General features: G+C 49.2%; 2 protein-coding genes across 2 annotated transcripts; one reads left to right on the top strand and one right to left on the bottom strand.

Annotated features, from left to right (window-relative positions):
• The first annotated feature begins 7,329 nt into the window (after positions 1 to 7,329).
• Positions 7,330 to 17,383, top strand: LOC119100805 (carnitine O-acetyltransferase). Its single transcript, XM_037223947.1, has 11 exons — positions 7,330 to 7,504; positions 8,336 to 8,535; positions 8,992 to 9,127; positions 9,552 to 9,724; positions 10,408 to 10,561; positions 10,830 to 11,001; positions 11,513 to 11,906; positions 12,804 to 12,926; positions 13,445 to 13,640; positions 14,617 to 14,754; positions 15,204 to 17,383. Exons 1-11 carry the CDS (start codon positions 7,454 to 7,456, stop codon positions 15,408 to 15,410), a joined length of 1,944 nt encoding a protein of 647 aa, XP_037079842.1. The 5' UTR covers positions 7,330 to 7,453; the 3' UTR covers positions 15,411 to 17,383.
• Positions 17,384 to 17,464: 81 nt separating this feature from the next.
• dbe (KRR1 small subunit processome component homolog dbe) lies at positions 17,465 to 19,874 on the bottom strand. Its single transcript, XM_037223948.1, has 2 exons — positions 19,750 to 19,874; positions 17,465 to 18,619 (listed from the first exon to the last, which is right to left on the bottom strand). The coding sequence occupies exon 2, from the start codon at positions 18,609 to 18,611 to the stop codon at positions 17,595 to 17,597; it is 1,017 nt and encodes a 338-aa protein (XP_037079843.1). The 5' UTR covers positions 18,612 to 18,619; positions 19,750 to 19,874; the 3' UTR covers positions 17,465 to 17,594.
• Between the last annotated feature and the right edge of the window lie 52,215 nt (positions 19,875 to 72,089).

Below are 72,089 nucleotides of genomic sequence, written 5' to 3' on the forward strand. Positions count from 1 at the left end.
ATCGATATCGATCCTTGTGGCGGGTCCCGATCACTGCCTGACGTCACTGGTCCGCACAGCCGGACCGCGCCATGTTGTGTGCCTGATCACCCTCGATCTGCCCGAGCTCCAGAGGGCATACTGATCTCAGCGCCACCGCCGCTGGGGGGCAGAAATGGGCATCAGGAGCGCGCAGGGGCGCGCCCAGGCACACTCGCCTCGGGGGCTGTCATGGGGGCACTGAGTAAATTACGCAACAGTGGACGGGGAGGAATCGCGTTTAGAGTTACGCTGGCAGCGAAGTGGCGGTGAATGGTGACCAAATGTAACGACATGCCAGGGGTGAGCAGTAAAAAATTGACAGGTAACACCTGGATGACTACTTTCGAAAATACCTGGCCGGATTAAAACCATAAATCAATCAGTATTTGTGTCGTGTCTGCTAAAACTGCAACGTCTGGTCACATCCACGGTCAGCCATTTCAAGGACGTGTTATCCATGAACAAGCAAAATGGGCCTCACTGCCAACATATTGTGTGCTAGGCGTTATACAGCACATTTGAAAGACTATTTTTGCTTTCGATATGTGTGAAATGTGTATAGCTGATAAAACGCATATCGGCAAAACGCAAAGCGCTGAACGTTTCACATGTGCATATTCGTGAATAGTTTGTCCGGGAAATATAACTACAGACCAGACCAGACGTTGTGGCATTTGTAGTCTCTTCGAGATACACATTTTTCTAGCACTCACATTGTTGTGAAACAGCTCTGCAAACGGTCGGTGAAAAGGTTAATTTGCAAAAAGCGTTTATGCAGACATTTTCTACCATATCCTTGTTTGCAAATCCCATTAGTGTTGGTCCACGAGATCGCGTTCGAATTTATTGACACGTGACGCGCGGCTGATTGGTGTAATCTGGCGGGGAAGCATTTCGCTGTTGCCGACGATTCCTGGTTAATTCCTAGGGTGAACAAAACTGTTCGTATTGCTCGTTTGGCTCTGGAACTACCCATAGTTTGTTTGAAGGACGGGTTGCCCTAGCTTACGACCAATGGTGTAGTTTCCTATTCAATTAGAGCGTCTTCAGCCCCTCCCCCTCCTAACTTTGATTTCAGCCCCCAGCTTTGAGAAAAATGTGCGCCAATCCAGCGAGAAACGCGTTTGGTGGTCTATTTTGGAATGAGGAGTCTTCAACTTTACTAAATCAGCTCCCTCTCAACAATCATTTTCCGAATCTACGCCCCTGATTTCGACACAGTGGGTCTTTGGTGCGCTGCTTCTTTCTAGAAACCCGCTCACTTCGTCTTAAAACACTTAAACTAGGGGTCGTCTATTTTAGCACGTGAAACCCGCTCATAGCTCTAGTCAGCTGGCGTGGGCCAATTGTGGGAATGCGGTATGCCAGTGACTCGGCGGGTGTTACCGCACGGTCATAACACTGCTCGGCGGCTGTTACCGCACGGTCATAGCAATCCGCGCATGTTACCGCACGGTCATAACACTGCTCCGCGCTACACCACGTGCTGTTGATTGGAATGCGTTTCCTCATGTCCCGATCTGTCGCGATAGCTCGGGAGCTGCACTCCTTCATAATGGGGTATGCACCTATGGTCACTCCAATCCCGTGAGCCAATAATGGGAACAAAATCCGCCCTTTCGCAGCTTACCGCTGCGACCGGTTCTTATACTGTTTCCCAATGCGTTGTGCGTCTGTGCACAGTAGTGGCGGTCCCATGAATTACGTCCTGGAAGAGGAACAAGGCATGCCTGTCGCCCGTTCACCGTGTACTGGAAACCATACTACTCCACAGTGAGCTGTGGGGCTTTGCTTTTGAGTTTGTGTCCAAATGAGCTGATCTGCGGCCGCCGTTGAGCCTCCATGCCAATTACTGCATCCATCCGCAGAATGTCGCCGATATTTTGCTGCAACCATCCAACGAGGGACCGTTTTACCGTTGCTCATCTGCCAAATCCGTCTAAGGGCTACCACTGCGGCTTCCCATGTGCCTTGGCCTCCTGAGAAGTGCAGTGCAGCAGCAAGTGCAGCTGCACTGCAAACTTTCCTTCGCAACCGCCGGACGTCTGCGACCCTCACCTTTCGCGAAGCTTACCACCAGCCCCCGAGTGGCCCCTAAGCCCCTTTTTTAGAAACGTTCTTTTTTCTACGGCCTGCAGTCCCTGTGCGGAAGAGAAATGCCAGACCAGCGTGACCCTCTGCCCTAGTGGGAGACTCGACGCCTGATGGTCCCCTGGCATCGGTCCAGCTGTGTGACCTCCATAGCTCGATGTATAATTTGCAAGAAAAGAAAAACGGAGCGCCGAAAAATGCATACATTCTTATTTTTCGACACGTGCACGCTAAAACGACCCGGACAAAAATGAGAACGAAATACGGTGGTTAAAAATTGCTGCTCACAATCACGGCTAATTGCACTTACATCAAACAAGGAAATTTCTCTCCTCTACGCGTCGGCTGGAAATACCGTGCTGGGCGTGAGGAGACCGGTCGCGTCCCCTCCTCACCCCCGTCGCCAGACACCAGCCTCACCAGTAGCCCCCACCTGCCCTCGGGGCGAGGCGGCCGACACCCCCACACAGACGCTCAACGCGAGCCGCCACCTTTCCCGGTGTTGTTCTGCGTGTCTGCGCCGGAGCAGCCGCATCGATCGCCTCTCGCGGCCGCGGCCGTTGTGACGTCAGCGGCTTGGCCTGGCTCCAGGTCGGCCACGGCCCGAGCGAGGCCGCCGGCGCCGCCAGCAGTGCCGCCGTCAGACGCCCCCATGCTCGTCTGCCTGCCGCGCTCCTGTGTGCCCGACGCCGAGTTTGAGCTGCGCCGCGAGCTGGTCGACGGACGGCAGGGGCGCAAGATGCGTCGCGGTAGCCTGCTGGCGTCGGTGGCGCGCGCCGTGGCCGCGGAGCTCGAGGCAGCGCCCGCCGCCGAGCCGGTCGCCACCGCCTACCACCTCTTCAACCACGAGGTCAGAGGACGGGCTGGCAGCAGCGGCGTGGCATCCTCTGGCAGTGCTGCAGCCATGTGTCTGTATGACAATGTGGCCTCCGCTGCAATGGACCCTTGCGAGGTTATCAAAAAGCACGCAGATCGAATGCTGCTAATTTCAATTATGCAGCCAACTATATGACAGTAAAAAATGATGTCTTGCGTCTCACGAAGAGAGCAGGTACGCTAATATCAAGATAAATATCATTCAACCAGTACGTATCTACTGCAGGGTCTGACCGTCCTGGCTGCTGGGCGCGCTCCGGGTCAAGGTCGTGTGGAATCGACACGCAGGAACGCGACTGTTTTCAGCCAACACATCTCATTCTGAATATCTAACGACGAAATAATTGTTGCAATATCTTTAAATGCAGAAAGTGGATCTACTTCTCACAATCTCATGTGGGTCTAGGCACCGAAATTGTTTTTGAGGGCGTTCAGAGAACCTATATTATTCACTTTTTCTACTGGCAGAGCCGCTTTGTTTGACTGTAATTCTAAGCGTCAGCTTGCGATTTTGGTCCCGAGGGAATGGGAGGGCAGACTGCCGTCAAATCCCTGGAAATGCCCAAGCCGGCGCCTGTAAAGCATTTAGATGGTATCCCAACCCTGAGCTTGCGCGGCTTCCGGTTACTTCACACGCGACTGAAATTGTCAACACTGGTGCAGAACAACAGACAGATATTAGCGGACGCCGACGAACTCAGCCGTGTAGACCTCAGCCTTTACATGAATCAGCTCAGTTCAGTGTTTGCTCCGCGTTATGATGATTTGGGGTGGGTGTATAAGTCACATCTATGACCAAGGTTTGTATTTTGAGATAACCAAGGGCCCATGAGCCTCTGGATAATCTATGCAATAATCGAGCCCAGCTTACCCCGTACAAAGTTGGCTGGTAACTTCAGGACAGTTCATGACGACAGGAGAAAGTTGTCGCAAGAAGTGGTGTCAATTAAGTTCATTTTAGGAACAGAGTAGTTTCGAGAAGAATAAAAACATTTTGAGCGCTCAAAACTCGACAATGGACAGTCTGAACACATGCACAAGCGTTTGATTTCTTAAAAGGCATGTGAGATGTCTCTTGGTGATGCTAATCATGGCTGCGCTTGTCTGCTATGCATACCAACGGACCCGAATTACATCACAATGCTTCTGAAGTGGATTTATTGTTACCAGTCACCATGCCGAAATAATGACTGCAAAACGAAGGCGTTTCATGATCGCATACGTTAGCTAACATCCATGGCATCACTAGAGCAAAACCAACGATGCAGTCCTACTTCAAAATCTTTGAAGATTTTGACTAATGAATGTACCTGACCTAACCTTTTCGAGCCTGCGGACTGAAAACTATTTGTTAAAAAACGGGCTCCGCTCACCTGACCTTTCTGGAATCGTCTTTGTCGGAGGAAGGTGTTTTGTACGATTGCGGGCAACATCATTTAGGTTACGTTTTGAGGCACGTTTTTAAATCTAGATCTGACCCTAAGCTGGAAGTCTTAATTGGCAAGACTTAATGGTGCTCTGTTTTCAAAAGTGTGATGAGTTGCATCACGTCCAAGCAGTATCAGGGCGCTTTATTCCAAATCTATGCGACGGATGACAGTCTGGAGCCACTCAGCTGCCGCACAGCAGTTCACTCTACCTATCAGTGTACTTTCGCCGCATAAGCGCATGTGTCTTGGGCTGAGCGCGGTAAATCTGTTTTGCTTTTTGCTTAAGACCGTAGCAATCGGTGTGAATGCGCGTTTAAGGGCATAACTGCACAACTCTGAATGCCCTTACTGAGTGGATCGAAGAGCTCATGTGTCTCATATAACGCAAACCATTGGCATATGTTAGCTAAATATTTCGGGGTGACGTGAATGTCCTTCCAAGATGTCCAGTGTTACACGTTGTGTCAGCTGTGTATGTGGACATGTTGTATCGATGATACAATATACCGACGATCTGTCATTAACTGACTCAAGTCCGGTTCACACCAACAAAATGTCCAATGCACGGATGGTTAAAGCTCATAGTGTCCACAAGGTCAAAATTACGTCCAAAGTTCACAATTTCCATAAGTTCCTAATAATGTCCAAAGCTCATTATGTTTATAGCGTCAAAGTAGTCACATTAAGTAATGTCCTAAAATCAAAAAATAACTTCCAAAAGGGCTCAGAGTGGAGGTCGGACATAACGTACATTGGACATTCTATACCTAGCACATTACGAACTTTGCAGTGTCAGCCAAATAGGCAAGTGTTTTTTGAGGAGATTGCTTTAAACTTTCTTATGCTGTCATGCGGTTCATCTTTAAATTCCTCATGCAATAAGTTATTTTTGTGACGTGATAGACTCTCTTTCCACCCCACGTCGTAACAATGGCTCTCGCAGCCAGTGATCTTCTCCCGCGGTTCTCGTCCCTCCGCTTCCATATACGCCAGGAGAAGCAAATGTCCTCGTTCATACTTCACGCAACAAAGCGCACGGTTTTTTTCCGTTACACGCTCAAAAGCCACGACAATCCTATCCATACGCAACCAATTGTTGGAATTTTCAACTCGTTCCGTACCTCGAGGAGTCGTTACGGAGGTGGTCCGATTATCCGGAGGCTGGCGGATTTGTTCTTCGCTTGAAAACTTCTGTATTTTCTTCTTGCAGCAATCCATTTCAAGGCAAGACCGCCAATTGGCAACAAAAAAAAACTGAAAAAAGCCTCATGAAAGCCGGTTCCAGATTTCGACGACACGCGTCGCAGCGGCACGGTTGACTAACCGGTATGCTTAAGGAGGAGAAAATAGACAATGGTTTACAAAAAAGTGTGAGTCGATTTACACACAAGGTCACGTGCTCTTGTGCGCAAACCATGTATTCAGCCGTTTTGGGGTATTTAAGGAATCATGTCTCTGATGCCACATCTCAACAGCTAGTACTGATTCATGTGTGTATCCAAATAATCGGTGCAGGTGAATAAACCGGCTGTAACTGGCTGACTTATCTACAAAAAGTCCACCCCATTGTTCGACAGGATTCGACCGGGAACAGCCAACGTCACCTTTGCCGAAACCGACCTCGGATAGAAGGGCTCTGTGGCCTAAGCCGAGGAAGGCTTAGCGTTGAAATCTTCACATCTGCGTAGCCGCACTGATTGCGACAGATATGCTAAAACTATTTGAATTTTGCAGTATTTCTGTCATGATTGAAAACCAATTAATCGTAGCGAGTTTATCGCTGTTCTCGATTCGGATTGTCTAGTCTGGCCGGACTAATAGCCAACAATTTGTTAAGCAAACTATGGATGAATTGGGGCGTGAATCCTGCTCCAGTAAACTTACGTCTGTCAGATTTCCGTAAATCTTTCCTTTCAAACGCATGAGAGCACGCTGTTGCTTTCAGTTTCCGGAGGCATGTCGCTTTACTACGGGTAATCCCTTGGTGTCATCTAGGCAACACCTGTTAATTTCCGCATTTGCCTGTTGTCGTCAAGCGCGTTCCACGCCGCACAAAGCCTTATTATTAGTATTGGTAACATTAGGTTTGCATAGACCGTTCGCCGTCGAAATTAATATCGTATGAGCTTGTATGGCTTCAATGCATCTCAAATCTTATTCAACTTTCGGAATGATGTGTCAAATGCTAAATCACTGAAAAGCACGTGTTTGTTACTGGCTACGGTAACGTTAGTCATTACGCTGCGAAGTCGGATAGTGACTTGGAAGGGATTAGAGGTAAGCCAGTTTATTTTTTTAACCAAGAGGACACTGCGTGCGTTGCGAGGCCAGCCGGATCATATCCGATGCGGCAGTTGTACATTTAGGAAATGTGGTCATGAAAGAGCATATGCATGTGTAAGTTAACCAAGGTAAATGTTGATCGAGTGGTATTGGAACATTGGACATATTGTCCGATGTACTAATGCCACTTGCACAGCTGTACAGCCAATTATTGCCAAGCTCAGCGCATTATCTGTTTCCATGCTTTTCTAACAGAAAGACCATGTTTGCCTCCCTATTTCAAGACACATTTCAAGGGGAGATATTCTTCAGCGTTTGTGCCTCGCACAAATCAATTCCTGAAGATTTGTGCTTCTTGCTGCTGAAAACTAGCTGAGGCCGTATTGGTGGTTGTTTAGGTGTGATTCTTTTAAAAATGTGGAAACAGTGCTGGGGGCAAACGTCTAGGTTGACAACTGTCTTCCTCAAACGGCTCGCACTCGGCGAGCGGCATAACAGGGGTCGCAATTGAAAAGTTGGCCTCCAGGGAAAAAATAATACAGATGAATATGGTAGCTTTTCATATGGTACCTTCAGCAGACTGACGCAGGAGAGACTATCCTGGTGTGCCGTGTTAGGATATTCTGCCTCTCGGCCTGGCGAAGCATCTACACAAGGGCCTCGGTCGGGGGAATCTGTTGTAGAGTGGAGTTGTGTGACAGTAGTTTTGTACCGAGCACCGTCGTATCGCAAGATCGTAAAGAAGATAAGGGATGTCGGGAACATTTTTGGCACAGAGGGTTGGAAAAACCACTGCATTTATTGTAAGTTGCGGTGTTAAGCATCAGATGTGCGCACACAGCTCACTGAGGCAGCTCGTTTTGCATTGCATTATAGTATTGAGGTCCAAGGTTTCAAATGCGCAGCAGGCACATTGTCTTTGACAATTTTGGTTGGTGGTAGTTTTTTATTCTTCAAGACATCATCATAGATCATCATCATTCTTAGACAGGAATTGTCCAGTATGTTTACACATTGATATGCTGGCACATAATTTGCAGTGAATACATCACTTGCCTGAAAGACCTGACTGCTAATGCTGAAAAAGAAGGGAAACTCTGTAACATCAAGCAGTATAGCATGCATGATGCTAATTACAGTAGAGCTGGTATTGATAGCTTTTGTCTGGTTAGAAATATGTTGCCCTGGCTACACTTTGCAAATATTGTGAGCTTGTAATTGAATAATGCATATTTTTAGAACTCCCCTAAGCAACACAATTTTGCATTGGTTTTGAACAGGAAATTTGGCTCAGTGAGCCGGTGGCTGTGTAACCAGCGTCAAGATGAATGACTATGCTATACAATGTATGGTGATATGAGGTTTGTGCAGTCCAAAGAGCCACATTCTGATCAACCTGTTGAGCTTGAGATGCTTTTATGGGAAGGGTATCCCCATAGCCACACTTTTCAGTGACTGCTCTATCATTTGCTGGGTCTAGAGGCCATTCTAGAGAGTCTTTAAATAAAAATTATTTTTCACACTTGTGCTGCATATGAAACATACATTTGCTGAGCTGATATGGTATAGCTATCTGTTTTAGGATTGCCCTAGTATTTGACCAGGTTGTAAATCAACCCAACCATGTGTTTCAGACACAGCAGAGCTGGCGGTTGCAGAACACATCAGTGGTATCTCAACTATGTCAGCGCAGCTTCCTACCATTCTCATATCCATGTCTGTCATTGCTGGTGCAGCAGTCTGCCCAGTACACCACCGCCCCACCCAAACCACAGCTGCAGCTGCCGAGGCTGCCCCTGCCTTCCCTTGAGTCAACCCTCACAAAATATATGAGGTAATTTGATAGAAAAGTGTAAAATGTGGTGTGGCTTTTTGTGATCAGAGGAGATCAAGGGAAAACAGGGATAGTAGCTTTTTACCTAGACCTAACACAATGGGAAGGTGCTTAGTTGCAAGCTGGAGACAACTCCACTGAGGTCACAAACTCAGGACCTCTGATACTGTCCTGAAACATGCTGCACTAGGTAAAAGGTGCAAAGGCATCCCATGCCATTCCAAGAATGCCTGATGAGCAGGTATGGCAAGAAGAAAGGCAGCTGCTTTGAAGTATGGTGTATTCAAAAACTGACTATTAACACTGTGGCAATGCTAAAAAAGGAGTGAGTGGAATCAGTAAACAGATAAAAACGTGTTAAAAGCTGACCCTCACTCTTGACTTGTATTGACTGTATGATATTGATCAATTATTATTGTCACACCACCAATTATCTTGAGTCTGTTGCTGCCTCAGATCTCTACGGCCGCTAATGAATCCGGATGAGCTTGTCTCCACTGAGCAGATGGTCAAAGAGTTCCTGAAGCCGGAGAGTACGGGGCAGAAGCTGCAGAAGTTTCTGGAGGAGAAATGCAACAGTTCAGATAACTGGGTAAGCTGCATGACCCTAAGTGGGTGTGCTACACAAGTGTATGGAGTACTTAGAGAGCGTAGTTTTTACGATCTCACTTTTGCTTTGCCTATACATTCTATTCATTATTGTTTTTGCTTTAGTACAGTGCAAGACAGTCGATGACTGCGAACTGTTCTGAGGTTTCCACCCTACCCATGTCTATTTTTAATGCATGTGACGTCATTACCGTGCTTTCCCGTGACATAGCACCGTGTCATAACACCGAGACATAACATCGTGATGTCTCCGTGGCCGGCTTGACCGAACTGGACCTAAGGCCGGGATGCCTCGACGCAGGCCTGAGCCTTAAACAGGCAGCCATCGTTTTTCGGCGGCGCGTCTTGCCTCGCTGTGGGCTGCGGCGTTCTGCCGTACGGTGACGTGTGACTGTCGGCGCCGCCAGCTGGCTGACTGGTGGCTGAACACCGCCTATCTGGAGTACCGCTCGCCCGTGGTGGTCTGGTCGTCGCCGGGCCTGGTCATGCCGCTCCAGCAGTGGGACACGCAGCAACAGCAGCTCAAGTACGCCGCTCGGCTCATCTCCGACGCCATGGGCTTCAAGAAGCTGCTCGACGAGTGAGTGCTAGGTGGGGCGGGGAGGGGCGGGGCGGGCGGACCCAGGCCGCAGCGTGCGCGGCGCGTGCGATGGAGCGACGGAGGCGTTCGGGACGGTCGGGACGGGATGGTGCGATAGATGGGGTATGTTTTTTGTTTGAAAAGGAATGCTACGCACGTCGTCACACCCGTTTTAATGAGCGTTAGCAACTGCATTGGCCATAGTAGCGCCCAAGGGCCATCGCGTTACTGAAATTCAAACCCGGGCTTCCCACGTGGAAGACCGACGTGGTGGCCCGAGACACTGTGCGAGGTGGAGGCGCAGTGGTGGACAGTGCAGTTGTGGGTAGATGGAAACCAGGATGGCGCGTTCCCCAGCTTTGACTGATGCGTTGGGGTTTCCACGGGGGCCGAGTGCTGGATGAATGTCCATCGTGCAGGGTTTATCGGGTGATATCGCTTGTGGCCCACATCGGACTTCTGTGATACGCATTTGTGACAAAGGCTGGGTTGTGGCCTGGATGTCCTGCCTCACCAGTATCCTATTGTTACCTGGTCTGCTCCCAGATTTCCTCCGCCACGGCGACGGGGGCTGTGACGCGACCGAGATAGGTCCTACTGTACCATGACCCAGCCCAACCTTGGTCCTTCGGCACGCCCGTGATCTGGCCGCCGTGACCCGTCGTGACCCGACCGCTGCGCAGGGGCCGGCTGCCACAGGAGTACGCCGGCCCGGACCCGCTCGACATGCGCCAGTACCAGGACGTGCTGGGCACGTGCCGCATCCCCGGCGTCAGCCACGACACGCTTCAGTTCCACCCGAGCTCCGAGCACGTGCTGGTGGCGCACCGCGGCCACGTGAGTGTCGTTCCGGCGAGCATCCGGCGCCCGGACCAGCAGACTCGCCGCTGCGTCACGTGACGCGACGCTCGGTTTTTGCGCCTGTCGCGTTGTCCTGAGCTGGGAATGGACCAATTTCCTGCTACAACTGTGTGAAAAAAGAGAGCAAAAAGTCTGCAAAAAGAGAATTCTTGGACAGCGTACGAGTTCAAGTTGGCCGATTGCCGTCCTTCACAGGCTTTAGGCGGGTCACTGCGTCGTGCCACTACTGCGCTGCCTGTTTCAGTTTTTCACCCTGAAGACGTACGGCCGCCACAAGAAGCTGCTGAGCGAGCCGCAGATCTATGAGCAGCTGTGCAAGATCGTGGAGGCGTCGCAGAAGGAGGCCGCGCCGGTCGGCATTCTCACCACCGAGAACAGGAACGTCTGGGGCAAGGCGTACAACAAGCTGCGCAAAGGTGGGCCGATTGCCGTCCTGAGCTCTGAGCTCTCGCGCGTAGGGCGCTGCCGCGGGTGCACCTCACCCTTGGCCCGCGGGACGGCGTTAGGGCCTTCTTCATCTGACGTCACATGCACAGCGTGCAGCTTTCGAAAGAGTGGTTAGCAACAGCGCGTCCGTCCCTGCCTCACACTTGCATGTTGCCCCCCAGACCGAGTGATGACGTGTGATGGCTGCCAATATCAACCATCGCTGTGGCTGCTGACACTTCCGCTCCACGGATTAAGCGCATTTCCGGGAAAAGGCGAAACTTATGTAAAAAAGCAGCAAAGGCGCAGTCTCTTTGATGATTGTGAAAGGAATGTCATTATGCGCCAGTGAGGAATAATGTGACGGGATCGCTGAGCCATTCTTCGTTTTCCCCACCTCAACATCTTTGCAAGCTTCAGCGGACTCCTCCTCGTCCCCCCCCCCCCCCCCACCCACCCCCCGTAACGGCCCACCCTGCTAACCGCGCGCCTCCTATCCAGACAAGCAGAACCGCCGCTCGCTGGACGCCATCCACTCGGCGCTGTTCGTGGTGTGCCTGGACGGCCCGGGCGCGCCGCTCGAGCTGAACCAGCAGACGGCCGCGGCGCTGCAGTGCGTGCACGGCGGCGGCGCCGCCTACAACTCGGCCAACCGCTGGTTCGACAAGTGCATCCAGTTCGTGGTCGGCTGCGAGGGCAACGTGGGCATCACGTACGAGCACTCGCCCGCCGAGGGTGTGCCGGTGGCGCGCATGATGGACTACCTGGTGCAGCACCGGACCGACGACGGCGGCCGGCTGCCGGCGCTGGACCCGGCCGAGCCCGAGCGGCTCGCCTTCCGGCTGGACGACGAGCTGCGCCACGAGCTGGCCCGCGCCCAGGAGGATCTTGACATGTGGGTGGTCCCATGTGGGTGTGCAGGAGCCGGGAGCGGGCGCCGCAGGAGCGCGGCAGGGGTGTGGGGGACGCTTGGACGGGGCAGGTGTTTACATACGGTTTTACGTTGGTTTGTATTTTCAGTTTAACGCTGGGTGCTTGATGCACGTTTTTCACTTTCCGGTGACTGGGGTATCGAAACTACCTGGAGCGGGATGTCATAGAGGGTCTGACCGTGCTATAAGCTGATATCGCTGGAGTTATGGCATTCCTCATTGGCCGTGTGCCAAGAAGCTCGCTAATCTGGGAACGTTCTTCGACTTAACATCCTGACAGAAATCGACGCGCTTCGATGAAAATAAGACATTCCGAAGTTACCCTGGTGACATCCTGTGCTTACAGATGTGCCTGCTACCCCTCCTGCCGATGACGGCGCGTGTCGTCCTGTCTCCGGGCTGTGTGTGGGCGGAGGCCACTCTCGCTCCCCGCCCCGTGTTTGTTTCCGTCCGGGCCGGGCCTGGCCGGTCCGCCTGGCTGTGCGCCCGGTGGCCGACACACGCCCTGTCGCAGTTGGCGGCCGGCGGCCGGACACGTGCGGCCGGCGGCCCGCGCCCCGTCAGGCCGCGCCCCCATCGTGTATAAATACCCAGCCTGCCCCTCCGGCGGCGCCGCCGCGGGTTACGGTCAAGGACCGCGCGGCGGGTGTGTCATCGGCGACCGCCCGGTCGCCGGGGACCTGTTTATGTGCGGCCCTCGCGCCAGGTGTTGACATGAAGAGCTGGGGAGCGGGGAGCCGGGAGCCGGGAGCCGGGAGCTGGGAGCCGTGACCCCAGGCGGACGGGACCGGTCAGAACGGTGAGATGGCCTCGAATGTGGCGACGGTGGCGGGCAGGGCTGAGCTGATGCTGTTTCTCAGGATGGTGCAGGACCTGGACATGGCCTGCTTCACGTACCCGGGCTACGGCAAGAAGTTCATCAAGTCGCAGCGGATGAGTCCTGACAGCTACATTCAGATGGCCATCCAGCTCGCCTATTACAGGTTCCGAGTATCCTTCTTTTGATTCGATGGGAGTTGGTGCGGAGTGTTGCGGCGTCCGACTGGGCCGTTATTTGAAGCTGTGCACAGGCCTCCCACCCAGGCCTGGTGTTATTTACACCTGAGTGGTGTCAGCTCAGTATTGCGTCGGCGGAATCGATGGTGCACTGAACCGACATCAGAAACATGGTTTTCTTTTTTCCGATGCTATCTTCTTTGAATCAAAGCCATTTGACTGGAGAACGATTGTCTGGCTAGGAAGAGTGGGGCGTTTTGGAGACTGATGTTGGCTTCCACGGGTCGGCCTCAGGTTAAGTTGAACGTTCCCCGTCTTCCCAAGATTGCATTTTTCCCCTTTTTCTGAGTCCGTGTGACCGTCCCTGGATATCGGTGAGGGCCGGCCGTCCTTCATCCCCCCATGCCGCTGACCCGACCGGAGCTGAACTCAGTCGGTCTCCAGGCCACCGCTCCTCTGCGTGTTAGACCTCCCACGCTGACCTGAGCTGACCTGACCTGACCAGGATCCACGGGGAGCCGGCCGCCACCTACGAGTCTGCCGCCACGCGCAAGTTCTCGCGGGGTCGCACCGAGACGATCCGCTCGTGTTCGGCCGAGTCGCTCGCCTTCTGCCGCGCCATGCTCGACTCCGTGCCCGACGCGCACAAGGTGGAGGCCCTCCGGAACGCCATCAACGCCCACAAGGAGTATGCCAAGGAGGTGAGTTGTCGCCCGGTCAGCGGCCGCCGTGCCAACGATGTGTGACGAGTGGGTGTGAGGCGGATTTCAAATAATTTGCGGGTTGGTGATGCTGAAGGTCGGCGAGGTACGCCAGGCCGGCGTCACGGGACTGGGTCGGCGAAGACGACGAGGTTGTTGGTTTCATTCGCGGAGGCTCATGCGAGTATTTTAGTGTACTGTCGTTGCAGGTGTGAACAACTTGTTATTTAGCAGATATGGGCTTGCTGGCTTCCTTCAACAGCGTACCTTGGTGTACGTGCGTAGCCGCAGGAAGTAATCGGTATATAGCTGGCTACTGTGCCAGCATGTCTGGCGTAGAGACTGATGCGAGGCTTACAAACATGAAGTGACCGGTGCATGTCTCATAAGAGGAGAGCCGCGTGACCTTTTAAATGCTGGACAACTTTCGAGACCTGTTTGTGATGTTCAGTGACAAAGCACCAGCTATTTTATTATTTGAACGGCGGCTTCCGCCTGACGAGACAAGAGCGTGCTGCATCTGTCATTAATTCACTAGTCCGTCGTTGTATTTGTTGCACAATAGATAGACTTCCTCCGCTGCTCAGCTGGGCAGGTGAGGGGGGGGGGCAGGTGACCGTCCCCGTCCCCATGCTGCTCTTCCCCGTGCTCTGGCCGTTCGCTAGCTCCCTCCGCTGCTCAGCCGGACAGGGGGGCAGGTGACCGTTCCCGTGCTGCTCTTCCCTGCGCTCCGGCCGTCGCCAGCTCCTGCCGGCATTTTTTGATCGAGCTGAACAAACCCCCTTCCGAGACGCGAACTTGATGCCGCTAGTTTTGTCGGTCTAGCCGCCTTTTTCACGCGGGGACCGTAGCCACAGCGGCCTTGGCGGCAGTCGCTGCAGGCGCACCGCCTGCGTGCGGGCTGCTGCCGTATGTTGCGCGTGCCACGCGGCGTCGGCGGCGGCCCTGTGCGTGACCGGTGGGCTCGGCGCGGCAGGCGGTGAACGGTCACGGCTGCGACCGGCACATGCTGGGGCTGAAGCTGGCGGCCATCGAGACCGGCGCCGACGTCCCCGACCTGTTCATGGACAACTCCTGGGCCAGGAGCACGCACATGAAGCTCTCCACCAGCCAGGTGGGCACCGGAGACAGCTGGTGTCGGCGACAGGAGATGCACGTGCTTGTGTCGCCGACAGCTGACTGTTGATGGCGGTAACACGAGACGCTTCAGTTTCCCGGCGACAGGTAGCCTAGCAGCGTTGTGATTACTTCTTTCCCAGACGGCTGTCAAGTGATGCATGGACGCATTGAACAGCGCCAACCATTGCTGTTGTTGTTATCTTTTCACAGGGGATACAGATTGCATGAAATTTAGTCTATGCACAAGCTTAGATATCGCGTTCCAAACCGCAACGTTTGTTTGCAACGCAACCGGTCCCCGTGATAATACAGGGTCATGACATTGCACCCACGTGCGCGTCGCAGTCAACGTTCCACTTTGCCTATGGTGTCTGTCTTACCCCATCGCCGCCGCCAGAGGCGGTGCGCGGCGTCCCCGGCCGACCCTCTCCGCCCGGCCCGCAGGTGCCGGTGGTGGCCGACGCGTTCATGTGTTACGGCCCGCTCGTTCCCGACGGCTACGGCTGCTGCTACAACCCGCGCGACACGCAGATCAACTTCGGCACGTCGGCCTGCAACTCGAGCCCGGCCACGGTGGCCGCCGACTTCAAGACGGCGCTGGAGAACACGCTCAACGACATGTTCAACCTGCTGCAGCGCAACAGCGGCTGAGAAGCGTCACTGGGCCGCGGCGGCGTGCGCGCTGCAGGGCAGAGAGCAGCGCTCGCCGCCCTGCGGCCGGGGAAGAGCCGTCACCCGGCGAGAGCGGCCAGAGGACTCAGTCGTAGGCGGACACGTACGATTGTTCGGCTGGCTTCCAGTGTGAGCTCAGCTCGAGGCGAAACTTTTGTGTCCGCGAGTTGTTTGTCGGTGCAAGCAGCCCCTGACTTGCATTTTCCCCTGTCGCGCCAAAGATAATGAAAGAAGAAGGTCCCCTCGCAAGAAAGCACTGGGCCTTTGTCAAAATTGCACCATATTTCGTGTCTTAACAGAGGTCCGTGTCCAGTATGTGTTGTTAGTGCCAGTTTAACATGCACGAACCACCTGCACTTAAGACACTTGAGAAGGCGTTCTGAAGAAACTTAGGAAACATGTTGATTCTGGACGATAAGCTCTGTATGAAACGGATGTGTATTGGTCACATTTGCATTTGACACATTTACCATTTCTACCAGGCGACGGAGATGGCGTGGGATAGTCACTGCGCTGTACTGAGCCTTCCGTACGTCGCACCGATCGCACTGATTTCTGTGTAGTGAAGCGTGTGACGCCGTGGCGCCCATGCGTAGCAGATCTGGCGGTGGTGGCGGACTTCGTGGACAGTTTGGAGCTCCCATTAATGGTGTCTTCCTTCACATAGTCTACAATCCCAATGTTAAGACAGCTGGTCGCGCTTTGTTGGACGCTTTGGGTTGCACTGGGCGCCCCGGTACCTTTGAATGATGAACATTGGGGCATAGTTGCGTCGCGCGATTTTACAAGAGCGCGTTTGCCCGATGTTACACTACAAATCGCGTTCTTGGAGTTTGGGCTGTGACAGTCGAGCTTTCACAGCTGGCACCCACCAGACCGGCATCGAATGTTCGGATAAGCTGGATCCTGTACAACTGTTGTGCGACTTTCTGCGCTAAAGGCTTACCGCCTGCAAGAAGCCTCACGAGCCGCGCGGCTGGAGGTCATTGCTAACGCGCGCGTGTGTATGATAGTGACTCGTGGAGTGACCTTTAACGACCCCGGGAGCGTGGCGCCGTGACCACACAGCGCGTCGCGGAGACCGCTGGACGGGCGCAGCGGGGGTCGCGCAAATGGAGGAGCGGCGCTCTTCGCCGCCGTGGCCCGTGCATTTAATGCAACGTTTCCCTGCCGGTCGGTGGCGGCCGTTTCCAGTAATCAATGCAATTTGGGGGGCGGTGTCGCGAAGGCGGGTCCGTCCTGCCGAGTGCAGTGTGCTGTACCCTGTAAAATCCCAGCCCACTGTCGTGTACGACCTGAGTGAAGCATAAATACATGATGGGACGGCATTGAATGCCATACACGCTGACACGGTGGTGACCCGTTACCATGTTAAGACGACCGGTAAGTGGACGCCCAGATAGCCAGTCTTGAAAGTGAACTGGCGAGAGCCCTTGATCAACAGGGCCTGGGCATTGGTCCATTGGTTACCGTGATAATCTTCTGAATTGAAATATTCGACATACGTGTGGTCCATGATACCGTGAAATGTCGACTGACAGTTGTAACAATATCTCTTTGGACGACCAGATTTGGTTGCAAGGCATTCACATTTTACTACAGTTTAGACCATACCACGATGTTTTTGCGGCATGCGAGACAGTGACACTTCTCAGGCAGGGGTAGGCAGACTAACGTGCCCTGCAACTGAATGCACTGAAACAGTAAAACTACTTGGCTGACGTCCCTATTTCTAGAAAATACGACAGCGACCTTCCTCCTACCACGCTCTTGCCTAACGTTAGCAAATGTAATGTTCTGCATTTCCCAAGTACGGACCGAAATCGCTGGCGGACCAAAAAGCAGCGGCAGCGGGGTCAAGCTCCCTCCTAAACCGGTGAAAATGTGGAGGATTCTGCTTTCAGGCTTTTTATCAGCTGACGCCATACCCCCCCCCCCTTCCCCCCAATGAGATACGCTGGATCCGACCTTGGCTATTAGCAGTGGTAACATTCCGACGAAATGCGCGGCTGATGACACACAAACAGGTAAAATGACATCACTTAAAATGTATCTCACAACGGTACAAGTACGTACAATGTTACGTGGTAACTCCAGGGAGTGTGGCAATTGCCCCCACCCTGAAAAGAAACGGGTCACGCGCGCGACCATCACATGAACACATTACGTAGCCACGCGCTTCTTTCTCTGTGCCTTTTTCACCTTGGCTTTGATCGCATCCACATCAATGTCATTGTCCCTCTTCTTCTCCACCTTCTTCTTGGGTTCCTTGGGCGGCACGTACACCTTGTTTCTCTCCTCCGTCCTTTTGGCCGACTCTTGCGCCATCTTCTCTCGCTGATCCTTCTTTTTAGCCGCTCGCCGCTGCTTCTCAAGCATGAAGTACTGCCCCGAGGCCAGCTCCTTGTCCACTTTGCTCTCTGGCATAGCAGGCGGGAACGGCGTGTATGGCTTCTTCTCCCGTTTCTTCATCGGCTGCTTTCTCTTCGTGGTGTTTTTCTTCTTGAACTTGGGCAGGAAGCGCTCCCAGCTTTCGTTCTTCAGCTGCGGATTTTTGCTCAGCTCGCGCTTGATCATCAGCGACTTGATGTTATAGATCGGGTGGATATTCTTCATAGTATCCTCGACAACCTGGCGCACGTGCTGCAGGCCGCGGTAAGGCCCTAACGCCGCCACTGTGTTGCCCTGCACCAGCACGTAGCAGTTTGTCAGCAGCTCAATGGCCTTGAGCGTCGAACCATTGGGTCCAATCAACCGCTGGCGCCGCTTCACGAAGCGGTCCTTGTTGCGCACCAGCGAGCCGATCTTGATGATATCGGCGCCGATATCGTCCTTCATGACCTTGATGGCCTGCTCGTACGGCACGCTGCGCGCCATCAGCTTGACCATGTCGCGCGCCTTGATGATGCTGTATGGGTCCCAGGTCTTGCGCGTGGTGGACACAGCCATGCTGCCCTCGACCGCGTCCAGCTCGGCGCGGATGAAGTATGGCTCCAGCACCTTCTGCACGAGCGGCCACACTTCACGCAGGTATGCCTCGCGGTACTTGGGGAACAGCGTGGCGAATGTGCTGGTCTCGAGCACGCCATGCGGGTTGTGCTCCGGCAGGAACTCAGGCACCTTCAGCGCCCAGGCATTCTCCACAGGACCATCTGGTACCTCCTGCTCAGCGTCACTCATTGTGTAATCTGCACGGGCACAGCAGGCATCTGGTGTCAGCCACAATCACATGACAGGCATATATGCAGTGCAGGATTGAGATCAATATGACAACATGAAATCCATGGGACCAAGGGAAATCCACTCCTGATAGCTGCCAAGGGTGGCAATGAAGAGAGCCAGCCACCTAAACACCTGGAAGTAGCACCTTGCTCTTCGGAGCCACCTTCATGTTGCAGCATATAGGCCTAACCGCGAGATCCACAAGCTTGCCATACCACATCACACAAGTTCTAAGAAATTGATCCAGCAAGTTGCTGTCAATTGTTAATTAATATGCAATGTTGCTGGTGAACTCATACTTTCATCTAAATGTCAGGGGCTAATTCAATATTACAGTAATGTCCAGAGCTTGAAAAGCTCTTTGAAAAAACTTGGGTTTGATGATAAATGTTCATGACTACTGAACTTAAGCCAGCAGATACTACTTAAGCATGCTTGATGTGTAATCTTGTGATTTGTTTCACAAAAAACTTATTCTAAATTTTGGAGCATTTGGAAATGCTGCATCACAAGTTGTTCTGGCTCGATCAAACTTTGCCTTGATAGTTTCCTATGGTTCCATTGAAATTCATCCCATTCTAATTCATGATCCCATTTGAATCAATAGGTGCAAAAACATCTCAGTTTTAGGAGAATTTGCTAAAATTAGAAATTACATTGTCAAAAGACTCATTATTTAATTGCTTAATTCTTTAAGATGAACATGCAAAATGAACAGGTAGCCCAGCTACAATCCTACAATGGTAACCTTGTAAACATAAGTAAGCCTTAGGATACACTTTGAGATTAAGTACACCCTTTTACCCCTTCATACCTTTGGATGCATATATTCATGCCTACATCCTGTTTGGGTTGTTTGCATACTTTCAGTATGTTCAATGATGCTCGTCAAATTTGATAATAAGTGTTAAGACCACAACTAAAAAATCTAAACAAAGTGTGTTATATTCAATCTGCACCACAGCCTCCACCCACGGGGCATTGCGCATGTGGGTATGCTGGACAATCTTCAATATTGTTACTTTGCGGGTTGTACCACCCTGACCTTAAGGTGTCTAGTGTACGGGCTGCTAAAAACACGTGCGGCTCCCTTTACCTTTGGTAGTGAGCTTGCCTTCCTGTGCCCAATGCTATCTATGCCCGCGCCCACGCCAAGACGGCCCTCCACCCTTGCCCCTCACTGACTTCACTTTGCCCCCCACTCCGTTGCTCTGCGTATTCACGTGCCTTTTGAGCGACGCTATCTTGTGTTCAAGGTGTGTGAGTTGTTGTACTGAACAAAGGCTGTGACGCATACGCTAATGAGTGACGTCATCGGGAGAAGTACTGTAGATTTAACATCTTACAGCGCGGCAACTGCACAGCGCTGGCGGAGCCGGGCCGTGGTAGGAGTGCTAATGTTAAAAGCACACAGTGTCCAAGGTACATAAAGGCCACAGCACACAACGGCGACCTGTTGAGGGCGGCGACGCGCTCGTAGCTGCCATGAGGACAACGCCCGAGCTCAGGCTCAGCAACACAAGGAAGCGTTTGGCGAGCACTGGGAACAGTTCAGAATTTCTGTGGCAGTGTGCAGGTCCCAACAAGGTACACGTGGAGCCGTGCAGCAACATCCAAACGCATCACAGGAGAGCACACTGGGGTGTAGACGCGCACACGCAAAGTGCTGTTTGCGGTCGTCCGCGCCGACCACACCGGCCAATCATGAGCCTGTGGCGGTTAGCAAGACGTCGGACCCTAGAATCCACGGCTCGCTGCTTCAACAGCCGGGGATGCCAGCAGCTCTCCAAGGGCTGGCGAAGACCACAGATCAGTGGACGCGACGTGGGGTTCCTGAGGAGCTGGGTGACGGCAGCTCGCCGCGATCGCCAACAACTGGGATACACCACGTGCTGCCCCCGCTCCAACCTACAGTAGCCGAACCTAATGTAGCAAGGCAGTTAAGACAATGCATCACATTCGAAGATATTGATGCAGGTCTCACATATGATTAAATTAGCTCACTTTTAAGTGCAAACTACTCAAGATAACACCAATTCATTTTTAGTGCATATCCTGCTCAATACGTCATCCTCTGCGTAATGCAATGCTTGTATGGCGTCATAGGATTGTCAAACTGACGTTCGTCCAGTATTAAGCGGCTCAGAGAAAAAGCGGAGCCTCTCATTTAGATTTCTGAAATCCTTGATTGACCGCGAACTGCCACCTGTCTCGATCCCACCCAGCCCAGGCTTTTTTAACTCAGACATGTGATACAAGTACCTTGAGCATGATCTCACTTGCAATTCCATTTGCATTGCTTCATCCTTCCCCACTTTGACAGTCAGCCGTGATTTTACGGATCTTTTTGACTGATCGAACCTGCTGATGGCTGCGTGCCAGCGCGTAGTCTGTAATCTACCCGTAGTGTCGCAGGCAGCAACGTTGGAGTGTTTGCACCACGCCCGTAGGGTATTTGTAGGCGGTCATGCTCCAAGGATTCGGCATAGCAGCATCCGCGCACGGAGGTCAGCGCTACCGACGACGGGAAGTGCTTCAGCAAAACTTCTGATAAGAGCGCTACGGCATTACTCCTACTACCAATATCTATACACATTAATGCTATGTGATAAGCTTTGCGATCAATAACTCTATACCCGTCACAATTTCCACTGCGAACGCTTATGTACAACCATAACGTATGGACGACAGGTCTTCTTCTGCAAAAAAAACTTATAAGTCACGTTCCTCGTTAGTGTTGTGGAATATACTTACGCTCCAAGAACTAATGCCCGTCATTTCGCACGCTTCAAAAGTGTATACAGTCATCACCAATGCACGACATTACTTCTACCGCAGAAACTGGTGCAGTCTTGACGTATTCGCGACATTACTCGTACTGTCAATATTTTGCCGCGGAGTTTAAAACACGTAGACGCAGCAAGGATGTAGGTACAGTTTCCAGGTTAGGCGGGAGCTCCAACTAGGCAATACGGCATTGAAGGTGAGTGGTGCCAGTGCGAAAAGGTATATACTTATTATCCTGAGTAATTTGGTTGATTGTCGTGCTTGGCGCTTAAGTAAATACTGTAATTTTGGTAGCAGAGTCTCATTGGCGGTTATAAGTCTTCAAACATTGGTTTTGTCGTGTAGCATTACACCCTGACGTCGGCCATTGGAGACGTAGTAATGTCGAGTTTTAGTGAACATCAGACCAGAGGTGCAGTTTCATTTTCAGTCAGGAACCACATCCATTCGTCCTCTGTGAATCAAGGGTACCGATTTGTATTCTTTTGGGTCCGCCACTGACCTCCAATGTTCAACCCCTACCTGCAACGGTGAGCATGACCCCAAACATTTGAAACTTACCCAAAGGGAGAGCATTAAATCAAAACAGCTACACGAAACCAGAAACGGCGGATACCCCAGCAGCGACCGAATGCATACATGGAATGCCATCAATTCGGATGACTTTTTCCATCATTTCACAACCAAGTCCAGCAGGTACAAAGGTCAGGACGGGTCTTCAAATATGACGTCCTCACGAACACCGTGATGTCACATCTGTGCTGTTTTGGAGCCAAACGACCACATACGCAGCGAAACAAGCCAGGGTCGTCAATGCAACCACGCGGCACCCGCACACCGTCCCCACACACGCCTGAAGTAAATAACACCGGTATACATCAGCCCCTACTGAAGTGCCCTGGTAGCACAGCCGCTTTACGGCATGTTTTTTTATCCTCTTGAGTTAATTGCACGACACATAACATCATTAAGAGCCTAATTCGGGCATCACAGAGTGGCTTAATTACAGCGACAGTTAAGATCCAGCATTATGATCCATCAGTGTCGGTCGAATACCCTTTGCTGGTGTGGGGATCAATTTGATCCTCTGAGATCTCAAAAACTAAAGCAGCTAGAAATGTCATATTCATAGGATAGGTTGCCATAGACATGATCTCACTCATGTGAAAATTTGATTTGCCTAGGTCATGACATTGGTGTCAAATAAGGTCAAACAAGGTTAAACTTCAGATCCAATTTAAGATCAGTGACTTTGTTTGACCTTTATGACGTTAAGGTGACCACATGCCTGCGAGATCGCTTCTCTTTTATCCTTATAATGAGCTTCAGAGCCTGATGGTATGCCTCCAAAACATATGTTGACCTAAGATTGTGGTTCAGTGACCTATTCCGATATTCAAGAAATTCACGAAACATGTCTTGCGGTCACCGTTATTGATAAATTCGAAATGAGCACCATAAACTAACCCATAAGCCAAGCTTTCGAGTAAAAAGGCAGATTATTTATTATCTTGGCCTGACTTTCATATCTGAACCTAGTTCAATGAAATTGGTTGTTATTCTAAATTCAATTGGTTTCTTGCCTAAGAGACTACCTCATGAACGTGTGGCTTTGTCTGACACTCCGTTGTTGCATCACGTTGAACGATTCCCTAGAAATGATCCTCGCTGACAGCCATGGCCTGACTTTGACCTGCCATAGGTCAGCGACCTTACAAGGAACATCTAATTTTTTACATCACACAATTATCTATTCACCCTTAAGAGCTATGCAAAGTTTGGCGCTGCTATGCCACCCCGTTCGGAAATCATTCTGGAAAACCTCCAGTGGGTCAATTTATCCCCCACTTGGGCGCATGTTAACATCCGCCTAACATGATCTTTCTGCACCTCTTCACCTGTTTCCTAATCTTGTATGACATGACTAGTAGTGATAATGGATAATCACTGCCAGTGAATCACAATGACTTGGTAAGCTAGTAAATAAAAATGGCCGAAGCAGGACAACAATGCGTCATTGGTTTCTCGTTGCACATCGTGCCACAAATCTTGGAGCCATTTACATTCATGCAATGCATCACCCGGATACAGGTCATGTCAAGTAAGGATAAGGCAATTCAGTATGAAAATATATCCCGTTTCCACAGTAAGAGTAAGTAAGTTATAAGTTAGTAATCCAGCTGAAATGTTTACACTGTGCTCATACACCTTTATAAGATTACGCAAATTTTTGGGGCCTACCAAGTGATCGGAGACCATATTTCCGCATGCTGAGACTCATCCATGGCTATTAGCAGCACTCAAAGGTTAAACACAACTGAACATTTGTCGCATGGGAGGTTAATAATTGTTCATTCAACATGTCACAAGATTCCTAAGCAATATAAACGCCATCCTGACACAGCGAAAGCTTTTAGTTGTGCACATGACAGGGAATGAGCTCTGAGCTCAATAATCTAATCCTTTCCTACCAATTCAATATGCATCAGTACAAGATTTAACATAAAAAATTCATTATCAGTACAAGGGCTTGAAACTTACCCTATGGGGCAACGGAAGGTGGTTGAGCTTACAGTTGACATCAAATGGAGGAAGCACCTCCTACTGCCTGCTGCATCACTTAAGTAAACAAGTGATCACATGCTGGCCAGACCATGTGCATGAGATGCCAACATTGCCTGAAGAAATAGGTAAGTCAACATGCCCGACAATACTGGGCATAACAGGCCTTTTTGCATTCCCAAACGCCACAGGCGATGGTCACGGTGAGGTAAGGTTTCCCTGGTGCAAGATGCGGATCTCTTACATTTGCAGAGGGAGAAGGGAGGAACTAGGGGGTGCGAAGATGGGACCCCACTCCACCAACTTTCAGACCTTACCTTGGCCCTATCTATGTGCGTAGACGGGAGAGAAGTGACCAAAAATGGCTGTTATCCTCCCCCTCCGACTAAGGAGGCTTCTGTTGCCCCTGTGCCTTTCAAATAATTCTGCCTTGATATATTTACCCACACTGCTCAACAACCAAGCAACAACCATATGTACGCAAACGCCCTGTCAAAAAAGCGCGCCCAAGTTGGTGAAGTTTGGCTCAGCACGATTGTTGGCAGCTGACCATAGTTCCCGTGGGGCGCTCGCACCAAGCTTGAAGAATGTTTTTCAGCAATCGTGCTCAAATAATTCAACATTTCAATTTAGCCCCCTGTTCTCCAAACCCTGTGATCGTTCCTAACCCGCAGCCTCACTGCGCAGGTCACTGAGCAGCCCAGCAGTGCCGCCCGGCCTCAGTGGTGCCCACTTGCCCGCTCGCTGAGAAGTCGCTATGAGGTGGTTCAGCCGGGTGCTGCTCTCCGCCCTCGCTCTGGCGCTGGTCGCCCCGGCCGGTACTGCACGTGAGTAGTCGGGGCAAAGGCCCTTGGGTATCATGTATGCCCCCTGTCATTTAATTGGGCGCTGGCTATCAAACAAAAATTGATAAAACTCACTTTTTCTGGCACTACCGTTTGTCTTTGATTGCGCCTTTTTCAAACTATTAGATGATTAAATTACGTTTAGCTAGATTAATTAGATCTTGCAGCATAGCATAGCTGGTAGGGACACGTTTAAATGTTGTTTTATCGCGTAAACCGGACATGCATTGTTTTGACCGACGGAGAAGAAGCAAACCGTGAAATACCATGAGCTTGACAAAGCACAGAAAGCCATCCTCACCCCTTCTCATACGGCCTTTGTTTTTGTTTCTTAACAATTATTTTTAATTCAGGGAACCATTCTGGCGCCTTCGATTTTAAATGTGCTCGTATAGGCCCTCTTAAAAAGTGTTTTTTTCCAAAACGAACAGAACATCCCGCTTCTAACAAATAGTTTTGAGTCTCGAGAAGTCCCAGACATCCAAAACTTAACAAGTTGTGCTCGTTGTCTTTGGACTCCACGCTATAAACTAAAGGCCTGTCACATCTGACAACCTGTGGCGAGTTTCCTACAGCAGAAAATCGCAGTTCTCAACCCTTTTGGCGTAACTTTGTATAATCCATTTCTCAATATAAAACTACATCAAGCGCACTTACGAGCTATAACATCTACAAAGAAAACAAGCAATTTACAGCCTATGACGGAACTATTCGCAACCATACTTGAGTTGGCAGGTGCAGCAAATGATCATTTTATGGCGCGCATAATGGTGTTGACATGGGGATGGGGAATTATTTCAGGACGAATTGCTGAAGTGCTTGGTAAGCTCATACGTTATGCAAGGGCAAAACAAGGCGCTTAAAAGTATGCCCCTCAAAGGAGAAACAGAAATAGTGTTCGGTCAGACATTCTGACAAGAGGCTTTGGACGTAGGATGGTAATGCTCTTTGGTGTGGCAAAGCTGTCAGAGAGCCACCTTTTCTTAAGAATGCCCCAAAAGTGTCTCATTGGCGTAGCGTTTTGTGCATAGCCCTGTTGCACTGCATTTAGCTTCAATAAGAAAGACGATAAATGTAGCATGATTTTGCCGTTATCAAGCGACGTAACTGTACACCGGCACAGACAAAGAAATGATTTAGATTTCGGATGCACTTTTACCAAAAGGGAGAGCACAGAATGGATTCGGCAAAATATTAAAACGCTTGTTCCACACTTGTATGGTATTACTATCGGAATGATCCAGGTTATGGCGCGGTCGTGCGCGTTCGTGGGACCATTGCTACGAAAGCGCAAATTTGGAGAACAAAAATACAATGGCAGGTTCGTTGTTCTTGGTGACATGATGACTCTTGACCTAAAGGTATGAAGCGCGGGAGAAATACGTCAATTTGATGCAAGGCGTGAGTTCTTTTTAGGCAGAAATATTTATGTCTAGTACGGAGCACTGACCCACATTTGTCGATCTATAGGGAGGGCTTTTCATTCATACAATTTTAAGGATCCGGTAGAATGTAATCAATTATTTTTATCCAATCTCCCATAACTCTGCACCCTTTTGACAAATGGAAAGTGTGCGCCAATAGATATTGACGGAAGTTGCGTTGGTTAATATAGTCTGTTTCGATTCAGGAACACCAAATCATTTCAAAATACCGACTTATTGTACTTAAACCTGATTTAACACAAAGCGTTACATGCAGCGTGCACGGGCAGTGTGTTACTTCTGTTCGCCGACCCGATCCAGTCAAGTTGATGCGCTAATTGACAATCCTGAGTTGTCCATTCAGTTAAAAGTTCTGATGTTTAGGCACACCAACAATCTTAATATTAAGATACATAATAGTACGCCGATGAATAGTTACACGGTTATACACATTTTCAACGTCCTTCAGCAATAGTCGAGATCTCTAGACCTAGTGCACATGCCTAGATGCCTAGATACCTTTACAATGATCACCTTTCTTTTGATCAGCGAGCGGGCAAATTTGGAGAAAAAGAGGTTTGCAGCACTGCGATATATCTTTTAACGGTGTCTCACCGATTTAACTAACGATGCTTAATGCTCGAAAGCGAAAGTGCGTAAGTGTGGACGCTGCAATGCAACCAGCTCACAAACCTGAGACATTTGCAGACGGCCCAAACTCGCGCAGCACGCAACACTTCAGGATATTTGCAAACGCGACGCATGATCACGTTCGTGATCATCAGTTGACAGCTACGGAATGAGCGCACTTGCATTGTAAGCCAGCATTACAAACCAAACGAAAAGACCTGCAAACACGGCGAGTCCGTCCCTTGGGCACATGCATAATCACACCAGCTGTCCCACGGTCGGTGGCCCTAGACATGCCGTTAAACCGTTTGTGTCCGTTTAGACAATATATCGTAACAATGAAGCTCGCAAGTCATGATGCGTGTCAGCTTCGTGCAAGTTAACAACAGAAGTACAACTGGTCAGACCGCAATTCTGATGGAGTCAAGGTTGCAGCGATTTCTTATGACATCTGCTCCACCGGAGTCAGAGGTCGGTCGGCCATGATGCGCACAGCCTGTAGACTCTAAAGCATGCACCATGTCTCCATCATGCTGGAATCGCCTGACGCTGACGCATGAGACGCACGCTTTCCATCACATTCCAGACTTCATCCTGGACAATTAAAGCGAGCGCAACGCACATTCCGAGAGTCATAGTTTGCGCGCATCTCATTATGGCCGGACAGCGAAGGACAGCGATGGTCCGGGTTGCAGATTCCGTAAAACCGAACGGCGTCGGCCACTGCAAACGCCACCAGGCGGCGGGTGTCGTGCTAATCTGTCTTTTGGACGGATTAACAGCTACAGAAATACGAAAAATTGAAAATCTTCCTTTACTATTCCAGTTTCACAACCAGACACCAGCACCACTTCACGGTGCTTTAAGGGCCAATCTGTTCTTATCATCGGTCTAAAATCGCACACCTAAAATATGCGCCCAGGCTGTCTTGTAGATGTAAGATTTGATGTCCTGAAGCATTCAAAAGCTTTTTTTCAAAAACGCCATCATTTTCTTCCACCCGCTGGCCACGACTTAGTATTAGCTGTTGAACCGACGCTGCGCGGCCTATGGAGACTGCAACGCATGGCGTCGAGGTTTTTCAAACTAAAACCTGCGGGTGCGCATGCTCAAAATTATGTCACGTGCCTTTTATTACTAACCGATTCAAGTGTTTAAAGGCAATTATTTCAGAACCAATTTCAATTTCGTCCACCAGTGGACCATGACGAAAAGTTAAACGCTGAGCGCTCCGCGGACTATGGAGATTGCAACGCCTGGTGTCGATATTTTTGTTGCTGAGATTTGCGAGCGCGCATGTTAAAAACCACGTTATATAAATTGCATCACTTATCTATTCTGACTAAATGTTAGGCATTTACAGACATGGCTTGGCGATGTTAATACACATTGTTGACCACTCGATCTACAATCAAAATTTTCACCCCAAAATTTCGATCAAACATATCGATCTACAATCTACCTTCGCGATGTCCTCAATGTTTGTAGAACGCAGATAAAACATTATGAAAACGCTTCTGGGTTCTATCGGCTTAGAAAGAGTCCACTAGGCCATGGCAAATTAAGCACACCGGTGATTTATTCCATGCGGTCGTTAAACGTCCTATTTTTGTAGGGTATTGACCTTAACACGCGCTCGGGTGGGGGGTCAAATTGACTCACCCGTTAAAGAGTTTTCCAGAATGGTTTGCAAAAGGCGCGGCGCAGTCGCGCCATGTTTTGCATAACTGTAGAAAGCAGATCGCTTAGCGTAACACAACTTAGATGTACTTTGTAAGGTCGGTGACCTATGGCAGGTCGAATTCAGCCCATGGTTTCAGCGAACTCAGCTTCTAGGGAATCGTTCGATGTGATGCAACAATGGAGTGTTGGACGAAGCCATACATCTCTGAGATGCTTTCTTAGGCAACACAAATATTGCATGAGCAAATTACGTTGACCTAAAGTTAGGTATATGGGTCAGACCAAGGTCAAAACTAAGCTGTTCTATTACTCTATAGCTTGCTGTATGAGATAGTTTCTGGTGCCCATTTCGAATTTATTGATAGCAGGAACCGCATTATACATGTTCCATGGAATTCTTAGAAGTCAGAATAGGTCATTGACATAAAATGACCTAGGTCAACATTTTGTTTTTAGAAACATACTGACTAGCGTAATCTTTGTCGCTTATTCAAATGCAAAACTCAGAGCAGTCTTGTATGACTTTGGTCACCATGACCTTAAAAATGTCAAACAAGGTCACTGACCTTAAATGAACATGCGATATTTCGCTTACAAAAAGTTATCTAGGTTCTGGGTGCACTTTAGAGACCAACCTGGAATTTGACCATGTTTTGCTTTATTTGACCCGAAAGTAATGACCTAGGAACGTCAAACTTTGACGTCAGTGAGTTCACGTACAGGTCAACACACTCTGTCAATTTGGTGTCTCCAGCTCTTTTAGGTCCCGCGATCTCAAGAGGATCAAACTGACCCCCACCCAAGCGAAGGGTATCTAACCGGCCACCCGTGCGCGTGTTAAAAATGTAAACAGAATTGATTTCACGGTAGCTGATGGTTTCTGTTCTGGTTACAACGTAAAAATAACAATGGTACGAAGAAAACTGTATCTTTTGTTAACAAGAAAACTATATCTGGGGGTATCTTTTTGTGGGGGATCACCATAAAGGGTTTTTTGTCAACCCTGTGGTCCTCTTGGCAAGGCTCTGGCTACCCCCTGCCTACACACAAGAACAGATCAAGTCATCTACGTTGAATGATGTGCAATTCAATGTCCGCTGGGTCAATTCATACCTAAAGTAGACAGCTTCCCAGCGGCATTTTTCTGGTGTGGTGTGGTGTATGGGAAGGTAATTCGGAAAAAGGTACTGTTGCAGATGTCCAACGCATGTTTCACATTCCAGTTAGTAGCAATGCTGATCTACAAATGTGCAGCAAAGCAGCCATACCATCAGTTCGCAGTCAGTCATTCGGAGACAGCCGGGCCCAGACACCGACGACGGACGGGAGCAGAGCTCAGACAAGAAACATATGACAGAGTGGTCTTTATTTCGTGGCTTGGTTTTCAAAGGACAATCTCCAGTTCTATGGCTTTTGTCACATGTTTTTTGGCAGTTTCAAGCTTCCGAATTTGTTTCCGCCTAAAATGCCGCGACAAGTCTTATCTTTTGAAAAGCAGCCAGCGAAATGAAGGCGCATGCAAAACCTGCTGTACTGTGAGCCATCCATTCACTTTCAAAATTCTCACCAGCCTATGCTCAGGCCATATTTTAGCATCTACTCTGTGGAGACAGACGCCTCCTCAATGACCCAAAATGTCTACCCGCTCGTGAAATTTCGGTTCCCCAGGACAGACAACGTTGAAATGGAAGAATTACCTTGGGGAGCTGGAAAGCCTTATTTCCCGAATGACATAGATGAGTCGGATGGGCAAGAGTGTGCACCAGTGATGAGCAGCTCTAGATGCATGTCTAGAATAGCAGTCATTACATTTGAATACAGAGCAATAATGAATAAAGAGTATCTCCCCCCGATCGTCGGGCTTGTTTTCTAGAAAAAGCTCCTAAGGTACGCCCTGAGCTTGGCCCACCCACTTTTTGAAACGTTACTTCGCCTATGAAAAGACTCATCAAAAACAAGTCTGCTCAGACTATGTGGGTGTAGTTTCACAAAGTTAGTTGGTGGAGGTGAGCTGAACAATGAGCAATAGCTCCAATTATCAGCAAGTTACTACAACAAATCGGTTTCTTTAAGGACGTAGCACATTTTCTTTTCAAAGCTCGGCGTTGCGGTGTGGGGGCAGGGGGCTCGCAAAATGTGTTGGCGAGGGACTAAACAATCAAAGTTTGCGAGACCCACCTCAGAAATACGTCACCAAACAGGTTTGTCTGCGGCTTTTCCCCCTTCCTTCCCAAATGTGGGGAAGCTGAAGTCTAAGTGTGTGTGTGGGGGGGGGGGGGGACTACTACTGAGTAGAAAACTACACCCATGCAGCGAGTTTGCTAGTTTATTGCGTGCGTACTCAGCGCACATGAACATGACCGGCGACTTGAAAGAGAGAACGCAAATGATGTGTGGCTCTCGTCCTGCTTCGCCGTTCTTTGTAAAGCGGACTGATAACAGTGTCTATAAAACGCCCCCTACCCCTCAGCCTTTTCCAAACTAAGAAAGATAAGGCCGGCCAAAACCAGTGGATTGGTGTCAATGACATCTCGCGAATGGCAATCTTTTTTTGTTATTAGCTCGATATTTGAAGCCATTACATCAGGTCAAGTGCACAATTTTCCTGAATATCGAACTTTTTCAGCTCTATACTCTTATATTTCCTGGACCATACCATGAAGCGACACGAAACTTAAGCAGACGTGTTTCTTGGACAGCTATTGATATAATGGTCTGAACTTTTGTGTGCTTTTAGCATATCTTTATGATGCGTGGCTCCGTTAATGTAGCAGTGTGGGGCCGCCGCGTGCGGGCAGTGGAATCGTCGATGGCCGTCCACCGACGGCCGTAAATCGCTGTGAAGTGTTCCACACTCAGGGGAGCATGGCGGTGATACATGTGAAGCGATGACGACGCTGGCCGGTGCTGGGTGGAAAGAGGTGGCAAGGGAAGGGGGGGGGGGGGGAGGGGGCAGGAGGACAAGAGACGAGGTTCGTTTGTAAAGGATGGAAGAATCATCTTTTCCCAATTTACTTTGATAAATTTTCTTTTGAGCATCCTCGTGCTCTGATGCGCTGTACTGCCCTCTTCTTTTCTGCCCTGTTCTTTTCTGTCATCTTCATTCCTGACCTGACTTATCTTGCCTGATGTCCAGCCCCCATGGTGCCGATAGTGCAGTGGTTAACGTGTCTGCGTTAATGTTCGTGCTTTGCATCCATTGTTCACCCGCTGACAAAGGGACGTGACGGGGGCGCTCTCCGTATCGTCTGTACACAAGGCAGCTTAAAAGCAAATGAATGATGACTGATAATGACTTTGATCGCGAGCCCTGAAGTGACCTGATTAACACCTGTTCCAAACTGTGCAAGCTATCAAACGACGTCCAATGGTGTCTTCTTTTCTTCTGCTATTCCCGGATATCCAGTGATGCGTCTGTACATGTGCGCACCCTTTCGCCAGTTCTAGCTCGGCACGGAGCCCCGTTAGTGAGAGGACTGGTCCTCGAGACGCCGTCATTTTTCTGATAGCTGCAGCGTTCTTTGTGCTCTAACAGCCTGACTGTCGACTGCGGTGAGCCAGCTGAAGAGGCCGAGGTCATCTCCGTCAGAGTCAGGGGGTCAGCTCGTCGGTTACCTCGGACCACCCGGACCTCAGTCGGATCGTCCGGACCTCGCCCCACTCGCTCTCGAATTACCCGGACCGCGGACCGTAATGGCCAGATGTCTACTCACGGCCAAGGTGCTGCACACGCGACGGCTGAAGCTGATGCTCCCGGGCCTGGCGCTCGCAGCAGTCATCCTCGGCCTGCAGTGCAACAGGTCAGCCGCGCTGGTGCTGCAGGTCGTCCGGTCAGCGCACCAATAAAGAGAAACAGGCTGTGCGCAACGGGGTAGTTCGCGAATAAATTTGAGTCCAGAGAAACGGCGAAAATGTTACCAGGTCATCAACACGAGCTTCGGTATGGCTCAACTTGATAGGCCAGGAGCTTTTTCTCAATAATTTTTTAACAGAGCTCCCACAGTTAGTGCAGTAGTTGATTGAAACGCCGCTGTTGCGGTCGATGAGAAACATTATGTTTCAAGGTCACTCACCTGCAGCGGGTCAATTTTAGGTGACGCTTGTCAGCGGAGACTATTTTAAGTGCGGTTGTCAAGCTTAAGCCACAGCACAGTTTTGGAAAAAAATTCATACTACTTTGAGGTTTCCAACAGCGATAAGCTCTGACAACTTTTTGCTGCTGGTCACTTCCACCGCCAAACTACCCACGTTTTTTTGCGCCGCCGGGAGGTGGCCGATGTGTAATTCCGGCCGTGGTGCAGTAATCCTGACCGTGGTCCAGATGTGTAATCCTCCTTTCTGTGCAGTAACCTCCGCTGCCGTGCAAATGTGAATCCCAGGTAATTCCGGCTGCTGTGTAACCTTAGATGCCGGAGTCCATCTTCATGACACTTATCGTGGGGTCGAGGGAGTGCCAAAAAGCAGAAAGCCACGGACTACAAGCGTTAATTGTGTGTGCCGTTGCATTTTTTGGCAGACATTTTTACGCGTCATATTACGGGGCCCAGACCGGAATTGAGGGAACAACGACAACCAAAAAGACACCAAAATCTCCGACGGTGCCGGACACCATGTAACCCCAGCCGCTGTGCCCAGGCTGTCGTCGCGGCCCTACCTCCCGGCGGCACCCTCGTCGCCGCTGCTGGCCGAACGGTACCGGCACTGCGACGCCGACCTGGCGCGCAGCTTCTACGCCAGCCAACCGCGCGACTCGTCACCGGAAGGGCAGCGCTTCCGGCGGCACGGCTGGCTGATGCTGGCGGCCATGGCCAGCGTCCTAACGCGGCTGAAAGTGCCTTTCTGGCTCAGCAGCGGCACGCTGCTTGGTGAATGCTGGAGGGGAGTGGCACATAGCTCGGTGAGCATTGGAGGGGAGCGACACACAGCTCGGCGAGTGTTGGAGGGGAGCGGCACACAGCTCGGTGAGTGCTGGAGGGGAGCGGCACCTAGCTCGGTGTTGGAGGAGAGCGGCACACAGCTTGGTGAGTGTTGGAGGGAGCGGCAAACAGCTTGGTGAGTGATGGAGTGAAACGGCACGCAGCTTGATGAGTGTTAGAGAGGGTCGGTTCGAATCTGGGACAAGAGACGCAGGCTTAAGCTTAGGAGGCCGCGGTGTGGCGAGAAAACGCGCGTCAGGTGACCGGTTTGGTGCGCCGCGCTCGGGTGGAGGATGGGGTCAATTTGACCCCCCGAAATCTCAAAAAGGAAGAATTCGAGGAAAGACCAAATACATAAGGCGATTAAGAGCTTATGTCAACCCGCGTTAAATCTTGAAACACATAGGCTGTGACCTTTGAGGTAAAAAAGGCCAAAAAGGTAAAACAACAATTCGGTGTCCACTGTGCCGCCATACCTGCTCATGCATCCACCTTGACGACCAGGCATTACCCATTATAAGGAAAGTGCCTCTGGTGTTTATATCAGGCCAGCACCTTATTGGACATTGGGGAGGGAAAAATGACAAAAAAATTCCGAATTATTCACTAACCCAGGAGCCATGTTACTCAAAGCAAAAGACTGATCGACGTCATCTTAAACTAGTAACCTTCTCTGGCTTTCATACAGCCAAGGCAGAACATATTTTGACATTGTTGCAATTCAAGATCATGCAAGAGAAGAAAAACCGTCCGGTGGTTCTCGCTTCATCTTCTCTTAACTTAAGCGTGACGTCATCGGTGCCGAGAGTGAATCCGTGGTGTATCGTTGAACGTTAGAACTCATCCTCAAGGGGCGACCGGAACATCGAAATGTTCGTATATAATAATAATAATAATAATAATAATAATAATAATAATAATAATAATAATAATAATAATAATAATAATAATAATAATAATAATAATAATAGCATAATGATAATAACAACAGTAACGACAATATATAATCAATTATAATACATATAATAAAATAATAGTACCTATAAAAATAACAAATTCGTTAGCGAGAGGAGCGAATTACCAGCAGGCCAATTACGCAGAAATGTGTCACGGGCATGATGTGCTTTGCAAACCTATATGGCAAACCATTCAAATGCAATGGCATAAAAAGCAAAGACGTACACATGAGATCTATCAGCAATAGGAAGACAGGAATATCGAATGTTTCGTCACCATAACGAGCAAATTCTTAGTGGATGATCTACAGATCAACAGCCAATTTCGTACAATGTAAAAGACGAGGACGATAATATGCGTTGCAGCCTTCAGCGGCAAGCCATTATAACACACTCCGATCTTACACGACCTTGCACCCCGTAGTGGTGCCGCCGATGGTGCGAGTGAGCGGCGAGCGTCGCGCGTCTGCTGTCTGCGGCAGTTGCCTGTGATGCCCCAGGCGCCCGCCAGATGCGCCGCGCTCGGTTCGCACCTATCTGCATTCCGCTGCACTCTGCACCTGTCATCAGAGACGGTCGTGCATAGCGCATCTGGCACGCGTGCGGTGCATGCATCGCCAATGATTGCAACTGCAAACAACGCATTAGGCCTGCACCTGTCTGCGGGCCCGACCGTGCTCGGTCCGTGCCCACCCACATTACGGCGTGCTCGGTCTTTGCTTATCAGCGAAACCGTCCATGCTCTGTCCGTACATGTGCGTCGTCATTTTTTAGACCAAAGTTGCATGTGGGTGGAGTTATATTCAGGAAAACCTGTGCGCAGAGCGTGATATGTAAGTGCGTTACTATTCCTTTCAGCCAGAACAACTTCAATAGCACAACAGCTGAATCTCTGTGCTTTGCATGCAACTGGTTATGCGCTCCAATAATTAGATTGACTCCAAAATTGTGCACAGTTTGTTTGGCTGCGACCGCTCAACAGCCGCGATAATGTAAACCCACACACTATCACGCGTACGAATTATCATGGCCAGCACGCGCGCCCGTTTGAAGGTTGCCCGCATGGCTGGCCATGTTTTGGCGGCGATCGCCACTTGCTCAGTCATACGAGGTAGCACACTAACTCTGAGAAATCAGGACGTTAAGGTTGACGCTAGTTCATGCGCTGGCGAATATCATAATGAAATCGTGCGTTAGTTCATGCGCTGGTGAACATCCATGAACAAATCCGAAATCGAGCAGCATTTTTTCGGTGTTTTGGAGTTGTCTCCATATGAACATACCGCACATGTGACACATAATCGGCTGTCTTTGAGATGTGGTTCAAAAGGCTGACGAAAAGACACAGCGTATTGACTTGAATGCGCTCCCAATATATACGGGTCTACACGTGCCCACCCTCGGGTACCTGTTGAATGCATTGTGCGCCGTGTCTCTGAAGACAGCTGCGGGGTGCTGTCTTCTGGGTATTCAGAATACACGTGGGATGCACAAGTGGAGATGATAACCTTGCAGGTAGCCGCGGCCGCGCATAGATCGTTGCGCAGTACGTGAGCCGTGCAGCCTATCCACAGCCTTTGCGGGCGTACTTGAACGGCACCAATTGCGCGACAGCTTCCGGTTCCACATATGAGTCCCAAGATGCACTTGAAGGATGACCTGGGTAGGTCAGGACTTTTGCGGACGCTAGTTTATGCGCAGATGAAGATTCTGGTACTTTAAATCCAAAATTGACCGTACTTTTTCTAGGCGCATTTTGCGTCCTTTGATCTTGAAGGGTTACCTAGTGAGGTTATTACTGTTAACTGTTTTACGGACCCTTGATCATGAGCGGTTGGTTACTCTGATTCTTAACAACGCGAAATCGCCCGATAACTTTTCTTCCGTCCAGCAAATTCAGAACTCGTCGCCAACTAAATCCCGAAATAAATCGCGAATTTCATGACCAGATATGTCAATGGCCGCTGTCATTGAAATCAAAACAGACCACTACATCGGAGGGCAGTGCATTGGAGGTGAACTGGAGTACCAATAGCGAAAATAGTAATATAAGGACGAAGGGGGTCACGGCAGCAATAACGCACAGCCTTGGCATGAATAGCTTTGAGATGCAGTGGATAGTGGACTAAGCACTTCACGACCAGCCGCCAGTATCATTAAGAACTTTCTTCAGGATCATGGTCGTCAAATATACGCCTGGTTCTCAATTTTTTTCTAAAGAACCGGTTCCTGTTTCCTGGTTTCGGAACTAGAAGGAACCCAGGGACAGGCCTGGTATCCTAACTATCCAGCAAGAACCGAGATGCAGCCTCATAGTCAGTCGAAAGATCCAGAAAGAACCGAAATCCAGCATGCAACATGCAGAGATCCAGGAAGAACCAAGATCGGTCAAGATCAAGATCACTCAGGATTAAGCTGAGATCGAGCAAGAACCAATCTCTGGTATGAAGTGATGTCAATGTAAGAAAGAGGAAACATATTTATCTTCGACTCCAGCCACCCTGATTTTCGAGGTTCAGCAAGGTGTTATTGAGCAGGACAATCTTTCACAATAGTTTGAGAGCCTGGACAAGTAAAATGGCTCAACCTATTCCCACTTTTTTGTCTTAAAGTTGGGAGGGCTGAGGCGAACCAACAATATGAAACTACACCCTTGGTGTTCCTTAAAGTTCATACAAATCAGTGGAAGCAATAACGTTCACCGCTTCAGAAAGCTGTCCAAATGCCAATTGCATGATGCAACCTTGACACAATGAGATCCTACAAACACCTATCACACCTGCCGCAATCTGTCTGCCACATCTACCACACATCTAAGTTTGATCATGCCATTTTCTGCACGCATGCCTATAGTTTCGTAAATATGGCTCGAAAATCCACTTCTGATACTTGCAACATAACCTTCCGCCAAATCTGGGTAGTGGAATGTCTGCAGACGTGGGCAATAGTTACCTCACCACAATAATCCCAGATTCACCGAGGTTATTGTTCCTTTGCCACAAATTTCGCTGGCCAACAAGTCCTTTGGACGGGTCACGGTCATCGCGGCTCCATTCCAACAAACTAAGCTGTCTGGAAGAGGCTCTAGTAAACTGAGCTTTTCTGTGGTAAATGTACTTTAATCATGATGAGTGAATTGTGTTATGTAATGTAATGTAGTTATATACCATAAACATAGCATGCGCTTTTTATGGCAACGCCCTGGTTAATCAGGCAGCCGATCCTAATGATAACGATCCCCTGCTGAAATGCGTCACCCTCTATTGGTACACAATGAGGTGGCATACTAGAATCAGCTGTGCAACGCTAACAACCCAAGCTGGGTACAGGCGCTTATCCAAACATACCTTACAATATTTCCAACATTTTGCACAAGATTTGTCCTCACATGTTTGTGATTGCTTTGCTGCAATGGGTTGCTTAGGTCATGAGCCAACAGGCCCTCGTAAGGAAAACATTCGGGAGCCGATTGTTATGCGAAGGCATATTTTCAGATTGCAGGTCACAAAAGGCGGTGAAACGGTGGGGTATTTGTTTGCCTGAAATATACTTTTGTTTTTCTTTCTTTCGTCTTTGTACAAAGTGGAACAAGAGGATGAGGTATTCTATACAACTTTTGATGTGTGTATCGTTGTCTTCTACTTTGAGCTGCTCCTGTTTGTCAGACAGCCATAGCCATCAAGCTCGTTCTACACAAGAACGAGGCGCGCTAGCCCGTGTCCGACTGAGGGCCGGGTACCATCCACATTGTGGTGTGTCATCGAGGGGGCGAATCTCTTTGGAATCAATCGAGGCAAAGTTTTTCATTGGCACATGGGTTAATGATAAACTTTCAGGTCTGTTGCACCGTACCAATGTTGATATTCGTGGCGCGAGGGCAGTTTCTCTTTGATAGGTTAAGAACATCGTATTCGGTACTAGCGCCACCTATTTTACGCGCCGAGATCATCCTCCAACAAGCCTCATACTTGCCATTTTCTACACTACTAGTATCTGGTGGATTAAGTACGAAATAGATATCATGAATAGCACCAGCAAAACATTGTCAAACAGATTAAGCCGGCTTTTTATTCAAGGACATTCATTTTTGGTAAAACCCAAAGCTGTGCAGTTATGAGAATGCTCCAGCAGACCGCGGTAGGCTCAACCTTGCGATTGTTAACACATCATCGTGATGTTGGTTTGCAATTTATATGCTTGCTGTGAAGGCGATATGGGTTTATTAGTTTAGCTTTGCTGGGACTGAAACATTTCTTTCGAACACTTACCTACATAAGCATGCCGGAGGCTACACGGTCGCGCACAAAACATTTTGTGATAGGCTATTCGGCTCCACGGTCCCACCACCGACTGCCGACTACGGGAAAGCCTTGAGTTACATCAGGTGGCTGAGCGAATCGAAGAGGAATCTCACTAATACCACCTTCAAGACGGCGGCGGTAGAAGTCAGGGAACTGTAGACCAACGAAGCGATCCCTATCCACTATCTAAAAGACGTGACAAAATTGATTGAGAGGAATTGATATTATTCCAACTGAGCTATCAGCAAGGAATGAAACAAAGAAAGGGAGTGACACAGTCAAGTCGCCACCGCGAAATTAAACAAGCTTCTTGATGTCGCGAAATGCGAGTGCAAGTCTCAGCGCAGCTTTCCATGCCCAAATACCCGCAAAATGTATAAAGGAGAGGTTGCCTTGAAGGACCGCTGCAGGACGCCGGAAGCTTACCCTAGGGCCGTATCACCGGGATACGACTGTGACTATGGATGTTCGCGAGGTGTGGAGCATGGCCAGACAACTCCAGGGGCGTCGTGGATCGGCCGCCAGTGAGGCGATGTTTGTTGCTGAACCTAAGTCACCTTCCCCGCCGACTGCTGAGCACGCGCCGTCTGCTGAACTAGCGCTGGTTGCCATTGCTGACCGCGAGTCTGCTCCGCGACTAAGCGGTCTCAGCGCCGGCGAGTCAGCCGAGAGCACGGATTCTTACACGGTTCCGTACATGATAGAAGGTGGCGACGACGCCGGCTGCTCGTTCCGGTTGAGACCACTGTCACTGTAGATTGTAACGTTAACGATCTGACTAACACCGCTTTGGCGGTTGACAGCTACGGGACCTCGCACCGGGCCGCTGCTGCTATCATCAACGCCTTTCAACAACACAGTAGAGACGGACTGGCCACTTAAAATCAAGTATCGTAGATCCTAAGAATATCTGCTGCGCAAGAGACAGAGCGAGAAAGGAGATGGCTCGTCAAAATGCTGAAGCAATCCACGGGTCAGGTTTGGCCATTCTTTACTCGGATGGTCGCGAAGGCAGGAGCTACATGGGCCACACGGAGCCAAGTGAATGCCGTCGAAAAACACGTGGTTGTCATTGCTGAGCCAGGCAGCCGATGCTTGAATCATTTTATGTCCGAGTTAGGCCGCGCCCTGCGCTTACTCAACGAGCTATACTCCTTAAGCCCGCAGTGCGACGGTCACATCAATGTACTCGGCTGCGATGGTACGGTCGTCAACACCGAGGTGATAGGCGACGTGTTCCGGCTGTTTGAGCTGGCCACCGAGTCACCAGTACACTGGTTCATCTGCCAGCTGCATGGCAACGAGCTGAACCTCATCCATTTGCTGCTGGGGTGGGAAGGCACGACCACGGGATCAAACTTTTTTTCTGGACACATCGGCAAGACCTGCACCGGAAAGGTCTGGGAGAGGGATGTTGCAACATTCAAGCCTAGGCCAGGGCACGTGCCAAACCTGCCGACAGACCTGATTCAGCAGCTGAGCACCAACTAGCAGCTGCTGTACCTTCCGGCCTCCGGCGTTCAAAACGGTCACGGCTCTGTCCGAAACGTGGCAGCCCAGCGGCGAATCGGACCATCGAAACATGCCAGGTAAATATGAAAACGCATTATTTCGACTTTATAGCAACAAGTGTTTAAACTTCATCAAGTATCAATGTATAATTCATGTGCTCACTCTTGTGCATTTACTCATTACCATATCTTGTGCCGTAGTATGTCGTTTCATTTGCTCGATGATTCATGCTTACTAGTCAATTTGTTGATATGAATTTTGTCACCTTTAAGGACTCTGGATATCGGCATAATTACATGCACTAAAAAGGCGCGATAATTTTTGTATGATCTGGTGCTGAGTTCGGACGAATTGTTCTAACATACTCGCTTGTGTTTTCAGATGGTTGAACTGGCCGCTTGCCTGCTGCTGGTTCACATCTCTACCGAGACCTCCGATAGCGCTCTCAAGGATCTCGTCCAGTGCGTGGTCGGCCACTTTGCGGCGGTATGGTTCGCCATCCGGCGAACCAGCAGCTGCGACTTTGGCTCACGTAACTTGTTCCGGAGCATCGCACCGCTCCGCGGGCTGCCGCGGGACACACAGGCCACGGTGCAGTCGCGGCACACATAGGCCACGGTGCTGCCGCGGCACACATGGGCCACGGTGCAGCCAGTCCCCAGCGTAACGGGTGCTGGGTCCGTCCGGAAGAGCTGTCGGTGGACATGATGTGGGATGAGAACAGCATGGTCCGCGAACAGGCGGTTCCGATCGTCGCGCCGCTCGTGAGCAGCAATCCGAGGGTCTTCTTCAGCCCAGTGTCTTCGCCACCTCAGCGATAAACTTCGATGCCGTGAGGCTCACCAAACTGATTCCTGGTACGGACCAGTCACACATTTTCCACTGCGAGACCTCAGCGACTGCGAGCTGCGGAGCAAAGTGCGGGATTCGCTGGCTATCTCGCCCTATCTGGTTCACAATAGGAGTGGAACCAGCGCCGCACTGCCGAGGACGTCTGGGGCTGGAGCTGGAACTTCGGTAATGTATGGAGGCCGGCTGCGACGGTAGTTCTGCTACCGTGCGATCTCCGCCAACACACGTTTTGGGTTTTCAGGCTGTGAGCAGCTGCTGTTTTGGCCGTTGCATCGAATACACGGCCTCGGCAAGGAGAAAGATGTGCATGGGGTCACCGTACCACCCCCTCCCCCCCCCTCTCCCTCTCTCTCTCTCTCTCTACGCCCGTGGTTAGAGACTGCAGAATTTGCTATACTCAGTAAGTTGTACGCCAGAAAATATATTCCGAATCGTATACTATGCATGGTATTGCTTGCATTACGTAAGTTGTTTTAGAGACGTGGAAGTCTAAAGTAATGCTAACCAACCTACTCGTACAATGAGTTCATACTCAAAAGCACATAAAGTTTCCGCCATATGGCAATCAATCGGGCAATTTTTGATCCACATATTAGACCTAAGACCGCGACATTCTCGTACGAATTACATCTCGTACATTCTCGTAGAATTTTGCCTTTATCTTGCCAAAAACGATGTTTTTTCCTTTTCTTTCCTTCACCCTTTTATTTCATTGATAAATGAGAACAGTGCAGGAAAGAAAAAGCGCCGGAAAGTTGTTCTCAATTTCATAAAGAAAACTCCCAACTGGTTCCCATTGTCCTCAAACTTCCTGTGAAAAGCATTATCCCGACTTCGTCTCAGAAACCTTTGGGACCAATACCATTAAAACCTACTGTTCGCGAGCCCACGGTTGCGTTTGCTGTTGACCAGTGCTTAAAATTATGGGCGTGCTTACCTGTATACTGCAACCATTCCTAGTCGCCGTCCTTATAGGGGATTATAACGCCCCACCCCGTAAGACGTTTTGTCAACCTTCCCTGGCATTTCGTGTAGCCACGCATAAATATTCCGCAGCAACTGAAACATTCCTTGGACGCGTTTATACACCGGAAACATGTCTCTAATATTTCTGATTTAGTCACAACTTTCACAAGTTTTCGTCATGTTCTGCAGGTTACGTGCGTCAGTGTGAACTGGTGCCTGCCATGCGACACTTGGACCTTGAGGTGGACGCGGCCGCGTTTACGGAGACTGGCGGCGGCCCGGTGACGGTGCCCCAGCTGGTAAAGATGGTGACCGCCGCCGGGCTGCGGCAGTGGAGACAGTTTGGCCTGCTCAGAGACGGCTTCGAGATCAGCTTCGTCGACCAGCACAACCTTCGCCTCGACGTGTTCTTCTCGTACACCGCTGAGAACGGCACGCGCTGGATCAGCGGCATCGACGTGCCGAGCTTGGAGAAGTACCGGTGAGCATGCTCGGAGGAGTCTTCGGGGCATGGGGCTCTGTTGTGTCTGAGCAACCTGCATTTTGTAAATAATGTCGAGTGGATGAGGTCATAGGGCAAGCACGAACAAATCCGGAGTCTAAAACGATCACATATGGATTGACCTGGCAAGTAGAAGCGACGGTCTATATATGGTAAATTATGTCGTCATGTGGCAACCAAGCATAGCACCAGCGTCCTGATTGCACTGTGCTATGGACGCTGTGTGTAGTATTTGATTCGGCAGAATCACTGGATCGGCATGTTTTTCAGACGTATTTATCCTGATATAAATCTGTGTTGGACCACAATGGAAGCGTTGGTTATGGGAATTCCATGTGATCCGCCCACGTGCCTGGAGTCGTTCTACGGGCACAACTGGACTCTGCAAGCAAAGAAAAAATGGGACTACCGCGTCGACCGCCCCAACATGCAGAAAAACGGGTTCTGGCCAGCTGACATGAAGGGGCAGGTCGTCAAAAGGTTTTCGTAGTGTTCGGAGGAAAGTGAAGCAAAGCATGTTTACTTGCCTTTTAAATAACTGCGAAAGATCGCGATACTGATTGCACGGCTGCCAGGTTCCGAAAAGCCGATGCTGTCGAGTTTGCGCAGAAATTCGCCAGGTCCATCGCCAAGCTCGCGCAGAAAATCGCCAGGTCTATCGTCGAGCTTGCGCAATAAATCGCCAGGTCTATCTCCAGGTTGACCGCGCGCCGCAAGTTCCCAGTACCTCGCCCAACTAACGGTCAACTTTTTGCTGCGCGTAAGCATACACTGCAAACGTTGCACCGCCTAGAAAGTCTGATACCATATCCTCATGATCCTCTTTTGCCTCGTTTAATAAGCTGCTCTTGGATATAGAAAAGGTTCTTTGCAGCGGCGCGAGATGTACACTATGGAGAACGGATCGCCGCTAGAAGGCTGAAGCAGGCGTTGTTGTGTACGGTGTATTTATGTGGCGACTGCGCGCTCAGTGCACATGCCAAGAGCGTGTTAAGGCTCGAAGGTTGCCCCCCCCCCCCCCCCCAGGTCCATGTAGTCCTGCCCCACTGTCATCCATTCTCCTTCATCCCATAGCCCTGAAATGATCATTTCTGGCCGAAAGGGTTCTTATCCAAGCAGCCTCGAGAACGGACAAGATACCACGTAGCCCGACAGCAGAGTTTTCTTGCTCTTCGTGATTCGTTCCCCCACTGAACGCATCTCCGTTCCCGTCAGTCCAAGTCCTCATCAACCTCAAGCCGACACATATATTTTCTACGGGACCTGTACCACCACCGCCAGCATGTTAGTCCCGGCCACTCGGCCGCAAGCAGCCGGCTGATGGCAGGGGCCCTGAGGTGCAAACGTGCACGCGGGTGCTGCGCTGCACTGCGGCTTTGGTTGCCAGCTGAAAAAAACATATGAGGGAAGCTTCTGCCACGTCTCTCTCTTTCATCGAAGGAGCTGTAACAAGCGTGACGTCTTCTTTGCAACCTTGGGCCTCATATAACGTTGGTGACTGAATTACAGGGATGTTTGATCCCACAAGGTCCTTACTCGTTCGCAGTACATCGGTCCAGGCCCCATATTGGCTTGTGTTGCGCTTACTGGGAACACCCCGATTCCTGTAGCAAATGGGCATTTTCTGGTGGCTTATTTGCGGGCACTGACTAAATGGAATTTGTTGGAATGGCGCTTATACGGAGCTCCGGGTATCGGAGATTGCTCATGTTCTCTGTTCTCGTGTTACATGCGAGGGTGGCGAATCCGTCGCATGTGCCGGGTTGCCATGTTTCTGCGCAAGATATGATCCTGTGCGCCAAGTCCATGACTTAGTGGGGATAATGTTCGGAAATAAACACTGTTTGCCTGCATGCCGGCATTTATTCAACCTAAACATTTGCAGAACACGCCACTTCAACGGCAATTTGCCGTCAGTGTGTTCTAAAGGGAATGTTCCACATTTGAAGATTAGGAAGCGAGCATCAGATGTAGTTAAGTAAGCTCACTTATAATTTTCGATACACTTTTGGGTGGAAAAGACTGCTCGAGACAACATCATTTCTCTGTTTAGTAAACACGCTCCTCAAGACGTCATTGTTTGATTACGTTACCGTACCTTGTACAACATTAATTGGCAGGTAGTTAATAGCCGTTATAACTGGAAATCGTGCTCACAAACTCCAGATATCAATGACTTGGCGATTATGTTTTTATTGGACTTGATTGCAGCGTGGCTAATGGGGTGACTGGATTTGAATGACGTTAAGGTGTCATGGATGCCTGGGTGACCTTGACATAGTCTCCTCGAAAAAACCTGCACATCTTTGCGGGCGCGTAGCTCAGAAACTAGAGGGTCTTAAAGGAAATGTTCCACATTGGAAGATATCGAAGCAGGCATCAGACATCATGAAAAAGGTTCACTTATAGCTGTTGGTATACTTTTAAAGGGAAAAGACTGTCTAAGATAACACAATCTCTAAATTTAGATAATATGCTCTTCAATACGTCATTATTTGATTGCGCCATCGTGACTCGCTCAATATTGGTCGAGAGCCGATTCACGGTCGTTATATCTGGGAATGTGCGCATGAACGCCGGATATGAACGACTCGACAGTTGCATCTTTGGCATCGATCCCCGCGTGGACAATGAAAAGGTAGGATTTGAACGACGTTATTATAACGTCACTGGACGCTCAGGTGACCTTGAAAGTCTCCTCGAAATTGTCTGCTCAACGTCGCGGGCGTGTAGCTCAGAAACTAGAAGGTAAAGATCTCTAGAATGGAAGGACCGTGAACTGCATCAAATGATTTTCGAGGTGGCCATTTCAGTTCAAAAGCCCCGTACACATGTGTAACACTTCCTTTAATGTGTAAAAACGAGTACCTGTGTCGCATTGCACTTGGTCCGAGTCCCTGCCAAAGCAAGATGTTTTCCTGACTATCATACGGCGGTCAGCTGGCGTCTGGCGAGAGGCACGGGATAACGGTGTCGTAGCATTACACGGCACGAAAGAAATTGATCCACAGTCTTGTCCGTCACAAAGGCCAGAGACTAAAGAAGCAGTTGGGTTTGAATTTTACTGCCGCGGCCCCCACCGCTGTATCCTGGCAACTCAACTGCTCCACAGTGTATTTTTCTTCGCAGCCTATATGATTCACGTGTTCAAGGTCTGTTTTTCGCAGAGCTGTAGGTGAAATTGAATTCCACCAACTTCGACGAAATCGGAATCAAAAGGAAGATTATGTTATTATCTTGCACCGGTTCTTTTACCATTTTTGTCGAGAAAAGCGATACCCGCGGCGTGTTGGGTCAAACTTTACACAGCCCGCCGTAATTACCTTCTTTTGCCGCACGCTGCGCAGTCTCAGTGGCGCAGTTAGTAACAATCCGGGCACATAGTTGAGAGGTCGTACGCATGAGGCTGGACAGGTCTGATATTGTTCTATTACTTCCCAATGGCATGTATTGAACTGTCTGCCACCAGTCGATACACGTACCAGTATAGAACAATGACCGTTCGCTGAAAGAATCTTACAAAAAATGGACACAATGCACATTTAAACTCAAATTACATTCACTTTCGAAGCATGTGTCCTGCGTCTAGAAAATTTCTAGCATTACAGTGATATTTCTATAATTAGTTTTGTCCTTCCCCTCATCTTTCACCCTGTCACTACTGAGAAATGGGCTGAAGTCCTGGGATCGAACCCTCCAATGGAAGCCATTCCAGTACAATTAATAGAGGAAAAACGGCGAGGCCAGAAAGTAATCTTATCACCATTAAGCAAGGTAATTAATTGTCTATCTGGTTTTTTCTTGACACTTTCAATATAACTAATTTACCTTCAGCCTGAAAGTGTTAAACTTGGACATAGAAGATATAGCAAAGTAATAACTCACCCAGTTTGGTTTTATTGAATACGTGATTACACTACAATACGTATTCACTTATCACCCATGGGCAGACAACGAGATGAAAAATGGATTCAGGCACGCAGTAAGAGAATTCACAAAAGCCCTCAAAGGTCCATACACAATTTAAGCCCTCAAAAGTCCAAACACAACCTGCATCCAGAATGTGATGGATAAAGCCGAGTCATTGACGTGCACATTTCTTTCCGCTCTCGTGCGTTCATCTCTTCTGCTTTTCGCACTTTTATACGGCTCTGTCACATAAAACTTTCCGCATGGACACGCATACCCGTCAATAATCCAGTCTTGGGGTGCGTTGTTATATCCCTTGGGCTGAACCAGGTAACCCAAAAGGTTTTGTACACCGTCTGGCGGCTAGACGAGCGTGCGGTTTTAAAAACAGCATTATCCTCACAGGCACTTCTTTCACAATGTTTGGTCACTAAAGGCCGGTTGTATTACGACGTGTCCTGTGTCTGAAAAATATTGATGTCTGATGCGTTTCGTGTTTTGTACTTTGGCAACCTAAAATGTAAGCCGGTCATCTATTCTGCGTGCGTGACCTCAGACAGGAATGCTAAATTGCTAGTGACTTTTTAGACGTTGTTGCTGTTGTTTCATAATGCGTGCCTGAGTTTGTTATTCATCTTGTCTGACCACCAACACTGAGAAAAGGGTAAATTTGTTTATACCGAACGCTTTCGCTCAATACAACTTGGATGGAATATCATAATATTACAACAGTTTTTCATCTTTTGGTAATTCTTTATGTAGAGTATACCCTCACCAAGTTGTATGAGAAAATCGCACCAAAGGATGCACGTCCACCAGGCTGACAACGCCGCGCCTAGTCAGATGGATGCACGTCCACCAGGCTGACACCGCCGAGCCTAGTCAGATACTCAGGTACATTTTCATCGCCCGCAAATTACATAGCTAGAATCTTCCTTACAGGGAGGGGCATGTGTACAAAATCTAACCACACTCCAGCGACTTTGGACCGAGTTCCGGCAAATTCACCCATATCTAGTGCCGGCTTTTTGGTTCGCGGGCTGTCTCCCATCACCCCTCTCTTTTTGGTTCACGGGTTGTCTCTTATCATCCCTCTCTTGACTACGTGTATGCTTGTCGGCGGCATGCATAAAAAAGTAGAAAAAAGACAAGGACAATGGATCGACGGCATTAGGCTCTAATAATGCTCCATCGTGCACCATGAGATACTGACCTGTTTGCGATTGAAGACTCATAGGTTGATAAATGAGTGAGATCTTACGAGTAGTGAGCACAAATCTCCGGCGTTCACCGTCATCAGGCGGGTAGAAAGGAGGAAGAGAGTGGGGAACAAGGAGTCGACACACTTATTTGACCCCTGTCGCTGCCAGCGATAGACTGTGATATTGCCATTTTTGATAAAGCAGTATCAATATCAATAAGTTTACGTTTTAGAAATTGTTACACATATACTCGATCAATAAGGTGATAATTATAATTAAGATATTACAACGGCGCGGTTCGGGCACAAGTGTCATATGCAAATGACTCGACAGAGCAGAGCTGATTGACAGAGCAGAGCTGATTGACAGAGCAGAGCTGATTGACAGAGCAGAGCTGATTGACAGAGCAGAGCAGAGCTTAACACTCGCCTGGTGTGCCAGTGTTTAGCCTACAAACCGCCTTGTTCGAGCCGGGTATTAAGCGTCTCTACTTGCATAATATGGGTTCCCTGTATTCTATATGACTTGCCTATCATATAGGGAATCCACATTATAGTCGCTTTGATTCTGAAGGCAATTTAGTTGATGTGTTGATGTGTGATTCCAGTAATCTCTTAGCAACGCCACAGCAAGTGGGACACACTACTTACGATGCCGTTGTTTGGACGACGGCGTCCATTGCCCTCAGGCACACACTTCGTGTGGTTGAGGTCATAAACTATATTTAATGTAAGCAAGGAAGCCATTGTCCTTGACCTACTTTTTCGGAGTTAGGAATTTGGGGGGGCTGAAATTGGAATAATTTGCTAGTCATTGCGTTGCACACTGTTGTCCTTTCATGAGGTATGTTCTGACCTTACCTTCGGCACAGATCATCAAAATCGTTTGGCAAGTACGAGTGTTTCAGGTATCCATGACTGGATTGCTGTTTGTGGTAAGCATATACCTAGCTTTATAATTGGTAATGGTATCGAAAAATAAATATTGAACACAGTAGTGATGGCACATATTTCACGACTAAGCCATGGATTTCTATGTTCAACCGACATTTGTCGGACCCTTGGCTCTCCAAACCTTTCGTATACGTATCAGGGGTATCAATTTCTAAAATCGGTTGGGGCCTCAGCCGATGAGGTGACCTAATCTAGCTCAAAACTCGATTTTGCCGGACTTTCGGCAAATTTCGTGAAAGTTGCGTTCCGGCGTTAGATTAAAACAAACTATAGATTTCGTCGATTTGAATATTGTTTTGCTGCAAACAAATTAGTTACCGTCTCAAGGTTACATGAAGTTGTATTTTTTAAAAGCCTTGCAAACGGGTGTGATCGAAAGGCACACATATCAGTCATTTTAACCCTTGTGATCAATGCGATGGTGCTACAAGTAGCATCCAAACTGCCGTGATATTCGAAGGACTATTCGATGCGAAAGCGTAATAAAAACAGGGGTAACGATCAGTGATTTCACATTCGTCAGATCATGACTGCCCCTTTGAGGACGACAATGAGTATCTTGTCAATACCACCTCATGGTGCCGCATCGCTATCACTCTGATACTTCTCTGGGCGACCAAGGGGCAATGCCACCGGATCGATCGCGTCGAAGAGTAGCTCCAGCAGGACGGGGCAATACCGCACACGGCACGAGCTTGATTGGTTCGAGAATCACTTCTTGACTGGATTGGTTCGAGAATCATTTCTCTGGAACGCAGATCAGCTTCTAACTAGCGCGGAGTGATTTCTCACCCGCCCTTCCCGTTACCCTTGTTCTCCATGCTGCGTGGAAATGTCACGAGCCACGGCCACGTGGACAAACCAGCGAACCCTTAAAAGCCCCAGGCCACCTTCAGACATAAGATACGGCACATCACTGTGAACCACGGACCGGACAATTCGACCAGCAGCAGCAGGCTCAGCTCTTGCGCATCGTGGACCGCCAAGTGGCCCACCTGGATCACCGTTAGCCTGTCATAATTTGAAGGGTGTGGAATGGCTGATGACTACGGCTGTCGCTGATCGTCTCGCGCCATTCAGATGGCAGCCGTAGACCAACAGTCACGAATTGTGATAAATACACCTGTCACAGTTTGGGTGAAAGACGAGTTAACTTTTATGTGAGGTACCATGTACTTTTAGCTGCCACAGTGTTGTAGTCAATTGCCTGTATTCCAATCGAAGAATTACCACGCGAAAAACACTTGCAGACTGGCATGGAGTTAGCATAACAAAACACCAGGTACCTTCAGAATGTTTTTCTGGTTAAAAACCAACATGATACAGCAAACAAAATATTCGTCTAGGCACAACAAAAGTTGGCATGAAATTCATTCTCGCTCCAGTACGCTTTCTGCTCAAAGGCACATCCTGCAACCCTAGACTGTAACGCAGCTTAAATATTATGTGCGGAACAGTCTGATCCAGGCGCATGCCCTCGGCAGCGGACAGGTCAGAGAGGTGGGGCGATTCACGGCCGGCCTATTCCTTCGGTAGCGTGGAACTGAAACTTGGCCGGAATCAAAGTGAGCTGAAAAGGCTTCTTTGCGGTGGGTTCCGTTAACAGATCAAGCAAGCGCGTGGTAGGCACCCATCACCACCTGGCCCTCATTCGGAAAGGTATGCGAAATAGGTCGGCGGAATCGGTTGCGGTATTTCATTCTTATATTCAACGGTCAAAGGAGCTTCTTATTTTTTGGATACGAAAGGTGACAAAACTGACACTTTTGTGAGTCAGTTGGTGACATAACCGTGAAAATGCAAAACAAATTTCAGCAGACCGGACCATATTACGGCAGACCATCCCAGCTAGACGAGACTCAAAGCTAAGCATTGGTCTGTACTCGCTAACGCTTGCAGCGCCAGCATGTGTAGACCACATGTCAAAGCGTGGACGTTACGCTGTACAAGCAAGTTGAGCCATGAAATGTTGCCAAACATAGAAGCTTCAATCAGGATGGTTTCAGCAGGTGACAGAAATATGCCACAAACCAATCTATATGAGTGCTGACATCACAAATCAGCGGTAACACAGCGCATTTCCGCTGACCCTCAGATCAGCGCTTTTCACAGATTTTTCAGCCGAGATTCACTTCAGGTCCTAAATAGCGTAGGATACCAAGTAACTTGGCTTATCTCTGGTCGCAATAATCGTGGCCGGCCTCAGCACCCTGCGACGAACGTGATCAGTTTGCTCCGCAGCGTTTTAAAGCGTCGGCCATTTGAGACGGATGGGCTCAAATGCTTGCCATGTGATTAGCTCGTGTCGGGAGAAACTGACTGGCTTGAAGAACGTAGCCAATCGCCCTTTGTTTAACACGCGCCCGGGTGGCCGCCTAGATACCCTTCACACGGGTGGGGACGGGGGGGGGGGGAGAGAAGGTCAATTTAACCCTCTCCTGAGATCTCGTAAACTAAGAAAGCTAGAGACACCAAATTTACAGGGTATGTTGACCTGCACTTGAACTCACTCAGGTCAAAATTTATGGTTCCTATGTCATGACCTTCAGGTCAAAAAAGTTCAAACAAGGTCAAATTCCAGGTTGGTCTCAAGAGTGCCCCCAGAACCTAGATAACGGCTTCTAAGCAAAATGTTGCATTCGCACTCAAGGTCAGTGACCTTTTCTGACCTTTTTAAGGTCAAGGTGACCAAAATCATACTAGATTGCTTTGAGTTTTGCGTTTGATTAAGCGATAAAACATTACGCTAGGCAGAATGTTCCTAAAACACAATGTTGACCAGGGTTATTTTGGATCAATGATCTATTCTGACCTCTACGAAGTCCATGGTAGATGTATAATGCGGTTCCTGCTATCACTAAACTCGAAATGAGCACCAGAAACTATGCCATACAGCAAGCACTGGAATGACAAGACAGGTTGGTTTTGACCTTGGTGTGCCCTTCATGCCTGACCTTAGGTCAAATCACTTTGTTCATTTAACTGCTGTGTTGCCTAAGAAAGCATCTCATAGATGTAGGGCTTCGTCTAACACTCCGTTGTTGGATCAGATTAAAGGATTCCCTAGAAATTGTCTTCGCTGATACCATGGTCTGACTTTGACCTGCCATAGGTCAGCAACCTTAGAAGGTTCATCTTAATTTGTGATGCCAAACGATCAGCTACTCAATTGTCTACAGCTATGCAAAATTTGGCGCGGCTACGCCTTTCCGTTCGGAAACCATTCTGGAAAAACCTTCGGGGCAGGGGGTCAGTTTGACCCCCCACCCGAGCGCGTGTTAGGGCACCCCCGGCTTTTCTAAGGACCTACCATGGAGGGCGTCTCTGGTAATGGTGTTATAAAGCCCTTCCGATTTAGAAGGCTCGTTTTTGTGGACACCCGAAACTGTAACTTCAGGGGTCAACGGAAGACGCTGGAGCGAAACAGGCCAATGATTTATCCGGACTTTCTGCTGCTAAGAGAAACAGCGGCTTTGAGGTAGGATGAAGCATGTAGCTATGTTTAGAATAATGACCCGCCCAAAATACTGCTCAATAAAATCGGGCCAGCCCTTGAAAACTCCGGTTCTTGCTGATAATTTTTTTTTGCGTGAAATTTTTGCTCAAAATTGTTCAATTCCTGCACCCTGGTTTACTGGTATATCACTTCTTCCATTGGTTCCGGTCACTGGGGACACTTGTTATAGACATCAAATTACGATATTTTAAATAATTGTGTAGTGTTTGGTCGCACGATTCTGGATTTTCACTGGGAGCAAAACATTTCCTGATCAACTTTTCACCAACCAGCCCACCATCTGCCACAGGCGGCAAAAGCCAAGTTCCTCGATCATTTAGCTGGTTGCGATTGAAAGTGCGTCTCTCATATCCTTGGCTTTATTCAGTACACGTTTTCACAACACGCATAATAGGGGCGTGCGTGCTAAACACATACGTGTCCCTTACCAAGTGTGCCTTACATGCGGTGATAAACCTGTAAAAGTTTAGGTCACTGCATAGTCAAGATGTGGGCATTCTTTAATAGCACATGGTTATGCCTGCGACCGCTGGCCTGATTCAATTTCGTTTAGTCCCCCCTCCCGTTCCCATTGTGAATTTAGCACGCAACTGGCGGTACAGAGCGCGCGGATGGCAATCTATGAAATGGGCGCAGACTGATCAATTTTATATTGCCATCACATTTTCCGAAGAGGGCACCTGTTCTCTGTGTGCTCGTCCTCTCCTCCATATCCCTCCCCGAAAGGGCATGCCGGGATTCTTTCCCCGTTGGCCGTGTGAAATGCTGCACAAGCGCATCAAGAAACGTGATTATCTGCCATAATGCACTAAGGACAGACGTTTCACACGTTCGGAGTTATAATTGTGCCTGGGATTTGTACATTGAAATCAAATAAAAGTGTTGTTAAACATTTATCAATGGGGGCACTCATATGCAAATATTCTTCCAATCGGGCGATAATGGGGTTTAAATACATACTGTCTCTTGAAAGCTCGAATTGAAATTCCAACTAAGATACTTCCTGCGGAAGTGGTATTTGGGGGTTGTACTTTTGTCGCCAAACAAATTTTGAGGGAAAAACTGTCGCTAGTAGCGTAACGCAATATCATATGACGATATGTCCTGAAGTCCATGCCCAGTGGCGTCATCAATAATCAGCCTATCACCGAAGCTCTTTCGTCACTGCAATTTTCAATATCATGCACGTAACCGAAACGTTAAGTCATACACTGTCCCTGAACAAATGCCGGAATAAATGCTGCTGCTAGGAAAGCATGCGCACCTGCCCTAGACTAATGAGATAGCCCAATCACAACAGGAGTTTTTGTCCACCCTCGGGACGTGTCGGGGCCTCGCGTTTAAACTCGATCTACGGCTGGATTTGCTCTCCTCGAGCCCAAAAAACAGCGAAGGATCTCGATAGCCAGGGCAGCAGAATGCGAAGCAGATCCGACCCAGTAGCAAGCGGCACTGGGAATGACGTCAGCGACCCTACAAAGTACATCTAAAATTTGTATGTCAAACTATCCGCTATGCAATTTTCTACAGCTGTGCAAAATTTGGCGCGGCTACGCCGCGCCGTTCAGAAACCCTTTGGGAAAAGCCCTCGGGGGGAGGGCCAATTTGCCACCCAACGCCCACCCGAGCGCGTGTTAATGTATTCTGTTTCACTTTAATGGCCTAAAATGTTAAAAACACGAAATGTTTTGTCAGGTTCCTGATATTACGTCCATGCCAACTTGAAATAGATGTCTTTGTTGCTGAAGCATTAGTCACGAGCTCATAAGTTTCATCTTTTTTTAATAGATTTTTTCACTCCCGCATGGCCTTTTTGTGATTGAATTTTTCACTCTCACCCTAGTTCAAAAGCGATTTTAGCTCCCTGAGTCTCCAAAGTCGGTCAACACCTTTTTGATAAATTCACACACAACTTTTGAAAATGTTCTTTGCTTTTAAAAACGAGTTAGGAGCAAATGAAGAGGGTTTAAACACATCCGCTTTTGGTCGGCGGCGCCGAGCCCCGCCCCCCGGCGTCACGTCGGCGGCCTTTCGGCCCGGTGCCAAACGCGAGGCGACTGTGCAGCGCTGGCGGAGCCGGGCCGTGGCAGGAGTGCTAATGTTGAAAGTACACAGTGTCCAAGGTACATAATAGCCGCAGCACACAACGACGACCTGTTGGGGGCGGCGACTCGCCCGTAGCTGCCATGAGGACATCATACGAGATCAGGCTCAGCAACACACGGAAGCGTTTGGCGAGCACTGGGAACAGTTCAAAATTTCTGTGGCAGTGTGCGGGTCCCAACAAGGTACGCGTGGAGCCGTGCAGCAACATCTAAACACATCACAGGAGAGCACGCTGAGGTGTAGACGCGCACGCGCAAAGCGCTGTTTGCGGTCGTCCGCGCCGACCGCGCCGGCCAATCATGAGCCTGTGGCGGTTAGCAAGACGTCGGACCCTAGAGTCCACAGCTCGCTACTTCAACAGCCGGGGATGCCAGCGGCTCTCCAGAGGCTGGCGACGACCAGAGATCAGTCGACGCGACGTAGTGTTCCTGAGGAGCTGGGTAATGGCAGCTCGCCGCCAGCGCCAACAACTGGGATACACCACGTGCTGTCCCCGCTCTAACCTACAGTAGCGGGACCTAATGTAGCAAGGCAATTAAGACAATGCCTCACATTTGAAGACATTGATGCAAGCCCCATGTATGATGAAATTGGCACACTTTTAAATGCAAGCTACTCAAGACAACACCTATTTCATTTTTTATCGCATATGTTCCTCAATACGTCATCCTCTGCGTCATGCAATGTTTGTATGGCGTCATAGGATTGCCAAACTGATGCTCGAAATTGCCACCGTAATGGAGGGGCTGACTCACTTGTAGTCCTTCAACTTCTCGAGCGGTGCTGTGGTAATGGAGAGGCGCTTTCAGAACCTAAATATCTTTGAGTGCGTGTGTTTTGGCCTTTCTTGCTGTGTTATTGTGCATTGATCCGCTGATCCTATATTCTTAGTTGCATTCAAATGTTCGGTTATGGCACCATTGTTGAGGTATTCGACTACAGATCATATGTCCGTCATAACGAGTACCACTGTTCAACTTCTTGTATTATGTAGTACAAAACGTGAGTCGTAGTTGAAAATTGCACTGAATGCGTCATATTGGTTGGGAGTCAGTTCAAGTCCGTAGGTTACAGAAATCGTGCTGACGCGCGCCCCACACGAATAGCCCAACGATATTTTTATCATGGAACGCTTTTGTCTTGAACGCTGCATGGTCAATGAGATACCAGTGTTTTGTGACGTTTCTATGGCGTCATACATGCCTCGGTGACCTTGAAATAGTCTGCACGAAAAAGTCGGCATAAGTTCGCGGGCGTCGGGCTGAGAAACCAGAGGGTTTGAAGTCTTGTTCGAAGTTTTTACGAACGGCGGGGCCGTGCAGTGCACCAAATGATCTTCAAAATGGCTCTCAGTTCAAAACCTCATACGGCTGCGCCGCGGCCCCGTCACACACCGGCGGCGTGTGTGTGTGTGTGTGTGTGTGTGTGTGTGTGTGTGTGTGTGTGTGTGTGTGTGTTTTAGATGACTGAGTTACCAGACAAAGGCCCATCATTCAATGTATTTCCCTTTTCGGCTCGTCATTTTCCTAGCTATCCTTTTTCGGTAATTTTAATGCCCCCATACCTCAACACTGCTGTAGACCTGTTTTCGTCCTTACGACTGCGTGTGCAACACACAAAAAGGATGTAGCCATGTCAGGTACGATAAGTAAACCATACCGGTGAGGTCAGAATGTCGCACAACTGGGACGCATAGCTAATGAATGGGATGCAGGACCGCATTTTGTGCCCAGGAATTCGCCAGAAGGTCATTGCGCTATTCATTTGTGTGTATGTGGGAGCGGTAGTGTATGTACAATGCTGCCTCGACATTGAAAAGTGTGGGATGTCCGAACCAGCCTATCGTGATTGCGAGTCTAGTGCTCTACCAATTGAGCTAACCGCGAAGGCAGTCTTTCCGGAAATAAAATAATTCGTTTATTCCATTAATTGTTGAGTTGTTCCATACGCAATATTATTACGTCTTTCATAGATTTGTGTTACAATTGCGACTTCTAGCAGCTACTGGCAAACTTTCTTCGTAAATGAAATTAGCTGCTATAAAAAGTAGCGTTGGGCATCTGTGGGCCCCCGGTCGACAGAGGGAGTCCCTTATATACTCAGGGGATCCGACCAATGTAAATCACGGGCCCAGCCCTGCCTACTTGAGAAATTGGCCCTCAGGCACCGACCGACACGCAGCCGACTGCTCGCTACTGATGGTGCTTGATCCCAGATCGCCGTGGAAGCCCCGTCGAGTCAGGGGTCCCCAATCGACGCACAGCGCCCTCTGACCGGCATTCAAGGACTCGGATTTGCGGACGGCGTCTCTACGGGACCTCAGGTCAGCTCTTCGGGTCCCTCCGGCCTTCAAATCAGGCCCGTAATTGTTGGTCTCGACAGGTCTTTCAAGCATGGGCGAAAAGTAAAGTGCTCGTTCCAATGACTGCGTTGATGCAGAGAAAGCCGACATGAAGCTGCAGTATTGTAAAAGAGTAGGATTGGGTGCAATTAAAAAAGAGCTTACATCAGACCGTTCTGATCGACGAAACGCGATGCCATTTTTCGTTCACCAATGGCCCGAGGCACCATCGCAGCGTTTTTATACACTGTAAACCAAACTAACAACTTTCTTGTAATTGAACTCACAGTATCATCAAGTAATCGTCAACGTTTGCTGCAACAAGAAGGGATATACTGGTCGTTTGCTAGGAAAGTTACAGGTACGTGCCAGGCCGGAACTACGTAGCAGCCTTGTTGACCGTGCCCGCAAACTACACAGGGTATTTCTTGCCCCAGCTACCAGCTTTTTTGACGAGTAAGGCCAGTGTCAGCTAATCAAATGTTAGATTGTACTTGCATTATCCAACAAGTCGTTGTATTGCATGCTTGTCATTAACAATCAATGAAGCGCCTCCGCCGAGTGCTTCGCTCGTACCCGCACAGGGTCATCGGTGAGCTTCACGCCGGCATGGACGCCATTTTCTGCCCAGTCTTGCATCCACAGCGGCCGAGGGATGGGCGGAGGTGAGTGCCCTGCTATAATGTGTGTTATATGATGCTATTCATATGGTCACATCTTAGTTGTATGGCTGGCGCCTGCCTCTGCTTTCTGAAGATGTGATATAGAGTCGTGTATAGTTTACTTTCCCAAAATGACTTTTTGATTGTTTGCCACACACCAACACGATGGTGAATCGGTTTTTCTGTGTGGGGCTAAGAGATATATCAGTAGTACCCACGTCAAGCAGGTTAAGAGTAAGCAAATCACTTGACAAGCAAAAAGAAGGGGAGAGTGCACGCAAATTGTTGTGGCATTTTTACATTTGGTCTGAAGGTAATGTGTGGTGGGAAGTGGCTTCAAGTCTCCGAAACTGGTGCCGAAGCCCCAATCACTTCTGAAAAATTTGCGTGGTTGGTTTAGCATCGTACGATGGCGGTTACCCCGCGTGACACGGCCTAGCGTGACGTGTAACATGGAAATATGGCGATTATCTGACCTGCTTATGAATTATAAAGGGTGTGGATGCACAACAACTGAGGCATGCATCCGAACAAATATATGTATGTATATATATATATATATATATATATATATATATATATATATATATATGTGTGTGTGTGTGTGTGTGTATGCACAGATATATACATATATACATATATGTTGTTTCACTACTCTATTTGGGAAAATAATGAACGTTTTCAGCGGAACATGGGATGGCCTTGTGCGTTTTGACACATTTCGTGCCATTCCATTCAACACTAATGAGACCCCTGATTTCCAGTAAAGGGTCCCTATTAAGTACAACGCTACAGGGCACACTGTTGTTCCCGGTCAAGGTGCTAGTGAGCTATTCTGTCTAGCCGTGGAGTCTTTTCTAGCCGTTTTTCTGGCGACGCGGAGTAGCAGCCTCCTGCGGATCCGGTGGCCATTAGAGGGATACATCATATCACAATCGATCCGCTCCCTGGCGTAGGCGGCCTTCTGACCCGTGCAGTTGGTTCCGAATCGCCGCAGGAGCCCTCAATGGCGCAACATCCCTGCTCGCCGCTGGTGGTCGAGAAATTGGTACATAAGCTCCGGCCGGGCTTAACGGGCTAATGCTAAGATAGTGTTGGAGTGTTCACCGTTGGGTTCTGGAGGGCCTGACTGCCACAGAACTGTTCTATTACCTCAACGTAAGCACTCATCCTAAGTTTTTATGTTTTGTTCAATGATCAGAGGACTCCGACCAATGCAAGGGGTCCTCTGTCATTTGCATTGATATCCCCGTCCCTGTTGAGCAAATAATACCCTGACCGATTCCAGGTCCCTTGTCGACACAGGTACACTGGCCGGTACTGTGGGGCCCCTGAATGATACAGGAGCCCGACCACTGTAAAGCGTGGGCCCGGTCTTGTCCCTGCTTGGGAAATAGGCTCCCAGAGCTCAGGCCAACAAGAAGGCGACCGTTCATTGTTCGTGATCTCTGGCCGAGACAGGGGAAGCACTTTGTCTAAGTGGCCCCTATTGGTGCAAGAGATCATCTTACTGACATTTGAGATCACGGGCCTATGGGCGGGGGTCCCTAATGTGAGCTGCAGCCAGCCCTTCGGACCCTTAAGCCATCCCATTGGACCCTTGATCTTCGGTCCCTAAAAACCCTTCGGGCCCTCTTCGTGCCCCCTCAAACACCGCTCCAACACGGGGCCACTTGCCGCCACAGAAGCCCTTTTCGGCACTGTGGCACGTAACCGAGACAGGGACCCCTCATTGTGTCAGGGACCCGGAACATTTCAAATCGCGGACCCCGGCCTCGTTTCCGCTTGGGTTATGTGCCTCAGGGACTCAGACGAACATGGAGCCGGCTGTTCGGTGTTCGTGGTCTCTGACCGACTTTTACATTCGCAATGTCTCAGGGGCTCCTGAAACGTTGCAAGAGGATCTCTGACTGATACTTCAGGTCACTGCCCTACGGACCGCAATTCTTTACGTGATCTACAGCCAGTCGTTTGGGTCGTTATTGTCTCCAATCGGGCCTTCAATCGTCGGTTCCGGTGGGTCGCCCGGGCCCTTCTTCGGGTCTCATCAAATATCGCTGTTGGTCGCCGCGGGGCCCCTTGCAGGCACGGAACCCTCTGAGAGACACTATGGGCCCCTAACAGATACAGGGGCCCCGAACAGTGTAAACCACTGGCCCCGGATTTGTAGCTGGTTGGTAAGTGGGCGCTCAGGCCCATAACGACACAGAGCCGACTGTGCGGTGCTGGTAGTGCCTGGCCAACATACAGGCCCATATAGACTCAGGGGGTCCCCGATCGGCGCAAAGGACCCTCTGACCGTTATTCGAGAGCCTATCTTCGCAGGTCGGGACCCCTGAATAGGACTCTGACCAGCCCATTATTCCCTTAGACTTTTCATTCAGGCCTTTGATCGTCGGACCCGTGGCCCTCTAGGTTCTTCGGGCTTCCTCGAACACTACCTCTGGTCGTCATGGGGCCCGTTGATAACATAGGACCCCGTTAGGCGCTGTGGGGCCCAGAGCAATGTAAATCGCTGGTTCCGGCTTTGCCCCTGCTTGGGAAATGGGCCCGCGGGCCCATGCCGCCACGGACGCGACTGCGCGTCACTGATGGAGTCCGACCGAAATATAGGCCCTTATCGTGGGCCCCTATCAGCGCACAGGGCCCTCTGGCTGGCATTTGAATGCCCGGCCCTGCGAGCCAGGGCCCCTAAATGAGACCTCCGGCTTGCTTTTCTGGCCCTTCGGGCCGTTCGGGCCGTTTAAATCGGGTCGTTTATCGCAGGTTGCGAGGAGCCTGAACGGCCTCTCGGAAACTAAGGGGGAAGGGGGCACGTGCTCCATGCGCCCCCCCCCCCTGCCCATGCTACTGCTTCGTGCTGACACGGCATAAAATCACTTCCAATGATGCCATGCCCTCAGCTGATGTGTCGCAGCTTTACTCAGCATTGATACAAGCTTCCGGTACCAACGTACTCACTGTATTGTGGTTACGACGCCATATCAGCTTCCGAGCTTCACGCGCATCGCAACTCAGGCGTTTCCCGCCATCTAGGCTGCTCTTACATGGCTCTTCCCTCTCACAGCCGCACGTCTTTTGACGTCACAAGTCCACAATCCTAACATCCCTGCCCTTCAAATGACCCTTCATAAAAGCGAACTTGACACCCCTTGACAGTCAACGCAAAGATAAACGAATGTTAGCACAATACTCCTTGGTTCAAGATTACAAACGACGTGACTAACACTTCACAAGTCACTAGTAGGACATTAGCATCGCCGCGCTGTAAGGTTTGCACACGATTTTCGCTGGTAACGCCTATTGCGTTTGACATCCCGCCCAGGGTGTGTCGTCGTCGGCAGGAGCACGAAGACGTCCTCCTGGTCTTCGTGTTCTTTTGGAGCCAGATGCCTGCTTGTATCCATCTTGATTTCCGTTAATCTCGTGCGACCGGGCCACGTCGCAGAGTATTGCGTTGTATCGTTCTGTTTGTCCGTTCCCTTGTGGGTGGCAAGGGCTTGTCCGTAGCTTCCTTATGTGCAAGTGGTCGCATAGCGACCGAACCAGCTCGCACGCGAAGTTCTTCCCCTGATCCGTCAGGATTTGCTGGCTGTTTGGGAAGCGCCTGAATACCTTCGCCAGCATTCGAGCCGCAGTTGCCGCAGTGATGTCCTTCAATGCGAATAACTCGACCCACTTCAGTAAACATGTTAGTGACCACCAGCACATGCCTCTTGCCACGACAGGTCGTGGGCAGCGGTCCCAGGATGTCCGAGCCCCGCAGTGCCCAGGTTGTCCGGTGATTGGGACGGTATCGAGTCCTTCACGATGCCTGGCCCGATGGATCTTGCCTTTTGCGCAGGTCATGCAGTTCTGGATCCATCTTCTCATATCTTCCTTGACATTGCACGAGTAGAAGTGTGCTGTGATCCTCGCCAGAGCGCGTCTGGCACCCATGTGTCCTGCACTGGGGTGGCCGCGAGCGAGACACAGGATGGCTCTGCGCAACTTGACTAAGAGGACGATCTGTTTTCCCTCCCGCTTCCCTGAAGACCGCCAGATGATTCCACCCATCACTGTCAGCTTTGCTTTGTCTGAATGGTAGAACTTCCGTTCCGGGTCATCTGTGCTCCATCTCTCGCCCGACACCAGAACATCGCGAACAGCCTTGATGTTTCTGTCATTTTCAATGGCATCCACCAGGTCTGCTTTAGCCACTTCAATACGGCGCACCGGCATGCGTGACAACGCATCCACGTAACGCCAGGGGGCGCACAGGTAACGTCAGGGGGCGCGCGCCGAGCACGCAACAATGTCCATCGTAAAATAATGTTTCTTAATGCCTCAAATTAATTCGCACCATTCAAAAATTGTACTGGGCGAACCTTTTTACAGCTTTGAGGTTGTCCTCTGGACGGATTGACGGTTACAACACAGAAATTGAGATTTTGTCCTACTCGTTCAGTTCCACGACCAGATTCCAGCACCACTTAGCGGTGCTGTTAAGGCCGATACATTACTGTCATCGAGTTAAAAACCGCACATATGAAATATACGCTCGGAATATCTCCAAATGTACGATTTGGTGTACATAAGCGATCTAAGGTGCTTGTTTCAGACTCGGCACAATTTTCGTTCACCTGTTGGCCACGGCTTAGTGTTAGCCGCGGGGCCAACCCTGCGCGCCCTAGGGTGACTGCAAAGCCAGGCATCGAGTTTTTGTTATCAAGATAGACGAGCGCGTGCATGCTCAAAGCTACGCCACATTATTTGTACCAATGATCAATTCTGACCAAATGCTGAACATATCCAGACCTACATGGCTTGCCAATATTAATACAAATTGTTGACATATTTGGATATTCAATCTACATTCGCGCAATCCTTGCTAGCCCTGTACGATCCAGATACACATTTTGAAAAATTTCTGAGTTCTATCCGTTGAAAAGAGTCCACTGGACCATTGTAAACGAAAAAGCACCTTTAATTTATTTCATGCAGTTAATCAACGCATGATTTTGTCACTTTATTTACGGCAAACTTAAAGTACAACTGGTCTCGCGGTAGCGTCTGGACCTTATTCAAGTTGTGGAAGGTAAAAATGTGATGCACACACACACACACACACACACACACACACACACACACACACACACACACACACACACACACACACACACACACACACAACACACACACACACACACACACACACCACACACACACACACACACACACACACACACACACACACACACACACACACACACACAATATATATATATATATATATATTTGTGTGTGTGTGTGTGTGCGTGTGTGTGTGTGTCATGCTATAGGACATGCTACGCGGGGTAACCGCCATTGTACGATGCTAAACCAACCACATAAATTTTTCAGAGTTGATTGGGGCTTCAGTACTAATTTCGGAGATTTGCAGCCACTTCCCAATACACATTACCGTAAGACCAAACGTGAAAATGCCACAACAATTTGTGTGCACTCTCCTCCTTTTCTTTGCTTATCAAGTGATTTGCCTACTCTTAAGCTGCTTGACATGGGTACTACTGATGTATCTCTTAGCCCCCACACAGAAAAGCCGATTCATTAGCGTGTTGGTGTGTGGCAGACAATCAAAAGTTATTTTGGGAAAGTAAACTATACACCACTCCATATCACATTTTCGGAAAGCAAAGGCAGACGTCAGCCATACAACCAAGATGTAACCATACGAATAGCATCATATAACACACATTATAGCAGGATAATCGCATCGGGGACAATTGCTTAATGTTACTGGTAGCTCCACTACAAGGAAGATGTTAGTTTGATTTACAGTGTATAAAAACGTTGCGATGGTGTCTCGGCCCATTGGTGAACGAAAAACAGCATCGCGTTTCGTCGATCAGAACGGTTTGATGTAAGGTCTTTTTTAATGACACCCCATCCTACTCTATTAGAATACTGCAGCTTCACGTCGGCTTTCTCTGCATCAACACGGTCATTGGATCGAGCACTTTACTTTTGGCAGCAGTGACATAAAGTAAAGTAGCCAAAATCCTGGGGAAATCAAGATTTCGAGGTGGGTCAGGTGTACCTCATCGGCTCAAAAGTTATCCCCCCCCCCCTCCCCGCCCCGATCGACTTCAGAAATTGACGACACCTGCTGAGAATCAGTAATTACAGGTTTTGTACATGAAAAGTGATTGAAAGGCAATGCCCAAATAATCATGGATAAACTTTGAATCCACGAACGTTTCCGAAAGGCGTGATCACTAAAATGTCCAGTGGTAAATAGAATCCAGGGGTTTTTGCCGAAGGAACCAGTGGAGACCAAGATACAAGTTTTCTTATCGAGAGAATGGGTGGGAACCAGGAACCAGAGTTTTGTTTAAGAAAGAAACAGTTTGCCCGAGATCCAGGTTCTCCTGCCTAAAGATTCAGTGGGAGCCAATAGCCCGTTTTGAGAACCAGACACATGTTTCGCCGCGAAATGTGCCATTTATTGACATAATTCGCCTCATAAGACGCCTCCATGCCGAACACTAAGGCGGCATGGGAGAACAAACACCAAAAGACCCGAGAACATCGTAAAACTGCATCACGTGTCCCTAGCACCGCCGCCCACGCAATGCTCAGCGATACCCCACACTTCGGACACCTTAACGGACTTGGTCTGCTGCTCTTGACTGACGTAGGCGCATAGGTCGCAAAACGCCGCGTTCTGACCAACCCGGTAGCTGCTGCGCCACGCGAAGTAGCTCTCATAAGCGGTACGATTCTCCATAAGCGAGGTGAGATAGGCTGCCAGCTGGTCCACACTGTCAAAGTCCTGCACGTGGATGAAGGAGTGGGGCGGGGCCACGCGGTGGTAGGCCTCAGGAGAAGGTCCGCGCACCACCGGCACCACACCCATGCCGCAGAGCGTGCCAGAATTTCTCAGTGATGTAGTCCTCGCACAGGCTGTTCTCGAACGACAGGTAGAAGAAGTGCGACGCGGCCAGAGCTCGGTAGCAGTCGGCCCGCGTCTCTTCCACCACCTCGGTCAGCTGGGGCACTTCAACTTTCCGCATTTGCCGTAGATATCCACGGAAATATGCCGCCCGAGCCTCTGGACGTATACTTCCCTCTCGGAATGGGTGGTGCAGTGGGACACTACCCAGGCAGCAGCTCGGACCCTGTCGACACACGAGCGTTGATTGCCGAACGTTTATGTAAGGACTACAAACTGAACAAAATTAACGAGACATCTTCAACTGGATAAAATGGCTGCATGTTTTCGCATGGGAGAAGCTTAAAATGATGCTTCTTGTTGCTGAATGATTCCTGTTAAAATGATGTCTATGATAAGCAGAATCTCACTGGTGTTCATATCAGGTCACTGTCCTTATTTTCCATTTCGAAGGTAAAAATGACGATTAACCGTTAAAGTTATTGTGATCCTTGAAGGTCAATCGGTACAAGCGCGAAGCTTCGTGCCATAGTCCTAAGGGCAAAAGGCTGATCAAGATCGTCTTAGGTCAGTGACCTCCGCTGACCTTCATGAACCTGAAATTAGCTATCTTTTGACACCCTTGCTATCCAGAAATTCTAAATGAGCGTTCAGAGCCACCCCATCAAGCAAGATGAGCAGCCATGAAGTAGTTTAGTTTTGATCTTGATACCTGATCCAATGTCAATGCAGTTAGCCATAATCATACTTGCAGCTGTCAAATTGTCTCAGAAACCATTTCAAAATTGTATTAGTTCGTCTGACACTCCAATGACGCATCATATGAGACGATTTCCTGGTATGAACTTCACTGACCGTCATGCCATGGACTTTGACCTGCTACAGTTCAGTAGAACTTGCGAGATATTTAAACGAGTTGCATCACGCGATCGAATGCTCAATTACCTGCAGATGAATAGAGCTTGGCTCGGCGTAGCCTGCGCTTTTCGGAAGCTATTCCGGTAGAAAATGTCGGGGGAATCAATTTGTCCCAACGAGGATGTGCTAACGTTTGGGTGACACGATTGAAAGAAGGAGTTTTTCACAGAGAAAGGAAGAAGGAAGGAGGAGGAGTTACATCATTTGTGGACAAATGGAGAGTGCATAATTCCGAAGTTCCGCAATTGAGTGTCCCTTGTAGTGCACTCTTATTTGTTTTCGGCGAAGTCCACCATTATTTTTGTTGCAATGAAATCAGAATTATAGCCCTGGTACGATGCATAGTATTGCACCAGAGATACCCTGGTGTGATGCGCAGTATGACGTAAATATGGCTTTCGTTGACGGAAAACAGGGCATCATCAGCAGGGCGCGAAAGATATCATTAGCGTCAGTTATTCCATGACCATGTGCATGCCGCACAATACTGCTGCATATGAGATTGCAGTGCGCAGCATCCTATAAAGTTACGATGCGCCCATATCGCAACATCAACGCACCGTGCGACGTAACATAGTGAGACAGCTACAAATATCAACAAATGACCACAGGCAAACATCACAAAACGAGGCAGGACAAGCTGTTGATCAGGAACAATTACCTCGTAGAAAACTCAGGTACCTCTCCCTCTTGTCTGCCAGCCACTGTTATGCCGTATGGGTTGACGACGTCCGCGTTATGGTGGTAAGTCATCGTCATATTGAAGAAGTAGTCGTACGTTTTTAAAGGTTCAAAGTTTGCTTTATAAGTGAAAGTTGGGGGTTCATTCAGAAAGAAAACAAACTGCTGATTTTGCTCCCTGTGTGTGGGAAGGTCTGTGATGTTCATATACATTACACTGAACAGAACTGCACGAGCCTGGCTGAGCAATGATCTGTTGTAGGTCATAAGGCAGTTGTTCACTGGGCATTTGCTGAAGGTTTTTTGGTCTAATCCAGTACGAAATACATGTCTATTTTTGCGGTGTGCCCAAAAGAGGATAACATTGAACCCATTGCGGTTAGATGAAATTGCCTGTTGTGATGGTGGACTGACAATGCCTGTGCTCACTTCGGTATTGTTTTGAGCCAACCTGGTGCCGAGTGCACTCAACGATTCATGGCTGGAAAACTGCTTCCAGGAGTTTCCGATAACTATATATGCAGTCAGCAACAGCGCTATGGCACGAAGTAAGAGTTTCTTGGCCGAACAGAGCTCTCGCGTTGGCTTGCGCGACTCTGTGTATGATGATCTGAAAAGTGCACCAATGTCAGTACCAAACGACAAAGCACCGAAACATGGGATCTCGCTGTCCAGCACAGATTGACAGGCTTTGCCACTTGTGTCATGCTGAGCATCATCATAGTGCCAGGCGAATGTGGGACACGCTAGTTTAAACTCTATGGGCACATGCTATTGCTCGAGACACAAATGAAGCCCGTGGCTGGCTGGCATTAGGCTACGCCATGATACGCATTTGAAGTCAGGACAATACGACCTGCGAGCGTTTTGAACTGTTTACGATGTGAGCTGTGGACATTAACATGCACAAGGTATGCCTTCATGTGTATTTCCATGATTTTGCAGTTGACAGCGTCCATAGCTCGAGATGTGTACAGCTCACAATATCCGCTGCACATCATGTCTACAGCTCACAAAATGTTGAGCATCATGAACTGTGCGCGTCTAAGGTCCTCCATTGCAAGCATCTTGAGCGATTTGTTATTTGGGTTACTTGATCAATAACTCAAATAACAAACTATTGATAAACAAAAAACAACTACTAATAAAAAACCCACAGTTGAGTTATTTGATTGATCTGTCACGAATAACGCCACTCATGTGTGATCAGGAAGTGCCCGTGTGTCCAACCGACACCATCGTGAGCCCATGCTGGCCACTGCTAGACGCTGGCATGCGAATAGCCACGAGTTGCGTCACCTCACCCCTCGTCTAAGCTATGAGCATGCCTCGATAGTGACGTCCGTGGTAAGCCAGGCCTGGATAGTGACGTCCGTGGCAAGCCAGGCAGCCTTGACGCGAACCAAATCGGATTGTCCGAAGAACCAATAACGGAAAATGTCTCGATTTAACAGCGCATGGCGAGTTTAGTGCCACGCTTCGCATGTTTTTCCATAGCGCGTGCCATAAAGCTGAAGTTGACGTGCCCCTGATTCCCTTGGCACCATAGCGTTTCTCAGCACGGAGCAAAATGCGAAAGCTTTCACCGAGTTGGGCAGCAAGATCAAACGTTGCAGCACAAGGCCAGTTCAGACTTCAGTTCAGAGTTCAGCGCTCTCTTTGTCCATAAGCAAGATTACGCCTGCAGGAGAAGCTGCTGATGATTGGGTCTGTGCTGAACCAAAAATACCGGACGACGTGGGATAATTCGGTCAAAAAGACAGCAGAGTAAAGGTTAGATCCGTCGCCATTAAGGACTGATCGGAATCTACCTGAAAGATGGCTCAAGAAGTCGGCACCAGTAGCATAGCCATGCAATTCATTCTGGAATGTGCTGCATGCACGCTAACCGGCCCAAATATGGGTTGCAGAGACGTCTTCCGACGTAAAGCTGTATTTTACCCTACTCGTACCACTTATATTTGAAGAAATCGAAACAGGGCCAATATTCTACCGGAATCCCCCGCGCTTACGCGAGGATGTTTAATGCTGGTTTCGATTTTCCGAGCCAAGGTGCGAGAATAAGGTTGTGACGATTCATAACGGAACAGTGACATTGTCCAGGGAACGACGCTATAAACATGGTAAGAGACCAAAACGATTGCATGAAGTCACGGTCTTTGTCTTGTGGTCGCAGCCTTCGGCGTAGCGGCGGAGGCGGAGGAGATGATGGCTGAGGCGGAGGGGGTGACGACGGGCGGGGAGCAGGAACCGGCGGAAGCGTAGGTGAAGACGGCGGAAGTGGATGTGGAGGAGACAGCGGAGGCGAAGGCTTCGGTGGCGAAGGAGGCGGAGGCTTCCAGGTGGTGTGGACGTCGTTGGCGAAAATAAAGATTCGGAATACCTCTGCGCTGTAGTGACCGTTTTGGGCGTAATAATCAGAACGGTTGCCGCCGCTGCACAAAAGCATGGCAATGCTGGACCAGGTTGAGATCCTGTTCGGCAAGGACCTGCGGGGAAGTAATATTCCGCTAAAGCTGGAGAATCGTTTGTGATGTGCTCGATACAGCAAAAAATCAAAACGATCGTAAAATCCAGTGCTAATATCAGTAACTGTTTCCAACATCCGAATGCCTCTCGGACCATGATTCACCTGCTGCGTGTTACAAATATTTTAGCCATTTGTGGTTGTTCGAGGAAAATATATAGAATGCTGATTGCATGAAAGGCACAATTATCTGCTGTGTGGAGAGGATAGACCGAAGTGTTCACGCAGTGCTGGGTCGGGCTCCCGTGATATCGGTATGAACCAGCGCAATATTCAGCTGAGCCTACACAATGTAGAAAGCTGCCCCTAATACACTACCGTTTATTTGAAGTAAAGAAAATTAAAAATGTTGTAAGCATTCAAACCGGTAAAATGATGATATACTTCGATTGTAAGTTTGCATATATATATATATATATATATATATATATATATATATATATATATATATATACATTACCTTCTCTCTATTCTCTCTCCCTTCTCTCCCCTACGCCACATGTACATGGCGTAGGGGAGAGAAGGGAGAGTTGTACTCTGAGCGCCTTCTGTCATATCTTCTGAAGATAGGGATGAGGGTTCTTAGCTATGCAAACAACTTAAACTCCCGAAGAAATACTCAAGAACACCACGAGAAAGGGCTAAAACACGAGTCCATAAAACATTCTCTTCAGCAAACACGTCCAGCACGTCCATAGCCATCTCTCGACGAATTAAGGCACTACAAGTGAGTGCTAGGGTAACGATTTTGCACGGCCAGTTCAGCAACTTCTCTAACGCCATACAAGCGCTCCATGACACAATCAAATAGTGATCAGCTGAAGATTAGTGTTGCCAGATGCAATTCTAGAGCAGACTTTTCCACTTAAAACTATATCTACCGAGACATCACGTGCATGCATACTAACACACCAGACGAGGACAATGGTCCAAACCATTATTCCATCCGTTTGATAATGCCTCAATTCTGTAAAGCTGTGATGGTGAAATATGTACTGCTCGTGTTGCTTTAGCTGGTACGCCGCTTCAGCAGATCGAAGTCAAAATTTTACTGTTGAAATATGCGTCCCAGCCTGATCTTTAAACCGTTATGGATTCATTCATACGCCTTTCTGAAGCGTCATTTCAAGATACGTGGTCGTTCTGCCGTCCGGGGTCCACCGCCTTGTGTTGGCTACGGGAGACAACGCTGAAGCTGCCCGCTGACATTCGGGTCCCGCCCCTGTCCTAGTTCACCAATGTACTCAATGCCCAATTTGGGACCCCCGCCGACACATGACCCCTGTTTGCCACTGTGGGTTCTTGACTAACGTAAGAGGTTCCTCATTGTTTCGTGACTGTGATTTATGCTAATCGCGGAACCTGGACTTGTCCATGCATAGGAAGCAGGTCCCCAGGGCCCATAACAGCACGGTGCCGACCATTCAGTGTTGGTAGTGTTTGAATGACATAGATGCCCGTTTTGTGCCAGGGGTACCAGGGGTGTAATTCCGTACAGCAAATGTACCACTGTGTAGGGTGAATGCGCAATTCCACAATTGTGTACAGTTGCACCATACATCTTGTGCCATCGACACAAGGGAACCTCTGACTGACCTTTGATGACCTGGCTCTGCGGGCAAGGGTACCTTAACACGACTTCCAACCAGCACTTCGGGACAACGGGGCCCTCCAGTCGGGCCGTTGATCCTCGGTCCCGGTGACACTTCGGGCCCCTCGAGGTCACCTGCTCCCTGTGTCGCCTCTGCCCCCGGTCCAAGGCAAGTAAGGGACCGATTTGGAGGTATCCGAACTTCTCCTAGGTTCCTCTCGTAGGGGCAGAAAGCCCCAAAGTGGGCAAAAAAGGCAAGGTAAGTGCAAGGTAATTCTATGCAGCTTCGCAGGGAATCTTCATTGCATTATACTAGGGGGTGGTTTACATGTGGGCAGATACTTTTTTACAACCAGCAAGCCCTTATACAAGGCTGACCTGTTTTGAAAGCAAATGATTACATAGTTCGTATTGAGAGCATTTGGCGACCAGCTGACCTTCGAGTGTCAAAACGGATGTTGCGCATCCACCAGGACCACGAATATCCAAGGGACCGTCAGCATGTATAGAGGATTGTGATAGCTTATAGATGCTCTGAAAATCCCATTGGATTCCTTAGCACCCAGGGGCATTTCAATGGCCAGAGTTTATCATTCTATATTAGCCTGAGCTGCCATTCAGTATCCAGAAAGGTCACTGAGTACCTAAAAGGGACCGTGAGTAGCCATAGGGGCCCTGAACAGGAACTGCTCTGAGCTGAGCGTTTAATGCCGCTCCTGGGCGTTCAGAGTACTCTTGGGTGGCTGACTGGCTTTCAAAAAGCCAGGAAGAGTCTTGAGTGCTTGGAGAGATTTTTTATTACAAGCAGCGTCAAGATGGTGGTGAGGACACAACTGGGGGGCTCTCAGCGAACAAGCGGGCAGGGTCAACGGCCAGTAGGTCCCCGGCAGACAAAGGGCCCACCTGGTGTCCCAGCTTTGGGGCATATTTCAAAAACGTGCTAATTATGGCACCGCGTGGTGCCATCCCAGCACCGTCAGAACATAATGGGATATCAATTTAAATTTTTTTCAGTCAAAATTACGCTGTCAATGCTCCATAATAGCTTTACGCTTCTTTCATGCCGGGGCAGCAAAGACCTACCACTGTGAAGCGCATTGGTTGAAGTTTGAATCAGTGCGTTACTATGGGCCATATCCTACTTCTATTCCCAAAGCCAAAGTGCGCTTCGAAAAGAGCCGCCGTGGCAAACCCATAGGGACAGAGATCGAAGTCTTAGTACACGCTTCGTTGAATTCACGGGATGACAGCTTCATATATTGTTTTTTTCTAAACAGGGGTTTTCAAGCTTTTGAAGCATTTTAACGCAAACGTTTTGGCACATTAGGGTGTTGCTAACATAACAGAGCAAAAACGCTAGAAGAATCAGGACAAATATAATTTGTACTTTCATAGCGGTGAGCAGGGAGTTGGATAAGATTTCTCCCGCAGCAGCGGCTACTTCAACTAAAAGTTCTGAGCTATTCAGAAGCATTTCGAGAAAACTGGTATTACTGATCAAATTGGACGCGTCTGATCTAAAAATAAGTGAAAGGTACAAAAAAGGTGGCATACTCCCTTTAGGTGGCCAGATGGACCATTGTGGAATTGAAAGGTCTTCGTGCGGTAAGAGGGCCACCAAAAACACATTTGTAGAGCTTTGAGTGCTATTTGGGCCGTATATTTGATCTGTTATGAAACATTGGTTGCTACGGTGCTTGGAGCCCGAGGCGTCCAGAGGGTACCTGAGTGGGCTCAGAGGACCCGACTAACATCCGGAAGAGCTTTTGGGCAGGAGGGGCATCCGGGGCCAAAAGGGCCCTGGACGGGTAACAGCCATGTTTCTAGATATCTAGACAGCCGTTATGATACAGCTAAATGATTGTGGAGACCAAACCGGGCCTCCGAGTGGCCAAAATGCACTTGGTAGTCAGATGGGCACTAAGGTGGTCAAAGGGGCTACGAGTAATCAGAGGCGCCCATTGATGGCCGGAGGAGCACGGGCGGCTAGGGAAGCTGCTGATAAGTCCGGGGCTGACGCCACCAGCCAGACGCTCCTCAGTTGCCAAAGGGACCCTGAGTGGGCAGAAGTACCCTAAGCATTCAGAACGGCTAATAAGCGGGTAGAAGGGCCCTGACCACACGGAGGCTCCTGAGTGGGAAATTTGTGTTCCTGGGGG

The sequence above is a fragment of the Pollicipes pollicipes genome, unplaced genomic scaffold (assembly GCF_011947565.3).
Source record: "Pollicipes pollicipes isolate AB1234 unplaced genomic scaffold, Ppol_2.1 Scaffold_4881;HRSCAF=5763_pilon_pilon_pilon, whole genome shotgun sequence".
Lineage (NCBI taxonomy): Eukaryota > Metazoa > Arthropoda > Thecostraca > Pollicipedomorpha > Pollicipedidae > Pollicipes > Pollicipes pollicipes.

What these genes read in the sequence shown, in the direction of transcription:
- dbe (XM_037223948.1), bottom strand. Translation starts at nt 18,611, where the DNA reads ATGAGTGACGCTGAGCAGGAGGTACCAGATGGTCCTGTGGAGAATGCC.
- LOC119100805 (XM_037223947.1), top strand. Translation starts at nt 7,454, where the DNA reads ATGTCGGGAACATTTTTGGCACAGAGGGTTGGAAAAACCACTGCATTT. An exon ending in ACCCTCACAAAATATATGAG is followed by an intron (nt 8,536 to 8,991) that starts GTAATTTGATAG and finishes TTGCTGCCTCAG; the next exon opens with ATCTCTACGGCCGCTAATGA. An exon ending in ACAAGGAGTATGCCAAGGAG is followed by an intron (nt 13,641 to 14,616) that starts GTGAGTTGTCGC and finishes TCGGCGCGGCAG; the next exon opens with GCGGTGAACGGTCACGGCTG.